The 60984-nt window shown below is 36.6% G+C and overlaps 8 protein-coding genes, 1 long non-coding RNA gene and 3 pseudogenes across 25 annotated transcripts; 6 read left to right on the top strand and 6 right to left on the bottom strand.

Moving 5' to 3' along the window:
• Window positions 1-1156: 1156 nt before the first annotated feature.
• LOC147521662 (phenylalanine--tRNA ligase beta subunit, cytoplasmic-like) lies at window positions 1157-12278 on the top strand. Its single transcript, XM_086579635.1, has 20 exons — window positions 1157-1305; window positions 1381-1436; window positions 1506-1612; window positions 1701-1830; window positions 1908-2023; window positions 2878-2944; window positions 3619-3660; window positions 4710-4751; window positions 4914-4990; window positions 5221-5347; window positions 5457-5624; window positions 6299-6427; window positions 6529-6633; window positions 7406-7540; window positions 8593-8667; window positions 9348-9455; window positions 10525-10620; window positions 10724-10816; window positions 11720-11836; window positions 11946-12278. The coding sequence occupies exons 1-19, from the start codon at window positions 1248-1250 to the stop codon at window positions 11801-11803; spliced, it is 1815 nt and encodes a 604-aa protein (XP_086435761.1). The 5' UTR covers window positions 1157-1247; the 3' UTR covers window positions 11804-11836; window positions 11946-12278.
• A 293-nt stretch (window positions 12279-12571) lies between these two features.
• Window positions 12572-14707, top strand: LOC147521661 (protein STRICTOSIDINE SYNTHASE-LIKE 10-like). Its single transcript, XM_086566115.1, has 4 exons — window positions 12572-12690; window positions 12890-13243; window positions 13731-14000; window positions 14080-14707. The coding sequence occupies exons 1-4, from the start codon at window positions 12572-12574 to the stop codon at window positions 14585-14587; spliced, it is 1251 nt and encodes a 416-aa protein (XP_086422241.1). The 3' UTR covers window positions 14588-14707.
• Window positions 14708-16147: 1440 nt separating this feature from the next.
• Window positions 16148-18998, top strand: LOC147521660 (protein STRICTOSIDINE SYNTHASE-LIKE 10-like). Its single transcript, XM_086566109.1, has 4 exons — window positions 16148-16154; window positions 16244-16526; window positions 17508-17777; window positions 17914-18998. Exons 1-4 carry the CDS (start codon window positions 16148-16150, stop codon window positions 18458-18460), a joined length of 1107 nt encoding a protein of 368 aa, XP_086422235.1. The 3' UTR covers window positions 18461-18998.
• On the bottom strand, window positions 18993-22684 carry LOC147521659 (uncharacterized protein At1g32220, chloroplastic-like). Its single transcript, XM_086579498.1, has 10 exons — window positions 22506-22684; window positions 22322-22430; window positions 22165-22253; window positions 21675-21730; window positions 21453-21508; window positions 20927-21020; window positions 20499-20578; window positions 20363-20405; window positions 19931-20022; window positions 18993-19292 (listed from the first exon to the last, which is right to left on the bottom strand). The coding sequence occupies exons 1-10, from the start codon at window positions 22553-22555 to the stop codon at window positions 19125-19127; spliced, it is 837 nt and encodes a 278-aa protein (XP_086435624.1). The 5' UTR covers window positions 22556-22684; the 3' UTR covers window positions 18993-19124.
• A 567-nt stretch (window positions 22685-23251) lies between these two features.
• LOC147521657 (serine/threonine-protein kinase AFC3 pseudogene) lies at window positions 23252-32655 on the bottom strand (annotated as a pseudogene).
• Window positions 23678-30520, top strand: LOC147521658 (protein OPAQUE10-like). Of its 15 annotated transcripts, none has more exons than XM_086579416.1 (8): window positions 23678-24153; window positions 25668-25759; window positions 26043-26192; window positions 27021-27152; window positions 27295-27440; window positions 27615-28937; window positions 29847-29981; window positions 30072-30520. In XM_086579416.1, the coding sequence occupies exons 1-4, from the start codon at window positions 24085-24087 to the stop codon at window positions 27040-27042; spliced, it is 333 nt and encodes a 110-aa protein (XP_086435542.1). In that variant the 5' UTR covers window positions 23678-24084; the 3' UTR covers window positions 27043-27152; window positions 27295-27440; window positions 27615-28937; window positions 29847-29981; window positions 30072-30520. The 15 variants fall into 15 exon arrangements, with proteins under 15 accessions (XP_086435542.1, XP_086435499.1, XP_086435580.1 ...); XM_086579373.1 differs by having other exon boundaries at window positions 27288-27440; XM_086579043.1 differs by having other exon boundaries at window positions 23888-24153; window positions 27288-27440.
• Window positions 32656-33198: 543 nt separating the features above from the next.
• Window positions 33199-36423, top strand: LOC147521656 (plant cysteine oxidase 3-like; annotated as a pseudogene). Its single transcript, XR_015205516.1, has 5 exons — window positions 33199-33816; window positions 34590-34735; window positions 34861-35014; window positions 35842-36040; window positions 36133-36423. The product of XR_015205516.1 is annotated as a plant cysteine oxidase 3-like (transcript).
• On the bottom strand, window positions 36191-38838 carry LOC147521655 (uncharacterized). Its single transcript, XR_015205522.1, has 2 exons — window positions 38399-38838; window positions 36191-37337 (listed from the first exon to the last, which is right to left on the bottom strand). It is a non-coding gene; the product is annotated as an uncharacterized LOC147521655 (long non-coding RNA).
• An 840-nt stretch (window positions 38839-39678) lies between these two features.
• Window positions 39679-40866, bottom strand: LOC147521654 (F-box only protein 13-like). Its single transcript, XM_086566096.1, has one exon. It carries the CDS (start codon window positions 40864-40866, stop codon window positions 39679-39681), a length of 1188 nt encoding a protein of 395 aa, XP_086422222.1.
• Window positions 40867-43525: 2659 nt separating this feature from the next.
• LOC147521653 (RINT1-like protein MAG2L) lies at window positions 43526-46396 on the bottom strand. The gene is given in 4 exon segments (XM_086578900.1): window positions 43526-44660; window positions 44662-45100; window positions 45102-45978; window positions 46081-46396. Coding segments are annotated over 4 exon segments (2442 nt in total). The 5' UTR covers window positions 46364-46396; the 3' UTR covers window positions 43526-43817.
• Window positions 46397-51770: 5374 nt separating this feature from the next.
• Window positions 51771-54770, top strand: LOC147521652 (uncharacterized). Its single transcript, XM_086578843.1, has 5 exons — window positions 51771-52255; window positions 52759-52904; window positions 53229-53505; window positions 53699-53971; window positions 54148-54770. The coding sequence occupies exons 1-5, from the start codon at window positions 51950-51952 to the stop codon at window positions 54622-54624; spliced, it is 1479 nt and encodes a 492-aa protein (XP_086434969.1). The 5' UTR covers window positions 51771-51949; the 3' UTR covers window positions 54625-54770.
• Window positions 54771-55300: 530 nt separating this feature from the next.
• On the bottom strand, window positions 55301-58184 carry LOC147521651 (uncharacterized; annotated as a pseudogene). The gene is made up of 8 exons (XR_015205450.1): window positions 57797-58184; window positions 56932-57012; window positions 56707-56766; window positions 56414-56457; window positions 56162-56204; window positions 55985-56056; window positions 55802-55903; window positions 55301-55714 (listed from the first exon to the last, which is right to left on the bottom strand). The product of XR_015205450.1 is annotated as an uncharacterized LOC147521651 (transcript).
• Window positions 58185-60984: the final 2800 nt, after the last annotated feature.

Below are 60984 nucleotides of genomic sequence, written 5' to 3'. Positions count from 1 at the left end.
AACAATAAAACATATGAGGGCAAAGTGAGGGCTGGTGAGAGTAATGAGGGTCGGGCTCATACTTTATAACCTACTAACCTAGGCTCTAGCTCGCTTCTTATAGGCATGAGGGTCGGGCCGGCTTGCCCCTCAAATTTGTGTGGGATAACTTTTGAGGTGTTAGACATATAATTTTGGGGGCGTGAGGAGGGCCTGAGGGCCAAATTATCACCCGTACAGTCTTGCTAATCTCGTCTTGGTTGAAAATTTGAATATCAGGAAACAACCTTGTTAAACGCATTCGGCATACAAAATTTTATTTTGGAAATATAATTCCGGATCACTAGTAACCATTATATTTTCTTCACTCCAACATAATTTGCAACTGTAACTCTTGGGTCCTACATTAAAGCCACAAATTCCGAGATATTTAATCCCACAAACACAAAACTGGTGTCATTGAAGAACTCTTCACATCAGCAATCTAATCTATGGTATATGCACTGGTTTCCACTTTGATTTAGTTTGTCACTAAGCTCCTCAACACTCTAGACAAACTCCATTTGAGTCACATTGAATCGAAAACTCACATTTATTTATAATAAATAAAACTCTAAATAAAAATATACATATGTACTCAGGAAATCAACAACATTAGCTGTACTTGATTATTGTTTGTTGGTAAGAAGAAATAATACCATTTGAGTACCATTTGAGTCCAGTTGAGTCCAGTGTCAACCTCATATCCCAATACAGTGACTTGTTCCAATTAATTAATAAATCAGTTTATTCCGATACCACCACTTCCCATTTTACTAATCCCAACTTCATAGCACTCCAAATTCCTTATTTTATTTAAATTTTAGGTTCACCGATAGGTCTGGATGTGAGAATACTTATACACACAATATAAGAGTTACAGACTTAGGATATATATATATATATATATAAAAGGTGTGGTACAATATAAGAGTTACAGACTTAGGATATATATATATATATATATAAAAGGTGTGGTGTGTGTAAAGTTGCTGAAGTGTGTAAAAATATCGTACGAATTGCTGAAAGTTTGTTGGAGAAGAGAAGAATATTATAATCCCCGGTTCTCCAATTCGGTGAGACGAGCCTCCCACAAATTCACATAGCCCATATATATTTTTTATTTGGGCCCGGTCCAATATACTTAAATCATTACTACTGTTTTCTCTCTTTATTATCTCTCTCACTTCAATTTTTTTTATTTTCTCGCTCAACTCTTTCTTTTAACAATGCCTAAAATCTCAGTGGGAAGAGACCGGCTTTTCAAATCCCTCGGACGAACTTACAGTAAGTAACCAATCTCAATCGATTTTTTTTTTTAATTTCGTACCGGCATTTATCATTGTTTTTTCATTTTCTCAGCCGAAGTTGAGTTTGACGACTTTTGCAGCGCTTACGGACTCGAACTCGACGAAGTTGTAAGTATTTTACTTTTTTTTTTTCGTTATAAATGAAAACCTCAAGTATTTATTATTTTATATTATTAGACTACGGAGAAAGCGATAATTAGAAAGGAGAAACACTTGGGAAATGATGACGTGGAAGGTGAAGAAGAAGAAGAAGTTATTTACAAAATTGAGATTGGTGCTAATAGGTATTATCATTTTTTCTTAACTCATTTATTTCATTAATTAATTAATTAATTATTTATTTTGTTGGTTAATTTGGGTTTTTGGTAATAGGTACGATTTACTTTGTTTCGAAGGGTTAGTGCAAGCACTTAGAATATTCCAAGGACTTGATGAGATTCCTAATTATAGAGTGTCGAATATACCAAGAGATTCGATGCTTAAAATGCACGTCAAGCCCGAGGTATTATTTCGACTATTTGTGCATTTTCTTAATTATGCTTTTAGATGTTATTTATGAAAAGTGGGGATATACTGCAGACTTGTGAGATTCGCCCGTATGTTGTTTGTGCTGTTTTGAGAGACATTACTTTTGATGAGGCAAGCTTCAAAAGTTTCATTGACCTTCAAGATAAGCTCCATCAGAACATATGCCGGTAATGCTTGTTGCTTTTATTAATGATACCCTATATATTAAATCATGACCTCTATAATCATAAGTTGTTCGTTAGTTGTTTAGTAAATGTTTGTCTCTATATTATATTCACAATACTAAACTTACCTCTTTATGAATGAACAACAAAGATATACTCGAACTAATGTGGAACAGTATTGTATATTTTAGATTGAGACCCTTTCTTATTTATTTACTCACATCAAAGCTAATTATTTTATTAGCTATCTTTTGTCTGAACAACACTTGTAATATGTACGTATTATTTACCACACGGAGTTGAAATTGACACTTATCTTAAACACGATGCTAGTGGAATGTTGTACTCAGGTCATTAGAACTTTCAACTCTTTTTATTTATAAAATCCTGGTGGCAGGTCTGCTCTAATTCTAGCTTGGGAATTAGAAAAAAAGCTAGCCTCTGTACCTACCAATTATTGTTGGAATTACACCATTGTGTGCATATATTGAAGTAAGTTGAATCATGAAATTTGCTTACAACATTTGCTTTTATATAAGATGATATAAATGCTATCCCCAATTGCCATCAAGAGAGCGGTTGTGGGAGGAGTGGGGTTACTCGGTTTGTGACGTCCCTATATTCCAAAGATGCTATAGCAGGCCGGTCTACCTTCTAGGAAGTTAGGGGCGTCACGTGTTGAAGACTAGGTAGCTTGGGATTTGTTTCCTTTGCTGCATTCAAATTGCAAACAGCCGTAGAAGGTTTCCATTGTGTTTTTTATATGCATATAATTCATCTTTTTTCTCTCGGATAATGTCTTGAAAAAGGGTATCATGTCAACTTTGTTGTCAAAATGGTTCTTTCTTTTGTCTTAGGCGGAGAACCCTTGTTGCTATTGGGACTCATGATTTGGATAAGATAGAGGGCCCTTTCACTTATGAGGTAGATTATAATTCTTTTGTCTTTTATTTTTTTTGTTCAGAACTCCCAGTTTTAGTATGTATTTGGATGTGTATTGTTCGTTATTTTCTTCTCATTTGTATATATAGAGATCCTAAAAGTTACTCATTCAAATTATTGCCGGGATAACAATCATATATTAAAACTGGAATTATATTTTTATTTCTTATCACCAGTCACAAACAAGTATAGAAACAATCGTTGCAAAAAGTGAATATGGGACTTGAGGAGACTTCTCTGCAAATCATGGTCCACCCGGACTTTTCACAATCCGTGGTTGATGAGTGAATATAAGCTGAAATCATTGGATGCTTCTAGGTTCTTCCAAGTGGTCTTGATTTCAAGCTCTTACATGGGGGGTTCCTGGGTTGGAAATTAGGGGGGGAGGGGAGATCACTCAATCCATATACTAACAGTAACACGTGAACTGATAATTAGCTTATTTGTGGCTTTAAGTTCCAAGGATGCCAGATAGCTGCTTAGTCATACATGCATAAAGGGAATTTTCTTCTACAGTATAAATGCCCTTATACTTCTCTGACTAGATTTTATGATTGGTGGTATATGTTTGTAAGAGTATCATATCACTTAGCACATGTCTTGATGACTATAATTCTCCTGCATTCTACTTAAATGTTGTGTTTATTTATTTACAGGCCCTTCCACCCACAGAGATAAATTTTGTGCCACTGAAACAGGTACACATTTTGATAATATTATGAGCCCTTTCTCTTTCTTTAGAAATGATTGTTTTCAGGCCCTAAAAATGATTATTATTTCTTGATTGCTCAAAGGTTAAACTAAGTCTCTTATCTAGCTCATGCAACTATTCTCCTAGTAATAGTTGATTGGGGTTTGTCTAGAACAGATTTCACAATTTTTTTTTTTTTTTTTCTTCCTATTATTTTACTATTTATCAACAACAAATATTACTCAAATAGACTTGGTGGTCTTAATGTCATTAAGAGTATGGGCTTCCATGCTTTATTTTCATTTTCCTATATGTTTACTGAAAAAGTTCAGGATTCCATGTTTTAAATATAATAGTCTGGGAAGACGAAACAATATATGGAAACATTGTTATGTAACAGTTGATTAATCATGTGAAATTCTTACCTAAAAGAAACTTGAGTACCCTTTTGGTATTCTTCTCTTTATTCATCTATATTTTACTAGGTCATGATATTGAGGAAACTGCAATTGGAAGGGGAAGGATACATAAAAAATGACAATGGTAGTCAAAGTTTTGGGATAATAATAAGAGAGAAAAAATGAACACCAAAGAGTACAATTTTGTTATGGATGAGACACTTATTAAACTGAAGACTTGAATGGTTTTGGTTTTTGGTGCCATTTTATGTTTGCTTATCAGTTGAATCTGTTGCTAATAAATAATGAACCATCTGGTGGTTTAGATTTTCTTAAGTAATATTTATATGATAACTATGTCATCTGGATTCCTTTCTATTTCTATTTTTCTATATTAAAGTCTTAAGTGCTTTTACTATTTGATTGAGTCACTTTTACTATTTTTCATTGAGTCACTTTTACTATTTGATATGTGTATGGTATAAGTCGGTCAGTTGTCAAACAGTTTATATAAAGTTATGACTCCACTTTCTCCTCATTGTGCTATGTGCCTATCTGCAAATTCCATATTGGTTTTACATCTATTGTACTGTACTTAGATTGCTATTGGGCATATTGTGGGCCAAATTACCCTCTTGTAACCTGGTTGTTTTTGTAGGCCAACAGCTTCAGAGCGGATGAACTCATGAAATTCTATGAAGTGAGTCTTTAATGTGTTATGAAATTACTAAATGTTTTCTATTATCACAATTGTTGGATGCTATATATATATATATATATATTTATATAAAAATATATATATATTTTTGAAAAATAAATGACGCTCATATTGATTGCTTAAAAACCTTCTTTTCCCCTTCAGTCGGATGTAAAATTGAAGAAGTTCTTGCACATAATTGAGAATTCTCCAGTTTTTCCAGTCATATATGATCACAACAGGTACAATTGCCATCGTACCTTCAGTTTACGTTCTTGTTTCCTACTATAGAATTATAGTTGAGCTATATTATTTAGTATACCATGTTCTTTCATTTATTTCATATGATAGTTGGAAGATAATTTTGATAGGTTCTACCATAATTATCTTAAATGATAGTCATTTAGTTATTTGAGTCAAAGAATCATGAAGTTTCTTTGGTTGGACTTAAAAAGGTGAATGCTGTTTGCAGAACTGTTCTTTCTATGCCCCCAATTATCAATGGTGCACATTCAGCAATCAGTCTAGAGACAAAGAATGTTTTCATTGAATGCACAGCAACTGATCTGACAAAGGCAAAAATTGTCCTGAACACTATGGTGGGTTGCGAGATTATTGATGCACTTGTTTGGTTGTCAACTATACATTTCCAGCAGCATCTATACTAAGTCCTTACAAATGGAAAAAATATCTGCTTTGGTTTCTTAGGTAACCATGTTTTCCGTGTACTGTGAAAGAAAATTTGAGGTTGAATCGGTAGAAGTGATCAGCTCTGACGGAAACTCTTCTGTTTATCCTGATCTATCAGCCTCCACTATGGAGGTTCCTTTATCAAAAATCACTGGTAGAATTGGTGTCTCTGCGGACGCAAACCAGGTATTGTTACATCTCTCACTATCTATAAGTTTTCTTTAGTAGAGAAGTGTGCTAATCATGGTTTAAAAAACTTAAAAGTCTCCTAATTTCAGTAATATTTCACTGATACATGTCGGGTTTTGATTCATCCAGTACCGGTATATATGAACGTAGTACGTTTAAAATATGGCTAATAGGGAGCTAATGCATCTGCAATATTTTCATGATTGATATAGCTTGTTAGTCCTTTCTTTGATATTTTATCTTTGATAAGTTCCTCCCTGTTTTTACCACAAAAGAGAGATTTCAAACTCTTTCACTTTTGCATGTTCTTCAGGGATCATCGAATGACCAGCCGCATACCATTCAATTCCTTGGTAGTCTGGTTGTTTTTTCGTTTCCAATATTTTTCCCTTTAGGTTGGTCCTTGCGTTTAGTGTCATTTGGCCCCTCATGGATTATGGGCTGTCATTTAGTTTGTTGAAAAATATGCAGTTGCGAGCCGTTAAATCCACATCAAGTTCTGAATTGATTTGTTCCAAGTTCTTGTGTGGATTAGGGCTGTAGTTTACAAATGGGTATTAGTAGTAGGTGTGTTTTTATGTCTTTAATGAGAGAAAGTGTTTATAGTGGTACTGGATCTTGAAGCGTATGTTTTTTGATAGTTTTTTATAGTTGATTTTCATTTCTTCTAGGTTATTAGTTTGTTGAATAAGATGCAATTGCAAGCCAAACAATCCATGTCGAGTACTGAAGAATGCAGTATTAATGTATCTGTACCTCCTACTAGAAGTGACATTCTTGCAGCTTGTGATGTGGCAGAGGTACTGACTAATATAAGAAATATTTGTTCTAATTTTATACTGACAGATCATGTCCACTTCATAATTACTTCCAGTAATTAAACTTATTACCTTGTTTGAAGGATTTTGCCATTGCCTATGGTTTCAATGATATTCCAAGAACGACGCGATTAGTTTCTGGAAAGCAGCAGACGTTGAGCCAAATCAGCGATTCCATTAGATTGGAGGTACAAAGAATTTTACGCTGTAGCGCGTCCATGCATTCTAACTTAAGGCTACATAAACAATCCAGTTTCTTTTAGTTGTAAGCTTTATTTTGTTGGTTACCTACTGCTTTATTTTTGTATGAATATTAGTTTAGTCTTTACTTTTATTTAGTTTCTTATCATTCTAGTTTATCGAAATGCCGGTTGCTGTTCCACTGATTTGGTCTCTTTTCTCACCCCAAATTCCTACTTAGGCATTAATAATAGTCAATAGGTTGTCTTCATTGTTTTAGAATCAAGATTGTTATTGGGACTTGGGAGAAAAGTTGTCATTGTGAAGTTCTCAGAGTGGCATCCAGAGGTAAACAGTATCCGGGATACCTATTTACCATGAGCCCATGAAAAATATATGGGTCATCATAGTGTGTCTGCAGCTACATCTTTGGAAGTGCATATACCATATCCAAGATGGGAGCCTATCCTGGAGTACGTGAACCGCACAGTTGTACTAAAGTTGATCATTTTTACTGCCAATGCTCAAGACTTTCAAGTTTCTATAGTCTTTACTCTTCACATGCTGTTGACACTTAAAAGTGTCTACATGTTGTGATTGTGTAGTGCCATATGAGCTTGTCATTTGGTATACTAGTCAATGTATGCACATTGATTAATTATTGTCTACTCATCAATTGTGATTTTTCGTTTCTCTGATAGCATTTTATCCTATCATGCCAATGGCTTTACACCCTTTTGGTGTACTAAGTTTGTTTCATTTTATTAATCTTTGTCTTAGGTTGCTCATGCTGGATTTACTGAGGTGTTAACATGGATATTGTGCTCATACAAAGAGATATTCCCCATGTTGAACAGAAAGGATGACAAGTCAACAGCGGTGCTGATTGGTAATCCCCGTTCAGCTGATTTTGAGGTTTGTTACTTTTATTGGGTAGTGTTTCAAAATGCATATTGAACTTTACTTCACTGTGATACATTTTGCATCTAACACTCTGGAAAATATTACTTTTCAACTGCATAAATCGTTTTCAATCAAGTTCCATATTCTTGTGTTTTATTTTATTTTGACTAAATGTGCTTGTGGTACTCCGACAGCCGGTGGTTCCTTGTAAACTGCTTTTAGCGATCTTTCACCTCGTGTGTTCATTATTGAGCCATTTTCCTTTTTGTACCAAGGAGAAGTTATATCCTACTCAATATCTCTTTTTTCTCAATATTCAATCACACCCAGACTAATCGTCGACAGGCTGCCAATGGATAATTTAAATTGAATCTGTGTAGATCCAGGTCCTATTTGATACTTATTAGACCGGGACCCTAAAGGGCCAGATCTATAAAGTTGGGTCTAGACGCAATTGATAGTATTATAGCAGTCGTATTAGAAATCATCTGTTTGACAGCTTGATTGGTGTTAACTATTAAGGAATAAGGATTAAAACGTTAACATTAAATTCCTCAACACTTATTGTTTTTAAAGTAGGCTGGGAGAGGGGGGTCATAAGTTTTTTTAACTGGTAAAACGGGCCTGTTGTGTTGTAGATATATGTTTTCTCATTGTTAGCCTAGTAAGTTTGTGTCGCCTGCTTCATCCTATAATGTTAATTTTCGGTTTTGTTTATGCTTGGCTGATCTCAGATTTGTATTTAAGTTGTTTACAATTAGGTTTACTTTTTAGAAGGAAAAAGAAAAATATTCTATGATTTCCATTTTCCAGTACTCCAAATGTTTTGATCCAATGGAACATATGGGAAGCGTGCTCGAAAAAGTTTGTCATATACTATACTTCAATTTCAATCATAAATATCAGTCAGTAATTGGGTGAAGGACATTCTTTTTATTTTGGTGATTTGTATATGCTCATTTTATTCGGTTCCTACTTTGAGTACATCTTTCTTGGTCATTCTGTGTTAGTCCATGCATTATGAATTTGGAAGCTCAGTAGTCTGGTTCTTGCATCTCTTACAGGTTACTCGAACAACTCTCATGCCAGGCTTATTGAAAACTGTTCGAGAGAACAATTACCATCCAAAGCCTATTAAGGTATTGGAAATCTCTGTTACAATTGAGAGCATGCTTTCTTATATGTTCCGACACATTTGATTCCTGCTTATTTGAAGCTTCCATCTTCATGCAAGTCGTTATATATCAATACAGATGTCTGTTTGCTATATATTATATTTTAGCCCTACTTATTTGTGCATGTTAAATGGAACTGCTTCTATATCTTGCTACTTGATCCTTCTCTGTGTTAATAAAAGCCAGTTCCAGAAGGCACATGTACATAATCAAATATTCGATGCACATACACAACACACTTGATGGAGTGATGGAGCCGTACTGTTATGCGCCCTTTGAACATTTCGACCTGGAACACAAACAAAAAGAAGTTATTTCTTAACTGCATTCTTTTGGTTGGTGACTGGGACAGGTTCAGCAGAACACTCACTTTGGCTTGCAAAGCTTCAATATCAATAAATCGCCGTTTGATTGTTCTTTCAGGATCTTTATTTTCCTTTCTAAGCAAATGGTTTAAAGAAGTAGATAACCTGACCTTACAACAGTAAACATATATATCGTTCTTTTATGATTCTTTTGATACCCCTTGCTTTTATTTGCTAATCATTTGCTTCCTCTAGCCTTTTCCATTTCTCAGTTGGTTTAACACATTTTCTGTGGAATACGAATAGTTTATCTGACTATTGCGTCGTTGTATGTGGCAGATATTTGAAGTGGGTGATGTAGTTTTATTGGATGGCATGAAAGATGTCGGTGCCACTAATCGGCGCCATTTGGCGGCATTGTATTGTGACGACAAATCCGGTTTTGAGGTATAAATTTGATAACATTGAATAGAATATATCTTGTGGGCCATCTCCAAGGACTGGGAGTATGATAGTGCTACATTGTGTTATTTTAGTATGCAATCTTGTTCTTAGCACCTTGTTATGTACTTGTGTATTTGTTGATAATCTCCTGCTTGATCAGAATGAGTTCATTTTGTCACTAGAAGTTACCACATCTTGTCCTTGTGATAAATAAATTTGCTTATATGTATAACTTTATCCTTTAATAATGGGAACTGTCAATCATGCAATTTTTTTGGTTACCTTGGATTTGCAGTAACAGTGACGCCACTCTTAATTTTTCTATTATTTTGAAGCCTATGCTGGATTATTTTTTGTAAATTCTGTTTTTGGAGGTTCTTTTGGTCAATAAGGTTTGTTGGGACTCATCATAAAAAAAATGGTAATGAGGGACAAACATTATGAATAGGGTGCCAGTAATCATAGTACATGGATTTAAGCTATATGTTACACTAACTCACATCTTGGTAGCAGCTATAGTGAGTTATATTTTTAGTTGGTTAGGATTTTACCTCTTACTGGTATTTGATTTGTATCCCCCCCTTTTATCCAGTTTAGCTTGTGGTGGTCTAAAGGTTTGTAAATTTGTATACACTGATAGCTCCTTTCCCTTTGTGTAAGAAGAAACTGGAAGAATACATGTTGATACTCCTACGGGATATATGTATGACTGTTTCTTATCTAAATTGTCTTTTAGGTCCTGTCTTTCCTGTGTGTGCCTGTGTATCTTTATTTCATTGATTGTTCCTATAGCAAGGATCATGCATTTTGTAATTACATTGTACTGGAGAAACTGTGCGAAAAAAGATTATGTTTTACTGTTGACAGATGTTTATGGTTTGTAAGAGAGTAGTTTTAACTTTTTACCATTTGTATTAAGCTTTTCTTTCGACAGAGAAGATTGATATTTGGCGAATGCCTTTTTGGTTAAGCTCCCCCATGATCTGCTGTGACTAACAGGAGACACAACCATGACCTATTTTTGCACCATTCTCTTAGAACAAACAATTAATCTTCAATTTCAATTTTCCAGGAAATTCACACCCTAGTGCTCAGGATCATGGAAATTATGGATAAACCTTGTGTACCTATTGGAGATAGTACTGGCTATTACATAACAGAAACAAATGTAAGGATGTTTCTTTTTAGTAATTTGTTCTCTATATCTGCGTATGACTCATTCTGAAATTTAGATCTTGATTATAATCTGTTTACTATTCTGGTCCATGTAGAAGGAGGATGATCCTGAGTTCCTTCAGGGTAGAAAAGGTAGCATTACTTTGAATGGAAAGTGTGTTGGCCGCTTTGGCATTGTTCATCCAGAGGCAAGTCAAATCTTATTAAGACAATTTACCAACTTACTATTAGTTTCGTCCAGTATTCTCTTTTCTAAATAAAATTTATTTGTTATCAACTAAGTGACGTTGACATGGGTAAATACAGAGTTTCTGATAGGGATACCTCTATATGAAGTAGGACACGGGGATACAACTAAGTAGAAAGAAAATTACTATTTTTTAGTTGCACGACTATTTCGTGGGCTCAAGACCTTACAAAGCGCCTCCTTACAGATAAATGACTATGCAAGTCGCATATCATGGAGTTGTGACTCTGTTAATGGATATGTTCTCAGTCTTTTAGGGTTTATAAAGACCCTAGATTGGAATCGTATACATAATGTGTCCGTGTGCCCGACACAATTTCGTATCTGGCACGTTTTTTTTTTGCGAATATGAAGTGCCATGTTACATAGGTTATGAAGTTGCTAGAATTGGCCCAGATCCACAGCATTGGTTTGGATCTGAAGACTTGAGCCACATCCCGTTGTTATAAACATGAACTCTGATGGAACTATGGAAGAGGGCTAGAAATGTTCTCTTATTCAAATAAAATTGCGGTTAACAGTAAGTTCGAGCAGGTTTCAGCTGAAAAAACTTCTGAGATTGGGGCATGACTTCAGTCTTAAACTTCTTAGATTGAGTTCTGGCATGTTTTCTGTAGCTGTAGCAGACCTTGAAATTTAAATGAAAGAAATTGGTAGCTGCTTTGGGGATTATTTCTTACTGAATCACGCTCTGTTTTCCTCCTTGTTTTATGCCTTTTTTGCGTGTTATATAATATTGTCATAATGTATTCTATTCCTATTCTCAGTAGCTTCTGGTTGTTGGCTGTTTATATATGGGGTGCAATTTGACAAACAATTTTGTTCTGCCTAATTTGACTTTCAGGTCTTGAGCAACTTTGACATTGACTTCCCGTGCTCGTATATGGAACTTGACATCGAGTACTTAATTGTAGATTTGAAGAAATGATCGCACATTGGCCCTATGAGCTTTTTAAACAAAGTAAGCTTGTTTCATTGTAGCTTAGTTCTTGTTTTCAGTTTTATCTTCAGGCCATGTACCTCAACTATCTTTATTAATCTGAACAAACATTGTGCTGTCCTGTTATTAGGGTGCCGGGGAGGGATCGAGAGAATGGCGCTTCAATATCATGGTGATATTGCTTGTGGATTTACAAAATTTTGTGCTTGAATTTTTGGAACAGCCCAAACAAACTATTAGGGTGTTCGGTTGAATCGGGAAGAAACCAAGGAAATGATTGCAAGTGAAAACCGCACCAAAACTTTTGGTGATTTTTTTTTTTGAATAATTAGATGTTTTCATGTTAAATTTACCGTGGATCAACTATATATGGAGTTATACAACATGTCAAAATGTAATCTAGAGTTTGTTTTCCACATTCTTACTTCCAAATAATATAATGTTATTTTTAGTACTTTGTTAATTGGTCTCTGCAGTGGTGGTGCTTATAAGAAATTTGAATAGATTAGAAAATGGATTACAGAAAGACAATTTTATTCTTGTTGTGTCAACAGATTCTACTCATTGCACTTCCCATTCTGATTTCCTTGATGTTCTATGAACCTTTTCCTTCAGTTGCTTATTATGAAAGGATGGACATGGATCAAAACAGTTGCACCCTGGGTGTCTTGGTCAAAGTAGTCCTTTCCTCAACCATCAATTATTTTTTTATCGATATTGTCCAACCCTCAATTTTGCAATAATATATAGCAGTAAATGAATTGCAAAATTACACCCTCTAGCTTATGCATCTGGGCTAAACAGGGCACTTGGGAGTTGGGAGTAGACTTCCAGGCATTTAGACTTCCAGGAGTAACCAATATTTCCAAGAAAAGGTCTCATTTATTTTGGTCGTAGAAATAGATATACTTTGGTTTGGTGGTTGGATTGGTGAGTCGCCATATAACCAACGTTCGAGCTGTAACTATCAACAGTACAATGTAGGTGGGTGCTGACGACCGTGGTATGGATCCTGACTAAAAAAAAGTGAAAGAGTTTGAGACATTTACTAGCTATTTGTCCAAATGGTGAAAGTTACGTAACAACTTCCCCAGAGTTTGAGCTGAACTTTGTTTTACTCACAAGTCATTACTGGAAAAGCAAATGGTATGTGCTTCATTTCCAAAACAATGGTTGCATTTCTTACAGTAAGATATTTTTCGGTCTTGTTGTTCAGTCCTTCGTCGCAGTTTCTTATCCGACATACCCAAGTTCTTCTTCTTCTTCTTACCATCAAGTCCCTCTACCAGCTGGAGTCGTTGGACCCGAGAGCTTTGATTTCGATTGTAGGGGAGAAGGTCCATATACAAGTGTTTCAGATGGTCGGATTCTTAAATGGTTAGGTGCCAGGCATGGTTGGAGTGAATTTGCATTTACTGCTCCAGACGGGTTGGAGGGAATTCATTTTTATCTTACTTATGTAACATGTTAGCAAACTCTTGTTGCTTAATCAACTGTGTTATACAATTTTAATTCGCGTTTGATCAATATGCTTAGATTTCATAAATTTGTCCATACCATGTTTTTTAAGTGCTCATACTAAACTAATTATCAATGTTATCCTTATATCATGACACTTGTAAGTAAAAAACTAGAAAGGGAACTCAACAAATAAGTCATTGGAACGCATTTAACGATGCTGGAAGAAAAATCAACTCATGATTCTGATGTAGGATAACAGAAGCACGCGCAATTTTTAAAGAAGATGAACAAATGTGGATTGAATGTCTTTACAATTCTAGGAATCTTATTGAGGCATATTCGTTGCCACTGTTATACGATATTTAATAAATTTAAAACCAAGAAACGTTAATATCATATTGTTAGTGCATTTCAATGAATATATATGGGCGGGACTTGATTTGATTTTCATCAGAAGAAGGGAATTATGTGATGGCTCTAGTGATCCAGAACTTGAACCTACATGTGGGAGGCCATTGGGGTTGCGATTCCACACGATAACATGTGAGCTCTACATAGCAGATGCTTATTTTGGGCTCGTGCGAGTTGGAAGGGGTGGCGGGGCAGCGACTCAACTTGCTATCACTGCAGAAGGTGGCACCTTCAAATTCACAAATAATTTGGATATTGACCCGGAGAACGACATAGTCTACTTTACAGACAGCAGCACTAAGTATACAAGAAGGTAATGTACGTACTATATTCTTTTCCCCAATTTTTTTCTCATGCAAGTTTCTTGGTGATGGACATATTAAATCGTGTAGGGAACATTGGCGTGTAGCTTTAACGGGTGATAGCACAGCAAGATTCATGAAATATGATCCCCAAAGCCGAGAGGTGTCGGTTTTATTGAGAGGTCTCAAGTTTGCAAATGGCGTCGCATTAAGCAAAGAAAATAATTTTGTGCTCATCGCAGAGACTAGTGCGAGTCGAGTTTTGAGATATTGGCTTAAAGTTCCAAGAGCTAATTCAACTGAAGTCTTTAGCCAAGTTCCAGGAGCTCCTGATAACGTTAAGAGGAATGCTAGAGGAGAATTTTGGGTGGCTCTGAACAACGGAAGAACAAGTCCGTCTTATAGAGATGAAATTCTAGGGGTTCGGATTGATGGGGAAGGTAGGCTTCTTGAGGCATTGCATGGCGATGGTGAAATGGAATCTGTTAGTGAAGTGGCTGAATACAACGGAAATTTCTTGTTAGGCTCTGTAGTTACACCATTTGTTAGTATTTTCACGAAATCAACTATGAATAACTTACTAATTGGTTCATATTAAGCAATATGCATCTAACTTTAATTATCAGTTTAATTTTGCAATTTTTTCATTCTCGTTTTGTACTATAATTAGACATGTACTGATGTACGTATGAAAGGAGAAAGAAGATGTTTTCTTAGATTTGTACCATTGCAAAAATCAATTCATTGTTGATATATAGTAGGATTAGTAGGTAAGAATTAAGTAGAAACAACCAATGTTGGTATCCTTGTACTCTTGTAGTTGTGAAATAATACCGCGCCCCCCCCCCCCCCCAAAAAAAAAAAAAAAAAACAGGGATGGAGCTCCTAGACTTAAGGCTGATAACCACTGATTGTCATTATTATAAGCATATGCCTATGAAATAACTCATCAATGTTTTCGATGTTTGAAACCATCATTTGAACAAGTAGCAAAATCGGAAGCATTGCTGATATTAAGATATTACTCCAAGAAGCCAAAGTCCAAATATTACCAACATGTGAACATAAGTTCTCAAAATACATGTTTTTATGACACTACTGAGCAAGTGATGTAATTGCAGATTGGCCGCTTTTAAACGACTGGGAGTTTAGTTGAACATTTTGTGAGATGTGATCATCTCTTTAACACTTCAGCTAAGCTATCTGAACGATATTCACTTATTTACATTGAACGTACCTTATCATCAGTCAATTGTTCAGAAATAAGTTTGACTTTATGACCGTGGAGTCCGGAAAAGTAATTCATTTAGAGATAAATAAATGGGGAGATCCAATGCCCACTGTGCGCTGCCAACCCTATAAAATGCAGTGGGTCCTTGCGTTTTCGGCATTCTCCTACCACACTACCAAGTCAAAGCTATACGGCTCAATTTTAATTTTCCCCCCAAAATTCAGAATCAGATGCATGTACGTCTATATTATTGGCAGTGGTTCTGCCGTTCTGGGTCATATGAGTCTTTAAAATCACGATCCTTTCCAAATGTAGCTAAATCGCAAGAAATAAAGGAATTTATAAACGTGTTAATAAGATCACATAGTTCTTGTACAGTAGTTGTCCAAAAATCTACATTAAAGCAACTAGCTAGATCTGGCGCGAGTTGGACATTATTTGATTTCATTTGGGACGAAGTTTCCAAAATATTGTGTCCTTACTCCTTAGGTGGTTCCTTATCTTGAGGATATATACAAGTAATACAGCACAAATACACAATGAATGGTTTCACGATCCCAACTTGTTCCAATTGTATATTAGTCCTATAGTTTTCATTCTCTGCGATGTTTTGATGTCGTTTATGCAATAAAAATAATAGACGAAATTAAATCACTTCGATTGACAAATACATGCATGTATGTTCCTAAAACGGGTACACTACACGACTAAACCACTGCATGTTTTAGATGGCACAGAAATGTTTATTCATATATAGTTGAATACTTGAATATAGCAGTTACATTCTAGCTAGGCTTGCTTCTAGCTACTGGTTTATTTCTTAATATAGCATTCAATAGCTCCAGTTGGCTGCTTGTGTGTGAAATAATCAAGAGTACGACTTACCGGCCATTGAATATGGATTTTAAACTCACAACTACTATAGTAATGACTGGTGAGAATTTCTTGAATACACTATTCAGTACAAGAAGTCTAGTTCTCTCTATGTTTTTCCATTCCAAATCAATAGCTATGGCTTTCAAGCTGATTGCCCCCACTTATTCCATAACGCCAACTTCCCTTCTTGGCATATTTTTCTTCTGCCATCTTTTTTTCCTTCTTTCACACTCTATACACAAGTAGGAGAAAATGATAACAAAGTTAAAAGCTACCAAAGGCTCCAACTTAAATCTGGAGTTGGACCTGAAAGTTTTGCCTTTGATTGCAATGGGGAAGGTCCATATACTGGTATATCAGATGGTCGTATTTTAAAGTGGCAAGGTCAAAGCCATGGTTGGACTGAATTTGCCGTCACTTCTCAAAATAGGTATGCATGCAGGCCTTAACTACATCACATTTTGATTGTCTTAGGCTCTTTAGCTACCAGATATTTTGGTTCATATATGTACTTCTATATATAAAGCTGCTTGTGATTATCGAAAAAAAAAAAACTGCTAGTGGTTCTGCATGCATGTTCACTTTAAACTGCTGACTAGCTATTTATGTATGTACTCACTTTTACTGAGTATTCGTAAGGTGTACCATATTCATTTATCTTCACAATCTTAACAACTATTATGGTTATCATGTAATGTAGATCGACTGCCAAACCAAAAACGAACTATTATGGTTCATGTAGAGAAATGTAGATTTGCGAAACAAAAAACATTGATGACAAGGGAGATATCAGAATCCCTTTGAGGCTTTGACACACACAAACACGCAGAAGAGTCAGTGCGTGGTTGATGACTTTTGAGAAAACAACTTTTGGACTCTTGGTTGATATTTTTATAGTCGCAGATCGTATATATATAATTGCAATATTATTATAAAAAAAAAAGATATGACACACACAAACACACAGGAGTGTCGATGTTTTTTATTTTTTAAAGATGATTCATTAACTATTTTCCATCTAACAATCTTGACATGAGAGGTAGCAGATTACACAGGTCTTAAGCTTGTCTAGAAGGTCGTCTAAAGTTTGTAGGTCAAAGTACTGACAATGAGTAAATACACCGAGAAGGAATGGTGTGAACCCTCCAACACAGGTTGAACTGGCACGTCGGTTTCACAAAATAGGTTTTGTGGTATAGAATAAAACACAGTTGCTGCTATGTTTTGTAGGCCTGTGTGTTGTAATTTGCAAATTTACATCTCACAAAATCTCAAAATAATTTCAAATCGTGAATACACATGATTATTCACTCTTATTGAACAGTCAATGAGTCTATTCTAGTAATTTCGACTTTTGAAGACCATACATATGTCTGTCTTAATCTGTTGAGTTGGTATGATCATGTGACAGGCGGAGGGAAATCTGTGATGGCTCAAATAACCCCACACTCGAACATGTATGCGGGAGGCCACTGGGCTTGCAATTCAATAAGAAGACATGCGAGCTATACATAGCAGATGCCTATTTTGGGCTTTTAAAGGTTGGGCCCAGAGGTGGGGTAGCGACACCACTTGCGACTAGTGCAGAAGGTGTTCGCTTTTGGTTCACCAATGCTGTTGATATCGATCAGGAAAACGGCTTAGTTTATTTCACAGATAGTAGCATTTGGTTCCAAAGATGGTAACCCTGGTTCCTTTAAGCATGTCTTGCCTTTTCTTTTATGTGTTTTTGTAGATTAACTAAGCCACTGCAGTATTTTATCTATATATGAGCCACGAGGTTTACTAGCCTTAATAGCTTCGTCAAATTCTTGCAGGGCATACCTGTTATTACTGCTAAGTGGTGATAATACAGGAAGATTAATGAAGTACAACCCTCAAAATGGAGAGGTGACAGTTTTACTAAGAGGTCTCAAAATGGCAAATGGAGTGGCTCTAAGCAAAGACAATACTTACATTCTTGTTGCAGAGACCACAAGGAGTCGAATTCTGAGGTATTGGCTTCAAGGTCCCAAGGCGAGAACTAGTGACGTATTCTCGCAACTCTCAGGCCACCCTGATAATATCAAGAGAAATTCTAAGGGAGAATACTGGGTTGCACTCAACAATGGAAGAGGAAGGCTTGCAAAGTCCATTGATTCAAATCCACAAACGACGGCCCAATCAGATACCATCAGTACGACAATGACATTTTCTATGGATGATACGGTGGCGGCTCGACTCGATGACAAAGGTAAGGTTGTCGAGGCATTGAGAAGCAACAATGGAAGGAATCTAGAATCAGTCAGTGAAGTGGACGAAAACAATGGGACATTATGGATAGGATCTGTTGTTATGCCATATGTTAGCTTGTCAACAATTTAATATCTTCATTAAGATAATCTGATTGATTACCTTAATTAGTAGAATATGCCAAGGTTCAAATTTGATGTTTATGCTCTTATCATTAACATCTGTAAGCACATCATCGTAAGGGGTATAATACTCTTGTATGCAAAAACCAATCTTCTTCATCCATGAACTCATGACGTCAAGGTCTAACCAAACTACTTGAAACCTACTCTCAAACAAAAAAAAAATCGACATGTTTGAAGTTACAAATTCTACAATGGAGGCTCCTTATTGAGATATAATAACTTCATTAAAGTAACAGAACCGTTTTATCTTCATTCCAATTCATTCCAACCAATCTGTACAGGAGCTCAAAAGGACCAAACAAAATCCTTTCAGACATTTCTTAATTGTCAGAAAAACTTATTAACATTCTTTTTGGGTCTCCTCTGTTTTTTTTTTCTTTCCCAAGTGTTGTTCGTTTCCCCCTTGTTGACAGTCTCTTTGTTTAAGTCTAACTCTATAATACTCCGTCAACATACTTTGCAGGTTGTCGATCTAAAAATTATCAATAACGCATACATACACATCTTATTTCGTAAAATAAAAGAAAAAACAGATTCGGAAAAGATCTCTCTAATCTCAGCATATGCTATATTGGAAGAACGAAAAAAAATTCAAAAAGTGGATTCAAAATTCACTGGCTATGGCGAAGTATACCATACACGTCCATGATGCCAGGAGGAAATACGGGATCTGTAGCAGCTCTAACAGCAACCTTCGCAACTGCAGTCACACTGACAGGAGGCGTAAACAGTGGACCAACAAGTGGAACTCGGTTAAGTGGTTTTGCATGTTGGAGAACCTGTGGTGATATTGTATAGAGGTGTTACTAGCGAAAAGAATGACAGCATTGAGAATTGAATGTTTAAAGACAGTGCTTTAATATGTCTTCCTAGCAACGTAAAGAAATTAGGACATGTTGGAAGCCAAAATCCCTCAACGCACAGCCTTGGCCTGGTTGCATGTGGTTATGCTGAATTCATAAGCTGTTTCCAGATTTTCGAAGATACAACGTTACACAATGTACTGTGTTCTAAATATATGCAAAGATGCAACGGTAAAACGTGACTGGAAACAGCACCAGAAAGACAAATTCCATAATTATAATTATTAATATCTTGTTCAACCAGGTCTACCTACAAGTGGAGTTGAAATGTTGAATACGTGTCTACTAGATTCCAATTGAAAAAATGGCTATGATATTCAGTTTATTAAAGAAATGCAGCCTAAGTGGTTAGGTGGTTGCAATGTTGTTTTGGGTTTTTGAGACTCCAACCTGACAATTTCAATAGCTGAGAGACCTCATACCAAGGACTAAATAAACAGGATGAAGATTAACGTTAAGAATAATAACAACATGGTTGTAAACCATACTTAGTAGGAGAAAGAGCCTCTTAGTAGAAGTATACAGTAATTACTAGCGAAGAAGAGAAACCTTACCATCTCCATTGGTGCCCCGATAATACCTAAAGGTACCTTCATGCTCCCCACCTGGCGTGTACCATGTATAAAACCTGGCCTAAGAATAACACCTGAAAAGGAAAGGTTTGATAGGTTCACCACTTTAATATTGTTCATTTCAGTAAAGCTTTTAAGTATGTGGATCTCAAGTAATGTATGGGAATGTCCATAGGGGTAAGGATGACATGTATAGGTCTAACGGTTGCCTTTGCTACGGTCACAAAGATGACCACAATTTCAACATATGTATTTTCACCTATATCCAAGTGACAATAACTTTCATAGAAGAAAAATAGGCAAAAAACATTAATGTATTTCAGAGAATCCAAAATCCAACGTCCAGTTCACTGGCTTGGTAAATAGTCTCCCGACGTCACCAAATAGAAAATCACTAACAGTTAGAAGGCTGACCTCCATAGGGGAATCTAGTGAATAATTCTGTCTCAGCAGCTCTCTGCATCATAACAATTTAGAGGTTAATCAATTGACGTAGAAAAAGTGAGAAGCAATATTTTTATCTTGTATGAATACTATTGCACAAAAGTACCTTTCCCTCATAATAACCTTGGAGTAAATAATTCACCAACCCAAAGTCAGCAGCAGATACATATACAAATCGCTTTACGCCTGCATGGAGAAACAAAGAAACTTTCAGCAATTTGTTTTACATGGAAAAATCAGATTATCAAGGGAAATGGCAAATAAGATGGACGATGGTTCTTCATAGTTGAGCATTTCACTGAAGAACTTTATACAAAACTGACAAGTTGGGGTATGTTGAACCACCAAATCCAGACCAGAAGGTCATACTTGGTTTACCTAGCAATTATCTTACGTTTTTTAAATAAAAAGAAAACAAGACCAATTGAGCCTAACTTTATTTGAAAATTATGCCTTAGTTCTACTCCATTTGTCACATTTTCTTTTAATTAATTCATAATAGCTAAGAAAATACTAACAAGTATGATTCCTTACCATGTTCTGCAGCAGCTCTAATGGCATTGATGTTTGCAGTCCCATTGATTTTATACATATGAGAGTTTGATCCAAAACCTCCAACACAAGATATCTGCCGGAAAATAAAGAGATATAAAAGAAGAAGAACCAAACATTAAGGGAAAAAATAGTAAGAAGAAAAATAAGAGTATGAAAGATATACGTATTCCTTCGATAACATATTACATCTAGATCGAGTGACACATTACTTCCATGTCAACTCCACCTCCCCATTCTTGTGACATGGAAGTAAAAATCATATGTTATGAAATAGATATGCAAAACTGATTTCTTAATTTATTTTTTTCATCAAAAAAATTAAAGATCATGAACATTTAATATACCAATAATCGTAATAATAATGTCATTAATGTAAGTATTATTATCAAATAGTAGTAGTAGTGAGAATGATAACAAGAACTACCAAATCTATTGAGTTAGGTGGCTATTGCACGTTATGAAAGTTGAGTCAAAGATGCAAAGTTCTGGATAAAGGATGACATACCACAAAGGTCACCCCCTTCATTGCATCTTGTAACGAATCAGGCATCAGCAGGTTTCCTGAAAAAAAAAAGAGAGTAGAACAAAAAACATTACAATAACTAGAATTTCTTAACAAATGCAGCAGATTTTTTATTTTTTATTTTTTTGACAAGTGAGGCAGATGAAAAATAATACAAAAGCAAACCAAAATGAAAACAAAAGTCAAAAGATAGTGAAAGATAACCTTGATGCCAATCCACATTGCTAGCCCAAGAGTCCTTTATGGATGACCTTCCGGACCTGAAAGAAACAACATATGAAATGAAACAAGGTTGACATTAATTGATTAAAAATCTTCATCATAAAGGTCTCTTCTCTGCTCCAATATTTGTCTAGCAATTTTCAGTATGAAAAATTCTTCTCACCTAAGAACGTTAACCCTCCTAAAACAGACTACCGCTTCCCACTTTATTACGAGGACAGCCTACTTCCTCCAAGATGATATTCTTCGTGTATACACCCAAGAATATCTTACTAAATTAAGGTAAGACGTCTGCTTTTTATAGTGGAAAACCTTGGCTAGCTACAAAAGAAAGTCTCTTTCGGGATATGAAAGTTGTCTCATCAAAAGAGGTCGTATATTTTAAGTCTATCATAACTGGAATTCCAAAGATTAATCCTGAGACCATATTAAATTTGGTTTGTATCCAGTTAGTTGATAAGGGGAAAAGTACCTGCTGAGACTAGCAACTGATAAACCACGGTCGAGAGCTTGTTTGCAAACATGTGAACCAACAAATCCATTTCCACCCAAAACAAGCAACTAAAAAAAAAAAAAAAAAAAAATTAATAAATAATAGTAGGTAAAAATGAGGAAGTGAATAATAATACCTTATCTGATGGAGGTGGTGGGACATTTACAGTTTCTGCTTCCTCAACTTTAAATGCCTGATCAACCGTGGTAGATAGTAATCTGCCGTTTCTAGAAAAACCTGCCGCACTGTTTCATCATAGAGAAAATATATATTAAATGATAAAATATGAAAAAGAAGGCAAAAAGTTTCACATTGCTTACTAGAGTTTTGGGAGTGAGGAGTGAATCAACCGTGACATGCTTGTCTTCATTTCTTTCTTTCTTTCTTTCTTTTTTATGCGATGGTTCAAACAAATGGAACGTAGGACTGACCGACTGACAAGTCTCTTCGTATTTGTGGTTCACACGTGCCTCAACTTCTTTAAATGCGATTGCTGTTCAACTTTTCTAGGGGTCTCTTCGTACTTATATCATCACGTTTCATTGTTTACACCCCGGCGTTTTAGAGCATGTCCAATGGGGGGTGTAAAATAACACCTCCACCTTGGTGTAATTAGATACTATTGTATAGCTTATAAATATCTATATTATGTACTCTCCTATGGAGAAGTGTAAAAAAAATTAGATTTTAAATTCGGACGTCATTTAAAATGATGTATCTCTTTAATTTAAACTAGAACGTCACTTAAAGTGACGTTCGAGTTAAAAAATTATTTTAGAATTAGAAAAGGACGTTACTTAAAGTGCCCCCCGAATTTTTTTTTGTTCGGACGTTGGTTAAAGTGTCGCTCGAGCTATTTATCAACTGATAGCGGGATGAGGAATTTCCCACTTCTTCTATTAACTAATACTCTATTATCTACGGTATACCACCTCCATTGGAAAGAATTTTTTGATATTTGGAGTGTAAATTTTACACTTTATACGGTTTACACTCTCCATTGGAGATGCCTTTATCAATTGAGCGGTGCGAACGTTATGGGCGAGTGGGCTATGCGGACAAAAATTCATTTGGTTGGTTTCTGTCTATTTGTCCTCATTCCTCGTCTCTCCTCTTCATTTCTCTCCCTCTCCACTCACGCCCCACTACATAGCAGTATACTAGTATAAATCATCAATTGGGGATTGGGTGTGACGGGGTCATAAAAGTGAACTTATATATATGCCAAATTAAAAGTTCAAATCTATCCAAATATCACATGTCAAGAAAAGTCACCAAAAGTCAACTTATAGTCAAACTATGAGTTTGGTGCCCAATTTCATTTTCATCGTTTAGTACGATTCGAGACAGACCAAATAGAATAGTGGAACATCTAATCTGGGAGAGGTTCACACCTAGATCTGTGTCCCATTTGGGCTATAGTGGAAAATACTTATTGACTATATAAGGGAGAGATGAATTCTTATCATTCATCATAGTCTTCGGACTATCAGGTAGGAACGTCCTTGGTGCAATACTAATACCAATTAGTTTATGAGGACACTCAAGGTGCGTCATAGATCCTCGACAATTTTAGGACGGGTCTAGAGACGTAGTGCTGCATTTGGAGCATACATACGTCGTCCAGTTGGGAAAAGAGGTTGTCAATACTACCTCCTAGCGCATCGACTCGTGGGAAACATCTAGATTCTCGTCCAAATGCCAGTCTCAAAGCAACATGTGTGTTTAGTCTCCTCTCGGATTCGACTGTGGGCAAACGGGGTAACTCTCAGTCTTGACTCTTATTTCTTTCTCTCTTCTTGAAAACGAGGAAGTAGAACTTGCCATGCCTGTGGAGTAAGTTTGGCGCGAAATATTTGCACGTACTGCTTCTTCTTCTTGTAATATTTGCACGTACTGATGACACGTACACTTAAAAGAGGTTCATATAGACTTCAAGCCAATACTTCCTACCCGTTTTTTGCTGAGGCAAGCTTTCGTCAACTCGATGATGTCTTCTTGCAGGCTTGCACAATATTTCTTTTCATTTCTCAAACTTGCTGTTTCTTTTATTCTCTCTTTTTAATGTATTTTAAGTTATATATACATGAACTGGTAATTACTTATTCAATCAAAACTTGGGTCTTATTAGTTCACAAAATTTAGCAAAGATCAGTGTTGACTAGATCATAACTGTGAAGTGCTTGGCTCACATGCAGTAAGATTGTTATTATGTTTTTTTAAGTCTTTGGTGTCTTAATAATTTGATTGTGGAAGAGGGTCGTAAACAAGAAAAATAATGATAAACTAGAGATTAATTAACTTAGTATACCAGGCTGCTTATTGTATAAACACTTTGCATGTACATGAATCTATTTTATTAAGTAATGCAACCTTGTTGTCAAAGTCAATTGTATGAATTCTAGTAGACACTAGCTAGAAATGTAAGGAAAAAACAATTGAAACCATTATCATACATGGATTGAATAGTTTAGGACAACTATACAATGAAAGAATGCTAATATTCATTGGACAATCCTATAAACAATTTTTAATTTTTGAGTATGCAGGGGTTCTTCCCTTTTTGGTTGACTTGGTTTATTATTGATGTTAGAAACTTGATTCGTTATAGATTACATAGGAAGAAAGTGGCACGCAGTCGCCGACATGAAGTAATTATGCATCTAAAGAAACTAGAGTTCAATATCTAGAGGTTTTAATTTTCTGCGACAAAGTATACATAAAGTTAGAAGCATATCAATTTTGAAACATTACTAGCTCCCTGATTAAAAAATCAAAGATTTGTTATTTAATGGATCAAGAAGCAGTTCTGCTCTGAAGAAGGGTATCTTCAGACAGGACGGTAAAGAAGATAAAGCACAGTATTTGTGGATATATTGGCTGTACTTCTTTAGCGAAATCTTGTAAGGTAGTTTTCAATCATTACTCGGGAGAGTAAGCAAGGTTAATTCTTTCTCCAGAACTCAATATGCCACTGCTGCTTTCTCTGTGACTCCCTTACGCATGAGCTCTTTGTATTGGTGCCTTGTGGTTACAAAACTTAATATTCTTCTGAAAATTTTATCAAACATAGAAGAGGAGAATCTAGTTTTTGCTTGTCAAAAATGGCCTTTGGTTGTCAAAAGGACAACTCCTTAGCTTACAAAGAAGACCATATCATGATTGTACATTTGTACCCTTTGTTTCCCTCGAGTCAAAAATATCTTTTTGCACTATATCATAGAGCAGTATTCATATGCAATAACATGTCTTTATCACTTTATGTACAACACTGCTGCTCCTTGCTAAAATAGGACACGGAAATCAAACTTGCCTTGCCAGCCACTTTGCTCAATGCTATAACTTAAGATAGCATCCAGTGATCATAGTAAAGGGAATCTGTTCCTTCAGAAATTGGTTCTGGTGATTTGATTCAATTACTAGCCTTTTGTTACAGTGCACCTATGACATTACTAATCTGTTTGGTTCACTGCATCATACAGACTCAAACAAGAATATGGCTTGGAGAAGTGCTGAAGACAAGATTGGATGAAGAGATAAGTGTTACTGATTTACTCGCTGATGGAATATTGTTGTAAGTTCTCGGATGCTTTTCTCGTGGTTTTTATCATTTCTACTATGTTTGTTGTTTAGGTTAGGGTTATACAAAACTTTCTTCTATACAGAGTAGATATTGGAAAAGGCAGGTTATAAATGTTTAGATAAGTGAACAGGAGAGTCAACTGGTTCAGTTCGGCATCCGCTTCACGACTACTCTTCTTTATCTGTTATGGAAAGTGGATTAAAGAGAAATATCAGAAACACAAAATCTTCCGTTGACTGTATGCTGATGGTTTTACCATTTATTTCTTTTATAGATTTGAAGTGTCTAAAGTTATGTGGAAAATGCTTTTGACAAAGTTTATGAAGCTTGGATCCTCAAAGGCATTTTTCTCTAAATCAGTGGGGCATCTGGGAAGAGCGTTGGGAGGTACATGCCTTACTCTAATGTTCACTCGTTTCTCAAGGTAGGATGCATTGTTTTCCTTTATTTATTTATTTTTGTAAGTTCATTATCATTTATTTAATAAAATGGTAGGGGTTTGTAAGTTCATTTTCCTTTATTCACCAATTTACCTTTTTGTTATATTTTGTTAAGAAATGTGGTTAAACTTCTTTGTTCACTGATTTGAGTCACTTTGCATATGTGAAAGGTACTTGTAATACTTTGTATCATCGAAGCTCTTAATTATCAGTAAGAAAAACCCTACTTACTTAATTAAGGATATTGTGTTACAGATCTAAAGACCTGATAGGCCCATGCATCTAATTGACGTAGTTGTAATCAGTATTTAACTGCAGAAGACGGATGTTTTGGCTCTCTCCTCATTATATGTACTGTCTGTTTACACTGTTAATCCTTTGAAAGTCTAGTCTTTGCCGGTGAACCAAACATGGTCTAGTCTTTTTTCTCCAGTAAAGTTTTTTTACTGCAAAACAAGCGCATATAGACCACCATAATATGGTGGCGAATAACAATATCCTCCTTGCTATTCTGTCTATGGCTTGTATAGTCTACTCTTTGACTTGTTACAAACTTCAGTACTTTGAGTTCGATTGGTTTCAATGTTTTATATAGACTAAATTGAGGAAAAGAAATGATTTTCTTACTCTAACTTTGTATTGTTCCAGTTTAGCTTGAATATCTCATTACCTTAACCGACCTTATAAGGAATGAAGAATGAGAAATCTAAAATGCCAAAACGGTCCATTTAACCTCATTTTTATATATGTTAAAAATCTTCCAGTGATTAATTGAAGTCTTTTCTAACTTTTTCTCCTTTCCTCGTCTTTAGATCTGCCAAGTCTTGGGATTGACTGGTATCGATCTCTTCTCCCCGTCAGATGTTGTTGAGAAACGATACTACTGAAGAGTTTGTTTGTGTATTCGTTACCTCTCAAAGAAAGCCAGATCTAAAGATTTAAATGTAAGAACCTTTACAAAAAGTTCAGTGTGAAGTAGTAATTATGTATTCGATGATTAATTATGTATTCGATATGATTTCTGTTACCACTTTTACATGAAAACGCTCTAAGTTAAGGGAAATCTGTTCTTTTGGTAGGTTCCAGATTTTGATGTTGTTACCTATACGGTAACGATGCCCAAAGATATGGTTAAAGGCATTTGTAATAGCTTGGTGCAATCACAATGTAGATCTTCAGTAAATTCTGCTGGCTGTAGTACATACATTCTTTCAATACCAAAATATGGACAGGTTAGCTCTAAGTTGCACTCACTGGTTCAAGGAAAAAAGGAAGTAGGATACTCACATAGATACATTGTGAAAAATTTATATCCAATATGTATTACTCGCTTTTAACTGTTCCTCCATATATTTTTTATACTTTTATTTTGCTTTCTAACTGTGCAATTTGCACTTCTATTGCAGAGATACTGGGCTTTTGACAATGGAAGACATTATGATTCTTGCTCTGAAGAATCTGATAGCACAGATAGCAATTATCAGGTATTTGGATATTATATCCCTGCTTCAACTATTTCTTGTGGTGGTGCATCCCTGTATTCAGATGCAGAGAGTTCAACTTGAGGAAGTACCCTGGACGTGGAGAACTATTTATCACAAAGTTATCAATCAGGTGATCAGGATGAGGAGATAGATCGGCGTAGTCATGGTTCATATGGTCTTTTGGAAGCCAAGGGTTCTCTTGATGCACTCAATCTGCTAAATGATAGTAATCAGTTTGCCGACACTCTGCCGGGCGGTATGCTATCCCCTTCAGGCCTTGATTGTCAGATAAATGCAAGGATTTTGTCTGGGAACAAGGAAGCAGTAAAAAGAGCTCTAAGTTACCGTGGTCCTCAAAGTGATGAATATTCTGCACTGAATCGATGTGAAAATGAGTTTGCATATAATTTACACAGGGAAGCAACTTTTCATGAACCACACTCAATTTACAAGACCACAACATCTCAGCTTGGGAGGGTAGCTTCCGAGGAACTTGAAGATGCCAGTTCAGCCTCTTCTGAGTTATGTGATCTGGACGACACCAATTTGGAGATCACGTTTGAAGGAAAGCATGCTTTCAGCAAACCCTATATAGTACTTCCACAGCATCAGAAGAGAGTTGAATATCACACTCCAGTGGACTCAACAGTGAATACTGATAAGCGACAGATTCACTTAAACTTGGAGGAAATTGATCCCACCAAACCTCTTTTAACCGAAGAATGTCAGTTGGAAATAATATCACATGGAAGTAATGGTCTCAAAGCTTCTAAATTTGATACACCACATAGGACATCTGCTAGTTATACTTGTCAATCTCCTATTAGAGTTTATAGGGTATTAGATGGCACAAATTTCACTTACCCTCCACTAGACAATGTTAAGGATTCTGGTTCCGATGTAAAGGGACCAAACACAGATGTAAGAGAGGACCTGAGAGTATCTACTAGTGAAGGTTTGAATGCTAGTATAGTGGCAACTAGAGAAGAAAAGTGCAGTGACCGTGATACTTATGTGCCGAGTGTGATTAATGTGGACGTCTCTGTTACTTATCTTGGTGGTGGTATTGCCTTGTTCCCTTGCATGCAAACACAAGAGAACAATCCCAGTGTAACATGTACAGGTTCAAATGTTTGCCAATAAGTTCAAAGTGACCGGCATCTTATGGTTGAAAATGAAGTGACAACAGGATATCCAGCATGTACAAATCATAACGAATATATTGCTTGTGTGGCGCAAAATAAGGTGAGTTGCCAATGAACTGCGTTTTTTTATTGAAATTGCACAGGTAGGAAGGGGGGGTTACTGGGTTGTAGTTAGTGAAACTGTGTGGACTACAGGAAAGCAGTTTCAGCATTAGGTGATCGATCATATTTATGCAAACTATCTGAGATAAAAATCATTACATCACAATAGTCGGCCTAATTATAAGGGTGTATGTACAGCATGTTTTATATGTTAACTTATACAAGTGAACAGAAAATATTTGGTCCAAGTTGTAGTTTGAGCTGGTTATGGAACAACTTGTCTTGTTCGGTGCCTTATGCAGAGCTTGCTTGCTTGCGAACTTGACTCGTTCTCGTTTTTAAGAATGGAGATTAGCCTCAAAGTTCCGTCACTTTGTAGAATTTGCATAGTTGCGTCTATGTAAGTTTCAGAGCCAAGACTGCGTAATCATTGTATACATACTGCTACCCTGCTAGGCTTTTCAAGTTAGTTTTTGGTGATTAACTTATATTTCTTAATATCTTTGCAGTCGGATTCCTATTCAACCATATATCTGTTCGACAACTAAAAAATTTCATTACTGTGTCCCAAACACTATAGTGCATCCTTTCATGAAAAAAGATTTTTTGTTCTTGTGACACTAGGTTTGTTTTTATTTGTTTTAGGGTTAACTAGTATCACCCCACTAGATGAGTCAATTAGGGTCTCCCCCCAAGTACACACACAAAAAGTCAACTTGGGTTGACCGTGTTTTTTTTGTGTGTATTGGGGGGTTGGGGGGAGACCCTAATTGGCCATCTAGTTGGGGGGGAGACCCTAATTGGCCATCTAGTTGGGGGGGAGACCCTAATTCCTGAAAAGATTTTATATCTACAACTGTGCGTGCTGAAATTCCTTGATGTAAAGAGAACTTGTGGTGCACTGCAGGAGGAGGTAAAACTTGAACAAGTGGGGAGAGTTGTTGGAGCATCAGATTGTAAGCCACCCAGAAAAATACTTTTGAAGACAGTTGCTGGGGGGGATGCCGCTTGTAGGAGTGTTTTTCCTCTTATTTCACATCAGGTACGTTCAAGCTTCTGATCTTCTTCTCTAAACTACCTACCCTTTCTTTTATATTGTAGTCACATGGATTCTTCTCATTCTTTGTTACAGGACCAATGGTAGAGAGAAAATCAATGAGACAAGTGTACCTTCGACACAAGTTGGGAAGACAAACAATTGGGGGACATCCAGAAAAACTACAGAACCTAGGGACAGGACTGGTGGCATTTATCCTGCTGAAAATCTGAGGTTTTAGGAATTATAACCAAGAAAAGATACACGTGCAGGTGAATACAGGTTTAGGTGTATACATGTATATTGGGAGGCAGAAGATAAATATGTAAACTAGGGAGGTACCAGTGGTATTAGATTATTAGTGAATGAAGTAGGATAGATTTATTGGATTATTACAAACAACTATAATGCAACATACTTTTTGTACTCTCACAAGTTTGAACTAGAAAACGTTGTCCACACTCCACACTACTGTCGAGTTGGAAGTTTATTCCTAGCTGTAGAATATATGAATTTATTATTTAATGCATGTAAAGTATTTCACATGTCAAGATGTCTCATAATAACTGATACCAACAATTCGATTCGACAAAATTCTTGGAATTTGATTGTTTTTCTGATAATATCTAACTTTTGGGGAATCTGACCTATCAGCAATGTCGATATGGGCTGTGTTTGGTTATCAGCAACTATTTCCAGGTCGTATTGGACTGAAACAGAGCATGTTTCAAGTGGTTGGTAGGTGTTTCACCGCTACAATCCACAAAGGGGATGCACATTCGGTGAAAGCTAGCTTTGCTGCCTTTTCAGAACTGCAAAGTTTTACATGCAACTTGTAATTGCTAGGCTTTACGAACGACTTTAGAGGTATAAAGAGTATAACTTGAAACAGTCCTGTTCTAGTTCAAAACTATCCATTGTGCAAGGCTGCAAGCTAAAATTTACATGGAAAAGTTTACAAGTAAAACATGCAGAGCGTAATTATTAGTTTGTGGGCATAGGTACCAAACCACTTAGCAATTAGCAGCAACTTAGCATCACATAAAGCTCCCTCATTAAGTATCGCCTAAAATTCCATTGTTCATTTTTATTTCAGCTATGAGAATTGGATCACAGTTACTTTTTCTGAAAATATCGAAAGCAAAAAAAGAGATAAATGCTAAATGTAAGATAGTCCCTAATCTACATTCATAAGATAACACCCAACATAAGTCTTCAACAGGAAATAATATGTGACCTTTGCACGCAATGAACAATGTAAAATATCCAAAACCTGACACATACTCCTCTGATCTTGTTAGAAGAAATTAAAGTACTGTAATGTCATCTTACAACTATACCACAAGAGTATTTGTTGAAAATCCAACTTAAACAACCATTCTCGTATTGTTTCAGGAAGTTTGTTGAGATTTGCGGCCATTTAAGTACCATCCACATTGTACATTGCTGTAGTGGGAAATCTTCTGGAATGAGTACGTAACACCATTCTAGTACTAAAAGATTTAAAAAAACTGCCTACACCTAACAAAAAAAACCAACAAAACAAAAATCAGAAAATCAAAAACCGACTCCAAATAGTTTAGAGTGGCTTGCCATCATATAACGTTTCATCCTATATTCCTATACCAAGGTTGTGCACTCCAAATCAATATGGAGGATAAATCCTTTTAGAGAATTAAGTTTGGTTTAGTGAAAGAAAGGATGCTCAAGCGCTTGGCGAGCTGTAATACGTTCTGATTGATCAATGTCCAACAATTTGTACAATAAGTTTATAAAGGTTCTATGGTGTCGAACATGTTCGTCAACCAGAACTTCTAGATAATCAAGTTCTTTTACAGTTTTAATACTCTCTTGAAACTGCTCCTTCAGGCCAGTTCAACCTCTCCCTCTTGAAATACTTCTTAGCACCACCTTGACTAGCTCTTTCTGCCATGTGCGTTGGTAGAGGTCCCAACACCCTTTCCATCATAGCTAGATGTTCCAAGTTATCATGTGTATTGAACAACGATTTTCCAGTGCACAACTCGAAAAGTATGCAACCGACACTCCATATATCACAAGGATAACTCCATCCTAATCCTAAAATCACCTCCGGCGCACGATATTGCCTTGTCGAAACAATAGAAGTATGGTGTTCATCCTCAAATATAGAACTACCAAAATCAATTAGCTTTATCTCACTCTCCTTTGGTTCCCACCATCCATTATAACGGGAAGAAATCCTAACATACTCAGAAGACACGAGCAGGATATTCTCTGGCTTCAAATCTGTATGAACAAGTTTCAAATCATGCACGTATGCTACAGACTCCAAAAGTTGACGCCCAAACTCCTTAACAAGATCTATATGATATGGACAATGACTGTTTTTACGTTGGAAATCATATAAACTTGGCCCAAGCTTCTCAAAAACAATACATACATGGTTGTTATATTCAAACCAATATCGAATCTGGACACAATGCATATCACTGTCTTCATGCTTACCAAGAAACTCAAGTATATTAATTTCCATCATGGCCGCATCCCGGTATTTAGGAATACTACGAACAACCTTAACTGCTACATAATCTTGCCTTTCACGATCCCAACACTCTAAAACTTGCCCAAACGTACCTTCACCCATCTTGTCCAGGATTTTATATCTTTCAGTCAGATTTTCTCCAAGATTAAAATCATAATGACCTTTACCATCTTCACCCGAACGTGTTCTTTTTCTAGATTGACTATCCATATCTTGTATGCAAAAACTTACTTGTAAAGTGGAGAGAACGTAAAACTTTTGAGACAACGGTCTCAAATAAAAATAATTTTTAGGAACAATAGAGTCTGTACGTGATCTCCTGAAATACTCTCGTGAGTCGTCTACTGTAAATCTGTAATGCGACAAGTGATTTACGTCGGGCCTTCTTTCTACTTATATAGGGAAAGTTTTTGAAAATAATAGTTGGAGTTTGAAATGGAAACCAAACCCAATTAGGAAAGCATTACGGATCCGGTTTTGACACTTTTGAAGTTTTGAGTCCAATCCCAATTGGGAAATTGAACCGCTTGACATGCCTTCAGCCCACAACACTTGGAGGTGGTCTGCATGACTGCAACTAATTGCTGAGTGATTTTTTGCTCCCAGCTTGGTTCCTCCAAGCGTTCCAAGGGAATTATCAGCCACACATTTTATTTTTTCCACAAAAAAAGAGTAGTTACACTTGGCACAAAATCCTCAAAATTCCAAATTTTATTAGTTTGTCCCTAAGAAAAACACTATGGATGCATTAATAACAAGCTAACAAGAAGATGATATTATTGTAATTAACACGTTTTTGCGGGAAAAAAGATGAAAAAGAAAATACGTTTGTTGGTTTATTCCACTTTACATTTTTTTTTATTTCTTCTTTTTATTTTCATTATGAGAGACAAATTAGTAAAATTGGAAATTTTGAGGATTTTGTGACAGTTATAATTTCCCTCTTTTTGTGAAAAAGATGAGACGCGTATGGCTCAAAATTCCTTTGGAGCACTTGGAGGAACCAATACTGGGAGCAAAAAATCACTCCTAATTGCTAACCTGGTAAAGGGACATTCCAAAATCCAAACCATCATCTGATTATTGGGCCAGAAGTTGGGTTGGAGGTTGGACACGAAAGATTCACCTTTAACACAAGGCTCATAATAAGTGAAGAAGGCCTTGGAAGCGAAAATGAGAGATTAACAAAAAAAAATCACACTAGCATGACGAAGATATCTCCAGTTCAAGCTCTTTACGATCTTTGCAAGAAGACATTCACTACTCCAACACTTTCTCCTTCTGCACAACCAATCCAGAAACTTTGCTTTCTTCTTAGTATGTATTACCCTTCACTTCTTTCTTTCTTTAACACTCTTTATTATCTTCTTCTTTTGTAGTTTTAACTTAAATTTCACTTTTTTATTGATTCTTATTCATTTTGTCTTATAATTTGAAGAAATTTAGTCTTGGGAATGGTCAAGAACAGGTTTTAAGATCACTTATCATTCTTATTTCAAGGAAAGAAAACGACTTTTCCTCCCCCCTATTGTTAACTAGAATATGCCCCGTGTCTTAAAGACACTCACCGGCATGCCTTTGGCACGTTTCACCTATGCATTAAAGGCCTTTGGCACTGGTTGCAATCATGTTTGGGCATGCATTCAATACCTCCATGAGTAAATTCTAAGACAACGAATAGGATGATTTTACTCCAAGATGTTTGCATCAGTGAGTATTCAACACACTGGTTTGACTGCTAGCCTTTGGGAACTGGTTCCCGAGTTTGATTCACCCCAATAGCAATATTTGTTTTAATCAATTTTATGTTGTTGCAATAAACAAAACAAAACACAAAATGATGTTAAAGCGACTCGAACTGTTGACCTGTTGGCGTTACAGCCGGCTCATGGATCAACTTTGCGGCACATTTAGTTAATAGCTGCCAACACGTATCAGAGAAAATAAGAGCACAGGTTCTAGATTCGATCTGGACCGTCCTTTGTTTGTTATTTTGTCTTTTAGTGAGAAAAAAAAAAAACTATCTTATTAGATAGATGATTAAGGTGAAGGATTTTTATTAATGCTCGGGTGTGATTTATTCTCTGTAGATACTATTGGTCCAGCTGATGTTGGGCTTAAAGCGAATAATTTAGACGATGATCGAGGACATGGTTTCTTTGGTTTCAACCAGTTCAACAGAATGGCTAGATGGGCTCAACCAATTACATACTTGGACATCCATGACTCTGCGAGAGTTTTACGGCAAGTTCAGCTACTTCATGATTAATTTTCTTGTAATTTGTAGCTTAATAGGAAAATGTTGTTCAAGTCATGAGAATTGTTGTGGACTTGGTAATCAAGTAATAATATGCTATGCAGATGTGTATGTTCTGCTTGCCAACTTCATCAGTAATTCCACTCCATGACCATCCAGGAATGACTGTTTTGAGCAAGATACTTTATGGTTCCATGCATGTGAAAGGATATGACTGGGTTGAACCTGCCTGCATAAAAAAGACCAGCGGCTCTCAAGGTAGACACAAACTTCAGCTTAACTATCTGAAGCAACTTCTAAGAATATCAGGAATATGAAAATAAGTTTGCACTTTGTAGGTGCTCGAAACAACGTGTGAGTTCCAAGCCTGTGACTGTATCCTCCTTTCTACGAATTCTTTGAAACAAAGAGTATGGACTTATTTTGGCATGGTTCATAGTGGTAGTCATTTCCCATCACATACTTGAGATTGTAGTTATCTTTCTTTTCCCTATCAAAAAATTGGCTGATGTGTATAAAGAAAAGAGAGATAGAAGACTCTCATTTTTCAACGAGATTTTTAGGGTGTTTCGGTCTAGGAGGTTTTCTGCACTATTTTGGGCCATGGGTTGAGAAAATTCTAGTAATGCTCAGCTGGTACTCTCAGACAGTTTATTCTTTTCTTTTCTGTTTTCCCTTTTTTGTTAGAAACACCAGTCTCATGCCAAAACTCATGTTTTGTTTAAATTTGTGGGACAGTGCAGTTCTGTTGCGTGATACTATGTAGTGGATTCATCATTTCATGAACGCACACAATGATTTATCTCTTCTCATGTTTTTAACAGACTTCTAGGACGATTTGAATTAGATTTTAGTGATCAACTAGATGAAGTTGATTTACTAGCTTGTATGAACTGTGGAGTCCTAGAAATTGTTGCCATAGAGATAAGATAGAGGCTTCATCACCCTTGGAGGGACTACGTGTCAATGTACCCATTGGTCCTCTTGGAAGCTAGATAGAATCACTGCCATACCAGTAGCTCATTTTGCTTTGTAAATTGGATCGATGGTCTTGGTCTAAGTGAAAGTTTCCTTTCTAAATGCAGTGAGATTAGCAAAGTTGGTTGTGGACAAAGTTTTAACAGCCCCATGTGAGACCTCGCATTATTCCCCAAGCATGGGGTAATATACATTGCTTCACTGCTGTCAGTTCATGTGCTGTTCTTGACATCCTTGCTCCTCCCTACCTGGACGCTGCTGGAAGGAAATGCACCTACTACCATGACTATCCATATTCTAGCTTCTGTAAGTACAATATTGCCTAAAGTCACTTTTCCTAACATCATCTTGAGGTTGTATTAACGTCTAACTTTTTAAGTCGATTGTAACACTAACAGCAGGGGAGAAAGAATCTGAAAATTACAATGTGAAGGAAGAAGAGTATGTGTGGCTGAAGGAAATAGATACACCAGAAGGTCTCTATATGCGACCAGGAAAATATATTGGTCCAGCTCTTCAAGTTTAGAGTTCATCAAGTTGGTCAGTCAGTTATCTGTGTTTCCCAAGGCAGGCTATTTTAGATTTGAATATCACAGTTGTAATGCTCAGTTTTGCAAGCTGAAACTTTGCAGTGTCGACAAATGATCAGTAATTACAAGCATTTGAAGCTGTGATCTATAGTTTGAGTATACGATGCATGTCACCTTGATATACAGGAGGAAATTCTTGTGTTTCTGTGCCTTGTTAACTTGAAAAAAGGAACTTGATGTGCACATCGTGCCCCTTTGTGGTGCAGGGATTAATACAATGGATTAAAAGGTCTCTTAATATACAGTGTCCCTTTGTGATGCAACTGACCCCCTACGGCCCTATCTGTGGGGAGCTGAGAATCTGAGTTATGGTCGTATGGAACTTCATGTCCCATGGACATTCCGCTGCCAATTCTACCATCAGGGGAAGACACTCAAATAACTTTCAAATTACAAATTAGCGAGTGCTTTCGTCATTTTAGCTCTCATCCTTCTACATACTAAAACTTGGAAGCTAGGATGCATGAACAAATGAATACAACTTATGTTAGGATTTAAGAAGTTAGAATAAGCCTATGAGTTGTCCGTTGAGTTTGTTTAGTTGTTGACTGAGTTTAGGTAGTTGCTATTGTTATGGTCATGGTCATGCATTGAAGAGTGGCTTAGTAGTTTCTGATTTAGTGGCGTTAGTTTTACTTCACTAGCTTGTATTTAGAGCTGCTACTCTCTCATTCAATAAACAGTGCTTACACCATTGCTGTTATTGTTAAGCTCTCACATCTCACAGGTTATAAACTTCATCCACCATGACTTATTGAAAACAGCATCAACGATGAGAACATTGTGATTAGCATCTTCAATACCTTGATGAAGATCATCACTGACAGCAATTTTGTCTTCCTCATGTACCTCAATTTGGTTCTGTGCATCAGGAGGTTCGTCTTGTTATTTTACCTTAGAACCCTTCTTCCCCTTGTATGAGCTCTAACTCAGGACCTCTGGGAACAACCGAACAACCTCCTGAAGTCTTGCAAGTGCAGCTTCATTAGTTATGAAGCTTGAGATATCAGATCCTGCAGGAAACGACCACTGAATTTGAGCCTCCAAAGATTCGATTTTAAAGAGGGATTTCATGGCTAGTGTTATCCTCTCTCGTTCAAACCTTTAAATATAGCAATCGGTAGTTGAGTAAAACATGCATGCGTCATGTCAACAAACATTTACGTACTACGTAAGACCTGGCCGCGATTACACATTCTTGAGTGAGATCATCGAAATATTCCAATTCATCGTGTTTGTATACACCAAAAATGTAACGCACTAGCAAAGATGGGGTAACGAACTAACGACCAACAATTGAACTATCAAGACTGTCCTGTTGTATAGAGTAATAGAGATGCAAAGAACCTCTGCAATCTATGGACAGTTCCCCCCATACCCACTGTTTGATTCCTTTTTCTCACATTAGCATCATCAATGCCAGATTCTACAATCTCACAAACTGTGTAAACCATCTAAACAAAATTGCCCAAGTTCCTACAACGACAGCGAGAATCTGGGTGACAATTATTATTGGTATGGACCACTCATAATCAGAAATCCGTGAGCAGAGATGCAGCCGCCTCAAAATAAAAGTTCTAAATGTAACTAGTAGTAAGAGGAATGAACACACAAGGCATATTGTGCTAACGGCCAGCATAGGTTCATTAGGTTGGGTGCATGCTTAGTTGAAATTGTGGACTAGAAGAATAAGCGTATAAGTAACAAAGTTTCAATCGTTCAAACATGCTACTATTCCCTTTTGCTAAGAGATCTTTATTGCGATCTCTTATGACCTTTAGTATATGAAGAAACGTACCAAAACATTAAACATCATATGAGCAATAGCAACATGAAACACCAGTGTATATCTGTATTTATCACGAATATGCTCAACGCCAATAAATTTGTAAGAAATTCAGACTCATCGTTCAATCCTATAGAAGGCATGAGAAAGCCCATGCAAATGCGCACCAAGGCAGCCCCGCTAAGTTTAGCAAATTGATCCTGGGCATTGGAGTCGTTAGATCGACGGGAAGTTTAGCTGCAATTGGAAGCATACTCAGAGCAAAAGATTTAAGTCCGAATAACTTACACGATATCCAGTGCTTCTCATCACGAAATCCACGTACAACATCATTGAGCATAGATAGCACGCAAAAGAAAGAAGCTCCGGCTATATATAAGCCAATAACCGGCACAGGTGAAGAATACTTGGATCCATCTAAGGTTCCATTGATGCAACCACGGTTTGCCATTGTTTTGTGTGCTGTCTCACAGTCTCAGAGTCTGAAGGGCCGCTCATAAGCAGTGATCAAGTTGAAATTGTTTATATGGAGTTCACGATGACTTATTCAGTCAATGGAGTCAAATTTTGTGTGTAATTGAGGATAATTTTAATGCTGTTACAACCCATGTCACCTGATTAAAAACTGATTTTTACCTTCACATGGTTTCGTTTTATATAACAATTATAGATGTCCCCCCAAAGCAATCTTTAAGCTAATCTGATTTACGGCAAGTTCAAGTGTCCGCACCGGGCCTGGCACCTACGTTATTAAGTTCAATATAAGATTATAAGATTATTAATATTGATTATGATCAACAGGGAGTTTAGCAGCTATTTAAATTCGAAAGCAGACTTACAGAGAACACATGGTGTTCCCCCCTTCAAGTAACTGTCACCATGGAGTACTGACTCCTGACAGCCCACCAGGCATTTTTTAGTTAATTACTTAAAAAATCTCGGATCGGTTTGGAGTAATCACCAGATAATTTTAGTTACGTACAAATATCAGCCGACGTTGCACTGCAACAAACATAGACCATTTTACATTCCAGCATATATATCAAAACCATTTCTAGTTTGCTGAAGAGATCTTTAGCTTAAGGGGCAACCAAAGCAATTAATATTAAGGAGAAAGTAATTGACAACAAAAGAAGGGGAAAACAAAATAACAAATACAGACAATTTCAAGCCATAAACAGGGACCCTCATATATTCATTAGTTCAATGTCTCAGCAATATCCAAATAGAGGGTTCTAGCAGTAATTTACTGAACACATACTACAAAAAGTAGGCCTATGGAATCAGAGGGCACCTATGAAGAATAAGTTCATAACATGACTGCTATACTTGCATACGCTTGCAATGACAACATTACTTCATAACCTTACTGCAGCTCCAACCAAATATGGAAATGAACAAATGGCCCCAAGATTACACACGAATACAAATTTAGTATGTCTTACTAATGCTTCTTAAATCCTATAAGTTGCTTAGAAAAACACCAGACACATTTATTCACTTAAACTCACTCCAAGCTAACACACCTGAAACTAGACTGAAAGGTGATACCCAATTAAGCACTTCCCCTAGGCCCTATCTTCAATGTTCGGGACAAAGGAGAAGGCTGATAATAACCTCTTCGGATGTCCACAATTAGGATCCAAACACGCAGGAAGCTCCTTCCAAGTATTCTCCACGATATTAAACACCACGGTCATAGTAAAATTGTACTCCATTGAGCTCAGACAAACCATGATATAATCTCCACATCCAGTGCAGGTAATTTCAGTGTTCAGGCCATTGTAGCCTTGAGACATCTCTAGGGGCATAGCTGCTATATTATTCCACCTCTTCTCCTGGCAATGAAACTCCCAAACTCGAAGAGTCTCTGCTCTGTTCTCTTCCATCAGCAACAAAATAAGAATACGACCATGGCATTCTGCCAAGTCAAAAGAGCAAGCTTGTCCATGAATGACCGGAGGAGGGTAAATAATTGCAATCTTCTTGTTGGTGTTGCAACCAACTAGTTGACCACTTGGCTCAAGGTAGTAAACCATCAAGTCTCCAGAACTATTAAATGTTGTGACACCTTCTATTTCCCTTGTAGGTGCCCACTCAACATTAATTCTGTGAGCTGGCAACAACATTTCTCCAGCATGCAACATGTTTCCCGCAACGAGGTTGTTGCTTTCGACATAGTTAGGGTCAAAGCAGATTACTGTCAAAGGAAATTCCGTCCAATTATTGGACAATGACGAGTATATATCATGTAAAGAAAAATTTACCATCCAACAAATCTCACAAACTTCATAAGATGATCCTCTAGCATGCATTGTTATTGCCTTAAACCACTCAGTTCCAAAAACCACATCGATGTTACGTGCAGACCCATTTAATGGATTGCAAACAAAGAGCATGCCCGTTCTCGATACGCAGCACATAAGACCATTTGAGGCTGCCAGTGGGATTGATGGTATTCCAGCATCTGAGTGGATCTGTAGGCAAATGTGGCGCCATTTATCCACTTCCATGTCATATACTACATTAGAAGGGAACTTAATCCCAAGCATAAAAAACCAAGGAAGGCGATTGGAGAACTCCTTGGTGGCTTTCTTAAACGTAGGAGAGCAAATAACTGATTCCCACCTCCTACAGACAGCTTGACAACGGAAAAAGTCAGCCACAGGAAGGCGAGCCAATATGCTCTCAACAATTGCATTGTCAACTTTTCTCCATGGGTCTTGGTTGGCTAGGACGGAATCCTTAATCGCCATAAGCTATCTCTTCTAGCCCTCACTTTAATTCAAATACAGCTGCATCATAAAACGCCCTAGAGAATTAGAAACTAGATAGATATAAACAAAGAATCTAATCTAGTAAAACAGAAGTAATAAAGAACCACAGTTTACTCTTCAATAAGCACTATTATTCAGTTGGAGGATACAGCCATCTAACCATATGCAGTAGAAACCACGACATAGAAGGTTTAAAATTGAACTCGGAACAAAATAAAACGGACAGTCGAGTGTGTTGTGTGGTATGGAAGTTCTTAGACTCCCTTCATCTTGTTTCTGGCCATGTCTGGTACTAATAGCTAAGCATTAACCCTATTTGGTATACTAAATTAACTTTTGTGTGAATCATTTGCAACAATCTCAACTTTATGGGAGACTGATCAGATAGTAACTCGACTTAATTTATATATTTTCCCCAAATCATTGCAGATTTTCGGACCAAATTTTTTGTGGCAAGCATTGCAGTCGAAAAAAGACACTATATGACAAACCACAAACCACATTTCACAAATACATCTCATCCACAACACGCAAGTATCTACCTATATGACAGGTGAGCTGAGCATAGATAGTTTGTTTGTAAACATTCTCAAATTATTACTTATTTAGACAGCATATACTCAGAGCCTACTTAGTTTGCAAGTACAGATCCTGTTTGCTATTAATTACCTGCAACTTGTCTTTCATATTTTTTCTGAAGTCATCTGAGTTTGTTACTTCCATTATCAGAGGTTAGTCTGAAACGAACAGGAGCATAGCAGGAAACACACACTCACGGTTGAGATGGAATTCTCAATTTCTAAATTTTACATTTTGAAAAACAGGGACCCAAACTCTCCCGGGCCTACAACATCAATCATAGTATAAAACCATGTACACAATGCATGGACTAAGCTTCATTAATGCAGAACGAGCAGGGGAGTTGTAGTTAAAGTGAAAGGGAGGAAAAGGAATATTGATATATAAAGAATATCAAAGTAAAACAGCTTACCATTTCTTGTTTAAAATAGCATAAACACAGAGTATCTGATAAACAATGCCAAAAAAAAAAAGATGCTCTTTCCCTTATTAGGCACTTACAAACCGCATTTGATTGGTATACAAATCATCTACAAAATAATACATTAAGTGCTGCAAACATCATTAATTCAAAAATTCAAAGGATCAGTGTGACGCAAACTAATAAAGATGTGATATTTTACTCGAAATTTTATGAAATAGAAAATTCTAGTCGGACGAGCAGATCACAGAAAGAATGGCAAAAAAAGAACAAAAAGAAACAAGAATCTCCATGAATCAACTCTCAAGAACAGCAAATCTAAATCCAAGCAAGAAAGAGATAACCCCAACTATGATGAGGTTTGAATACAGCTTGTTCAAAAACAAAGAATCAAAGTTTGGACTTTAAGAGTGAAGAACCAAGACATGCATGAATGGGACAAAAGCGGAGAGAACAATAAGTTGAAAAATTCATAAAAGGCAACTTCTTTGCATAGTAAAATTTGCGTATAAGGCAAATTTGCAAAGTTTGCCTTATATTCTGTTCTCAGTTTTGATTGCATAAGATGTACCAGTTGATTATAATCAGTAAATCCAGATAAATCGACAAAAAATCGTGACTTGACCAATATTGTCCCCATATCACATACAACCATGCCAGTAAACTAATAGCACACCACAATGACTCGTAGAACAATGACAAAATCATAGATTAGCATCGCAGATATAGTTATTCAGAAACCACACCCTTCATAGCGGTGAGAAAATTTTATTTCAGGATAATCTCATGAAACATACCAATCAATTAATAAATCACTTTGATGCATCAAATAGTACATAAGCTAAGATAATTTCATTGGACAAACTACAAAGAAAAAGAAAGAAGTCAGAATTTACTATCATATTACTGGATAGGGGAATAAATGAACATAGCAATACTGAATAAGAGGAAAAGGAATGAAGAAAAACTCAGACCCTCGAAAGAAAAGAAAAGAAGACAGAGGAGTGGCGTACCTTTTCTCTGAAGATGGGTTTAGGACCACAAATGCTTACGGGAGAATATAGAAAGGTATATAAAAGGGGAAACAAAAATGACACGCGGATAATTTCTTAAAGAGAGAATCTTACCTACCGGTGTTGGAAAATCGTAAATGCAGATTTTCCTTTTATGAACTAGTGAAATGTGTCATGTAACTCCGGTTATTTTCCTTTTGATATGTACTTGTCATGTATATTCTAAAACTCATGCCTAATGCATAACACATATTACCGCACATCATAGACAAATTGCCAATCAGATATAGCTTGTGCTAATTTGCTATAATCTTATTTATAAAGAAGAAACTATGAGGATTTTGGCAACTCTTTTAAGAAAAAGCAATAAAGTTGAACTATGCATTAGCAATGCCCACTAGAAGTCATGGTTTAAACCGAACTAAACCCTGAAAATACAGGACAAATGCGTACAAGTAAACCAAGTGGACACAGCATAGGAAATTGACACAGTAACCATTGTATAATCGGTAAAAAGAAGTGAATCCAAGACCGTCTTTTAAGATGACAAACAAAGTTGGCAAACAAATAAACAAAGTTCCAAAAGGAAATAAGCAAAAATTAACTCTGATTTAGTAACCAAATAAGAGAAAAATATACCTTTCTTTCGTATTTAAGAGACAAAGACACGGCCTTGTTTGCAGGCTTAGTATCTGGACGGTATAGGAATCTACGACATTTTTCGGAGGCAGGTCTTGCCACTTTTGAGTCTTGTTAGAGGTTGTACATTTCTACCACTGTGTTGAACCCACTTGCCCACCAAAGTGAATGCTGCAGCAAAAGGTATTCTCATGGAATGAAGGTCCTCACATTTTCCAGCGGCAGTGGTATCTGTTTAATATTAATCAGACTGTCACAATTGGGCAATTCTATGCATATCAAGGTCCAAACTTTCTAATCATCAAAATCTTTTCAGCCTGATCAGGAGATATGTATGAAACTCCACTGGATTGCAGTACTTCCATTCTCTTGTCACCTTTGGCTAAGACTGACTGCAAATTCTTTGCATCCTCCAAATCCAGCTTAAACAATTTCAGGGAATCTCTAATGCAGGGGAAAAATGCTTGTGGCCTAACACAGAAAGGCTGGAAAACAAGGAACAATGCTTGCATATCAGTTGAAAACTGATTTACCCCCCTCTTGGAAAATGTTGCACCACCCATGACAATGCTGCTGAAAATAAATTGGTCGAGACCATCTGCAATGCTTCTCCATAAATACAAGAAATCTTTCGAGTTTAGACCTGTCTTCAAGAGATGGAGCCGGTTTCTCAAAGTATCCAGTGCTTCGACAAAATCAGAGGACTCGGTGTTTGCAGTTCCCAAAAGTGTATAGTCACCACAATCTTCTAGATTCCAACCCCACTTTTCCTTGTTCCGAACGTATTCACAGGAAAAAATGTCAAATTGTCGCAAAAGATGAGCCATTATCTCCACGATCCAGTCAGTTTCTAATTTCATCAAAAACTTCACTTCTTCCCAAAAGAAGCAACAATGATCATCCTGGTCACTTTGTACCTGACTGTTACTATCATCTTCCGCCATTCTCATCTCCATGAAGTTCACATCTTCACTCCATTCCCGCAGAATGGATTCACAGTATCTAGCAGCATTAACTGATTCACATATTTTCATTGAAGCATCATCCTCTGCATTACTGGCCATGTATATAGTTTCTGTACAGCGTTGAAGCAAAATATTAAAGAAATGCCACAGGAATCTTCACGGAAGATGATCTGATAAATTGGATCCGCAGTAAGAAGCTTGGCAAAGTCTGGCACCTTTCAATCATTACTTGTGTTATCTTCACAACAGCTTCTGCTATTGGTGGTGCATTATGGTCTTCCCCACTAGTAAGGATAAACGATTCGGGCTCCAATTCTGTATATGACTTGACTTTGTTACTAATCATCCAGGCTTTTGGATTTTCCAACTCCGAACTTAGCTTCTTAAGAGCGTCCTTAAGCTCTATCTTAGCCCAGATCCTGAGCCAATCTGGCTGATCACAAAATATTGACAGAAGTGATATCTCTCTTGAAAACCCTATCGACTCCCCTGCTACATGTGCAGTTCCTAAATCAGCAAGTTTATGCATTCTGTTATTGAAGGAAATAATAAGGTCAACCAGATGAAGCCATGAATAGATAGTTTCTGATTTACTATTCTTCTCTTAAGTATCTCTCAACAAGAACAGAAAAATCTCTTCTTCAAATTATGCGAGAAAGTATTTTACTCATCGCCAGTACCCAATCTTCCTTTGCACTACAGCCAACCAACCTTGCTTTATCAATCAAAGGCTGCAAAATGTCGTCTATCCCAACCACAAGATCCCTAGTGACTTTATACCCAAGAGCAAAAATAAACTTGGGTTGATCATGCCATTTTGAGAAATGGTGCTCAGTTCTCAATGCAATAGGAGATACCAACTCATCAATAGTCCAAAGACCATACCTATGATCCCTCTTGTGCCCTAAAACATCAAAGTTTTTCCTCTTCTCTCGGTTGTGCAGATGCTGCAAAGAACATAAAGCTAGAAAGCTCTGAGAGTACCTTTCTTTTGTCCCACCTTGCATTAAAACCAATGGGTTTGGCAATTCTGAACCATTTTCACCTTCTAGTTCAGATGTTAAAAGAGGTGGTGGCCATCCTATAGAATTCAGAATAATTCTATGATCAGCAAGTGCTTGCAAGCGGAGAACGGCCAATGGTTTATCCACTCGACCATCAACTGACTTCAAAAGCATACACCATTTTGAAGTATTTTTCAACACACTTGTTAAAACATCCTCAATATCATTCATGGCTCTACAAGCTAAAATCATTTTCTCATTTTTCCATCTGTAATCAGTTCCATTCAATGCCTTTTGATTCGTTACACAAAGAACTGCATCTTCAAGATCTCCTACAAGTACTTCCAGACTCAAAGTAGTCTCTACATAACTACGAACCATACCGATTCGACGCAAGTCCTTAGCTAGAATCGACAACTCTTCACCCAAACTTCTCTTACATTTCCTCAACCCCACTTTCTCATTTCCATCTACAATCCACAATACATTAACATTAAACCCAAACTTCATAAACACATATATAACAATAAAAAAGCATACTTTATATGAAATATAAGCAAAAATATACTAACCTGAAGATGGCTTGAGCTCCAAGTCACGAAACTTGATATTGAGTTGATGAAGAACAGTTTTTGCAGAGTTTGAACGAGAAGCCCATTGTGCAATGAGTGAAGAAAGAGTTTTCTGAAGAGTTGTGAGGTTTCTATCCAAATCTCCACACTCTATCTTCATATGTGTAGAAACAGATGAAGCTTTATATAAATCATCTTGGGTCTTAAAATGTTCATCTAAAGAAGTTAACAAGTTTGAGGAGAAACCTGTTATTGGCTTTGGTAATACAAGCAAAGACTCCATTACTGGAAAAAAGGTTGCAACTCTTTTTCTTCTTTTATAGTAAAAAGATAAATAGTAACTGATCTTATTTTTTTTTTACCAAAATAATAACGTATTTAGTACTCTTGTTTGTTCGTTACTTATCATACTACCAACGTACCACATGATTCTTTTTTAACCAATGGGTAAGACCTAATATCGTAATATTTCTTCTGATTGGTTTTTTGTGTTCGGTAGGTTTAGGCAGGGCTAGAAATGGAGCGGGTTCGGGTCGGATTCCCACTCAAAACTCTTTACTATATTTGGATCCATCTGGATTCGGGTTGGATTTTGGATATTCATTAAAAAACACTAAAAAATACACTATTTTAATGATTTTCATATATAAATTAATTGTTAGGCATCAAAATATAATTTTTGTTAAAATGATTTGGGTTTTCGGATATTCGGGTCGGATTCTAGTCACAAACATAGAAACCATATCTATTAAAATGGATTCGGATATGGTCAAATTAGTCGCATCCCGCACCATTTCCAACCCTAGGTTTAAATTTGGTTATTTGAAAAAGAAAAAGATGGCATACTCACGTAGCATAGCGTTGTGTCGAAGTGGAGGGTATTTTGGTAACCTCCACTATTTAATTAGGTTGATTTTTTTTTTTTTTTTTGGGGTTTTTCTTCTTACCAGTTTGACTTCGGTCAACTAACTGTTGACCGATGGAAGTTGAAAATGTGGGGATATCGAAAATGATCTTCAAATGTGAAAAGTATCGCAAAAAGAGATCTTTAAATGTGGGGTATACTTTAAATTATCCTTTTAGAATCATAGATAGTAATACTTGAAATGGGTCAGACCTAATATCGTAATATTTCTTCAGATTGGTTTTTGTGTTTGGTAGGTTTAGGCTGGTTATTTGAACAAGAAAAAAAGATGGCATTTTGGTATGGGTACACCGGAAGGTCTTCAGAGAGTCGTCGGCATGGTTGTCTTAAGGTGTTGTTGGAGTATATATGTCTTCAATAGTGAATCGCCACCTCCACCGAAATGTCATCAAAATTGTTTGCTAACAATGTGGGTCATGAAGTCGTGTTTAAACTTACTTTGTGAAGGTGTTGTTTCTTTTGAGCGGACTTGCTTTAGCTTGGTTTTTGGGTCAAGTGTTGAGACATCTGATGAAGAGGTTCACTATATGCGTGGGGATGGTAATAATCCAAGGTTCTTGATGATGGTTGTGTAATGCATTTGCTAGTTGACTTAGTTCTTCAACTGGTAAATATTTGTCTAGAGGATTCTTAGTTGGGAGTTCACTTTTCGCATCAGCCATGATTTCAACTATAGTACAAAATATTCTGATATATCGCGATATTTAGAGATATCTATTCAGATTTCAGAAAAAGATATATAAATATCACAATGTGTTTATAGATATATACGACTGTAAATATCGGTGATATTTCGATAATATTTGTAATATTTGTGATATTTGAAGATATTTTGTGATATTTAGCGATATTTTGTGTATATAACAATTTTATTTAATATTTACCATTATATTTCAAATAAATATAAATAATGTATCATGATATATCAATAAATATCTACAATATCTATGATATTTTGGATATATCTATGATATTTACATATGAAGCAATGTCAAATATCTCCAAAGAGAGGGATATATCCACGATACATATCCAGAAATTGAATATCGATAAATACTCATATCCTGATATTTTGTACTATGATTTCAACTATTATAAGGGATTCGAGTGGATTCACTGAAGCGGTATTGTTTGCCTCTATAGCACTAGTGAATCGGAATGAGAAAAACCAGTTTTGTCGTTGGAGCTCTTACTGCATATGCATTTCAAAATTGGTGAGTCCCACATGACGTCAACCAACAGAGATAATAGATTGGAACAAGTCAAACAAACAATACAAATTGAAGAAGTAAAATTGGTCTTTCAGTCAACTAAAGAGACTAAAAATTAAGTGCCTACAAATTGAAGAAGTAAAATTGGTCTTTCAGTCAACTAAAGAGACTAAAAGTTAAGTGCCACATGTTAAACATAACAATGTTCAACTTCGGCTCTAAAGAAATCCCCAATATTAGAGGTTCATCAACAGTAAACCCTTCAAAATTATTGAAATTCCCAATATTAGGAAACCCTCCAAAATTATTGAAATCCCAGCCATTAAGAGGAAATGCATTAAAACCATGATCTCCAAAATTTAAACCATTCAAACCGAAGACCCAAAGTTATTTAAACCCCCAAGCACAAGTCCATTTTGCTGCTGCTCATTCTCATTTACGCCCTCTCCCAAAAGGTAATGCATTCAAACCAAAGAAATTTGCATCCCCAAAGTTATTTAAACCCCCAAGCACAAGTCCATTTTGCTGCTACTCATTCTCATTTACGCCCTCTCCAAAAATCACAGTAGGGATAATTTCCGCATTTTCTTGCTGCTGCTCATTCTCATTTATGCCATCTCCAAAAATCACAGCAGGGATAATTTCCACATTTTCGACCAACCCAGGAACAATATGGGCAACTTCAGCCAACACAAGAACAATCCAACCCGAGGACCTGTACTCATCAAAAGGCGCCACATCATCACGGACAACTTCACTAGCCAACTTCGAGTACAACAATCCAACCAAGTATCATCCGGTTAAGGGATCTCTACTTGGAGGAGGATCACCGGGATCACTACTTGAGGAGGAGGATCATCGGGAATCACTACTTCGAGGAGGAGGATCATGAGTTATAATCTCAGGTAAGGATGACTCTAAAGCCTCCAGAAAGAACTCTACAAATCACAGACAAAACAACAACAAAAAAAAGTTATAAAACAAAAAACAAAAGATAACACATAAAATAAGCAAAAGATAAACATTGTGGAACAAGATATTTTTCATCACAAAAGGATATATATATATTTTTTAATAGGCCACATCTCAAAACAGCAGCAAGTCTCCATAAGCCTGTTAAACTTTTCCACCATGCATGGATCATAAGCCTTAAGAGAATTGTGTACCTTATCAGGTTCAGCTCCAAAGAAATCCCCAATATTAGGACAAAGTTCAACTTCAGCTCCAAAGAAATCCGGCAAAGGTTCAACAACAGGAAACCCAAAATCCCCAATATTATCAAACCCCCCAAAATTATTAAATCCCCAGCCAGGAGGAAATGCATTAAATCCAAAATTATTAAAACCCCAGGGAAATGCATTAAAACCATTCAAACCGAAGAAATTTCCATTTTGCTGGGCAGGGATAATTTCTACATTCTCTTGCTGCTGCTCGGTGTTAGGGATAATTTCCACATTTTCAGGAATAATATGAGCAACCCGGACCAACACAGAACAATCCAACCCGATCAGACTCATCAAAAGGAATGCAAAATATATCACGGACATCTTCTTGATCAACTAACTCAGGTACAACAATCCAACCAGTATTATCAGTTAACGGATATCTTGGAGGAGGATCACCAGGATCACTATTTCGAAGAGGAGGATCACCTGGATCACTACTTCGAGGAGGAGGATCATGAGTTATAATCTCAGCTAAGGATGACTCTAAGCCAGGAGAGACAATTCAACAAATTGTTAACTTCCTATAATATTATAAGTATATATAACATTATATAAGTCTTATATAGACTTATAATGTTATTTATATATAACATTATAACATTATACATAATGTATAATATTATATAGACTTATAAAAGATTAACATTGAAAATAAAAAATTACATTGTTTTATTTTTATTTTTTTTAAAGTTGAAATTTTATTGATAATGATAATGAGTTTTACAAATAATTAGGATAAACATGCAACAAGCTGCACCACAAGTCCTCTTTTTGAATTTGTGTTTTTTGTTTGTTTGTTTTTTTTTTTGTTTTTGGGTTAGGTCTGACCGTTTGTTTAAGAATTGAGAGTGACATACCATTATAACATTATATATAAATATAGACTTATAAAAGATTGACATTGAAAATAAAAAATTAATTTGTTTTTTATGTGGAAATTTTTTTTGATAATTTTTTTTGTTTTATGTTTATAAATTGTGTTTTTTTTTTTTTTTAACTTTTTTTTTAAATGAAATTTTATTGATATTTAATTTATATAATGATAATGATAATTTTACTTAAAAATAAAAAATTACATTGTTTTATTTTTATTTTTTCAAAGTTGAAATTTTATTGATAATGAAGTCCTTTAATTAGGATAAACATGCAATTGTGTTTTTTTTGTTTTTTTTTTTTTTTGTTTTTTTTTTGGGTTTTTTTTAAGAATTGAGGTCCCATTATAACATTATATATAAATATAGACTTATAAAAGATTGACATTGAAAATAAAAATTAATTTGTTTTGTTTTTTTTTTTTTTTTATGTGGAAATTTTATTGATATTGATAATGATAAATTTTTTAATTAAGCGATCCTTTATGAATTGTGTTTTTTTTTTTTTTTTTTTTTTATTGAGGTCCCAACTTGTGGAAAAGAAAGGAAAGAGAGCATACAAATTTGTTATTGGCGATTAGAATCTCAAAAGCGTGGCCTAAAGCGGAAGCTCAAAAGCGTGGCCTTAACTATAAAAAACTCTACAAAGTGAAAGTTATTAATTGAAATAAAGAATAAAAGTATTTTTTTTAGGAATATACTAGTGTAAACCAAATATTTAAGAAGATTATGTTCACTTGAGAGTCCTATCTTTGGGTTCATAATGTGAGTAAATTAAGACCTATTTTTAAGGAAGTTTTTGGTGATTTTGTGAAGTTATAGGAGATTCTGAGGCCTTCCTTAAGTGAGGCCTTAGGGTGGTTGCCTTTTGGCCTTAATGATGAGTGAAGCACTTATTAGAATTATACAAACCGACCGGTTGGACTTGGGCCTTTAGCTATTTGTTTTAGTCTCATCAACCCATAAAAATTTGTTTTAGTCGGCACTTAATGTGTGTAGCTGCTAAAGTGAGGTTTAAAGAGAACTAACAAAATTTATTGTGAAAGCAAATAGTGCGGTGATGAACTGAATGACAATTGTTGGCTATGATGGCTAGATTGTGCCGAAAATATCAATTTCTAATATAATCACCTTGCCATTAGGTTTTAGGAAATGCACTATTTTAACTCTTTCCTGAAAAAATAAAAAATAAAATGGTCGTATTTTGATATTAACTAACACTCTAAATACTCTACTAGTCTACTTACAAAAAAACATTTCTCATACTCTCGTTCTTTCATGAAAATCAGTGTGTCATCAAAAATCGTCTCTCAGTGAAGCTGCTGCAAACAGAAAAAGAAAAGGACTGCTGGACTTATCAGCTACCATTAAGCCCAAACATAAATGGGCTCTAGACTGTAAACTTTCGAGCCCCGGGGCCGTGAGAAAGTTGCGTAAGGACCGTATCGAACATTTCGCGTATAACTGAAAAAAAAATAGTGGAGGCAACCAACTCTGGTTTGCAGAAGGCAAGTGGAGAAACCATCCATCCCCTCAATTGTTTATACTTGTGGAAGACAATTGTTTAAACCATCCATCACCTTTGTTATACATTTAATATTCACTATTTATACAAGAGAAAAGAGAGATATAGGCATGGGATACAAGCAGCCCAAGGAACGAGTAGCGTTCGTGCTGATTGATGGATTGGGCGATGTGTCGTTACCGAGATTTGGGTATCGTACTCCTCTGCAAGTTGCCAAGACACCCAATTTGGATGCCATTGCTTCAGCTGGAGTAAATGGACTTATGGATCCTGTTGAGGCAGGGTTGGCTTGTGGGAGTGACACAGCTCATCTCTCTTTATTGGGGTATGATCCAAGAGTCTATTATCGAGGTCGAGGTGCATTTGAATCGATGGGTGCTGGCTTGGCAATGTCCCCAGGAGATATTGCATTCAAGGTAGTTTTTAGCTAATGTAGAAAATGCTTTAACTTCATTTGTAGGCGATCTTTTGTTAAATATTCTTGAATTTATTTTCGTTAAGGCGTGATATTTAACAAGTCTTACCATTTATCCATTTCAGCATTCTGTACATTATTCTTGGGATTCAATATGCAAAAAGCAATATCTTTGATAGAGTTATGGATAATTAAGTAGCATGAAGTTGCATTGTTGTTTTGTATTAAATATTCAAATAACTGGACTGCTTCTAAGTAATTAGCTTGTTTCGGATAATTGATTGAATAGCTTGTTGGTGCTGAAAGTACTATGTATATGCATAGACTTCACTCTATTAATATGGTTTGGGCATTCCATGACTTACTCTTCCCTTGGCTTCTGCCTGAAGGTGAATTTTTCATACTTGGTTTCTCTATACCGGAATCCTATGACAAGTTTGTCAATGCAAGTTTTTGTTGATTTCTTCATATAATGTTCATATAATGACCTATCACTATCTTTAGTCGAACTTTGCAACATGGGACGACAAAACTGGAATTGTTACTAGCAGAAGGGCTGACAGGCACTTTGAGGAAGAAGGTCCTATCTTCTGTGCAGCATTGGATGGAATGAAGCTGCCATCTTATCCGGGATATGAAGTTAGAGTCAGGTGCAAATTCTTTGTAAATTAATTTTGAAGTAACATTAAAGGCGAATCGGAGCTGATTACAATTTTAAGTTAAAGTAGATTTACCAGCAGTTACTTTTTATTGAAGTACTGAAATTGATTATGCTCTTTTTGTAAAGATATCTGCATGTAGTCTGTTGCTTGAGATAATTTGAGGGCATTATTTATTTATGTTGGATACATTGCTATACTGATTTGTCTTTGAAGAGGATAAACATTTATTTCGTACATCTTTGAAGAATGTAATCTTCGTCAGAAGTTTATGCTCTGAAGTTTGAAACCGTATGTTTTCCACTTTTCCATCAGATATGCCACAGAGCACAGATGTGGAGTGGTTGTAAAAGGGCCAAAGTTGAGTGGAAATATATCAGGAACAGATCCGTTGAAGGACAACCGCTTACTTTTGAAAGTTGAACCTCTGGATGATACTGATGAAGCAAAGCATACTGCTGCAGTTGTCAATGAAGTATCCAAGGAAATCTCACAAATTCTTGTCTCTCACCCGTTGAATGCAAAGCGTGCTGCAGAAGGGAAGACAATTGCTAACGTTGTCCTTTTACGTGGTTGTGGTATACGTATCGAGGTTAATTTTCTGGTGTATTATGCTATATCTTCTCTTTCTCTTATATTTACACTTTTTGAGGAAACAGAAGTATTTCGTATGTTTGTCACATAAGACTTTACTCTACCTGGCCCCTTTTATTGTGTATTGCAGCAGTGGTTTACCGAATTTCGAAGTGTGAGCCTCTCTTAATTAGTCATTTTTATTTGCTCAGGTTCCTCCATTTGAAAAGAAGCATGGGTTATGGCCTTGTATGGTAGCTCCCACCAAAATTATAGCAGGCTTGGGTTTGTCACTTGGCCTTGATATCCTAGAAGCTCCTGGTGCAACTGGAGACTATCGAACCCTTCTAACTTCCAAAGCAATTGCTATAGCTAAAGCACTCTCAGCTCCAGTCCAACCATGTCCTCTTGTTTTTGTGCCAGGAGAGGAAGATCACAAACCTGGGCGAGTTGATGGCTATGACTTTGGGTTCCTCCACATTAAGGTCGTAACATACAAAGTTTCAGTATTTTATTAGCTTCTTCATTGTCACAATGCTTAGGTATCTCTCAAATGCTGGGGGTAAAGATCCCATTTTCCAAATTTTTGTTCATTTCTCCATACACAAGTTATGTTTTCTCAACTCCACAAGTGTAAACCTGTACTATTTTGTTGTCATAGGCAATAGATGATGCGGGTCATGATAAGGCGAGCATCTTTAAAGTAAAAGGATTGGAAGCTGTTGATCAAGCAATAGGACAGTTGGCCAGGCTCCTGTGGGAAGCAGAGTCAACAGGAAATTTCCGATATTCATTATGCATCACAGGAGACCACTCTACTCCTGTAGAATATGGAGATCACAGCTTTGAACCAGTCCCATTTGCACTATGCCGGTTACAAAACTTTGTGAATGCCGTGGGAGGGGAGGCCATTGTTATGGGGACCTCTCTTGAGCCTTTTCCTCTTCCAAAAGTGGAGCCTGATGAAGATTTACGAGAACTGAAGGTCGAAGAGCAGATAAGTAAAACAGGCAGAGGTTTTAGCGGTGATTCAGTCCGTGAATTTAGCGAGATAGCAGCGGCAAGGGGGTGCCTTGGGCGATTTCCTGGGGGTGAAATGATGGGAATCATCAAAACATTCCTTAAACTGAACATATGAGCAATTTCAGTAAGGAATGGTCCCGGGAACCCTTTTCTTTTCTCATATATTTGTAAGAATAAACTATATGTTCATTTCCAACAATGGTGCTAACATAAAAACATAATAACTCAGTGCAACGTGAATGAAGAATTTCTGTTTTCGTATGATCCATGTCAACTTTGCAACTCTTTTATTTGATTTGATTTTTCTATTTGGGGTTAAATTCTTTTAAGTCAATGTTGCAGCAACGCACTGAAAGTGCTTATAAGATTGAAGTACAAATTGGACTGAGAAGTCGGTTATAACAACTTAGCAAGGTACTCTTCTGGTTACTGTTTGTCAATGACAAACGAGTTTGGGATAGATGGAGAGGGTGGCCAATAGCCACAAAAGTGGAAGATGTGATACAAAAGAAGATATAGATAGATCACTCGTCTGGATCTCATGATAAAGATCATGAGACGTCTACTTGCAGGTTGTAAGGGTCTGTTATGAGGTAGTGTTCCCCCACTACGGGAATTACCACGGCTTATGGTCTTCAATGAAGATTCATGGACCTCATGCAAGTCACCCAGTTCACATGAAAACTGACACCGTCATTAGTCTTCTACTCTTCTTTGGATGTTCAGACATGGATGTTGACATGGTTGGCTTTTGAAGTTCAAATAAAAATAATCTAAAAAAGCAAACCAGATTCCGAATCTAAAGGACCCTTATTGCCCAATAAAAATGTGACAAAAACAAACAACCTCAAAATGATCTGATTCAACGTACACATTTTATATACAAGTATGCTCCACGCCAGTGATTTTACCATAAGGAACATTACAGTAACACGAAATAAAACTGTGACCATTATATTGGTGAACTTAAATGTCGTGACCACAGTAGTTGTGGAGTCTTCGGCAACCTCCTCGAACTCAATAAGAGCAAATAGAAGGCCGAGAACACTTTAGGACTGCAGTGCCAACTGACAACCAATTCACCATTAAATTGCTTTCTTGAGCCATCTTGGCAGTGTCAAAGAATCCTTCATCCCGAGCCTTGATAAAATTACAGCATAAAGTATGTGTAGCAAGAATACAAAGAATCCACAATTGAGAAAAAGCTGTTTCAATGAAGGACACATTTTAGTTTCTGCCAAGCACAACGCAGCAGAAGTAAAATCGGAACAATAAAACAACTAGAAGAATACCAGTGTGCCAAATATTGTATAAATTGTATTCATCGATGGAACTGCATTTACACCTATGGCTGTGAGCAAATAAGTGAGAGAAGCATGGATGTTTATGGTGATCTGCAACGAACAGAAGGATTCAGAAACCAAGTTGCAAAGACAAGATTAGTTTCAACAAGATCTCACAGGTATATCCCTTACCAGAGCAAGTATATTTTCTCTTATTAGGAACGATGATATTAGGACATACCCTACTGCGCCCATTGCTCGAACCTGCATGAATTAAATCTACACTCATCAGAAATGCATATATAATGTGCAATTGAAAAATGTCACAGAAAAAGGTCTGAGGAGTCGGGATTTAGAAACAGGCAATACAGCTGTGCACATGGCAATTGAAAGACCCCAATTAGCTCCCAACCTGAGAAGATGAACAAGCACAAAAATCACCAAGTTGTTATTCTATAGAGGTTGTGATTTTTTGAGGTATAACAAAAAGGCAGAAGAAGGTGAGAAAAGAAGAACAGAAGAAAGAGATGGAGAAGGAATTGCATGCCAAAGCATTACTTCTGAACCTATGTGAAAATCCGGTATGGAGGGTGAGGATTTAAAAGTATATTTGTTTAATACCTCCATGAAGAGCCCATGGAAAGACCAACTAATCCATGCATAAGCTGTCCAATAAAACCAACAGATAAGACATAATTCAGTTATTTTAACAAGTGAAGGAATACCATTTACCTTGAATGCACAACTCACATTATACAACAAAAAGGTCACATTTCAAGAAAAGAGGTAATGCACTAATAAATCATTTATTGCAGAAAATAAAAAATAAAAAGGATTTCTTGAAGTGCAAGAGTGAAGAATACTCTAATATGAACAAGTGCAAGTGCAGGAGTGAATTTCCAAAGAATTCTCACCAGATATGTAGATGCTTTCACTGGACCAGACAAAATAAACAATAACATGGCAGTGGCTACCTGAAAAGGAGGACAGGCTTATTTGAGTTTATGCCTAATTTTGTCAGTCCTGAAATATCCATTCAAATACAGCTTAACCTAGATTAACGGAAAAAAAAAAAACAGCCTAACCTCAAATCATCGTAAAAAGTTTAGTAAAAGCAAAGAGATCAGAGGGAGCCAAACCATAGTTTTTCTACCAGCTGCTAGACCCCATCTCATTGAGGATATAACTATAGGAAATGCAAAGAACCAACCAAAATAGTTCTGCAAAAAACCAGAGTTGCCTCAGTATAATAATTAACAATGAAAACATAGTGTAGTCGGATAGATATGGTTCAATGCATTCTTTCATAAGGGTGACGCACTTGTCCAAGCCACATCTGCATTATGACTTGGGTGCGTATTTCATTATTTTCTTTTCTTAATTCCAAGATAGATAATCATCAGCTTCTATCACATATTATCGTTTTCTTCTGAAATAACCTTTGTTTTCATGCTAGTGAAATCTAGTACACGCTGAATCTTACCCTCCATACCCAAGTCGATTCCAACACTAGTTCGTGTCTAACACTCTGGATACCACATATTAATAAAGCCACTATTTCCTTCATTGAGAAAGATGATATAACTAAGTTAAACTATGGTTACTGAACCATTATGAAACCAGAAGAGATCATGCATTTAGCATTATGAGTAAATAATTCTCTTTGCCCTAAACTTGAATTACAATAACTAAGTTAAACTATGGTTACTTCCAGTGTCGGTATGACAACAGGCCAATTTTCCAACCCTGTAGTGTCCATCGACATATGCCTATTATCAGCCATCAAAATTCTGATTATCATTTTGTCCTAATGCTGTTATACCTCTAACTTGGAACAAAAACAGTATACCCTATCTTTCTAATAAACTTCCAACAACTTGCCATTCATTTACACTTCAATATCAACTCATACCAATTGAGTAATAATAGACTGTATAGTAAAATTCTCCTAAACAAAATTCTACAACACTTATTAAAACAAAGAAGAAAAAATTTGAGACTAACCTCAATAGAAAGAGAATTGCTTAAAAATAAGCAAGTCCAGAGACAGCAGCAAACATGGAACACTCAACCAACCTTAGAGTCTTCTTGTAAACAGGTCCATCAGTAGCTAAGTCTTCATAGTCTCTCAAAAGATCAATACTTTCTACTTCACTACCCCACATTGAACCTTCACTCTTACTAACATTGGTTCTATGGTTATGGAAATTGAACTTAGAGACTGATATTGAGAAAGAAGAAGTGGATAAAGAGATGGCATGGTGAAAGAGAGATGAGTTTGGGGTTCTGGGTGAAGAGAGAAGGGAATGAAGAGTGGTAAGCTTGTAATTGTTGAGACAGTGAGGGGTAAGTTTGAGAAGATTCATAGATATTGAGAAACAATGAAGGAGTGAAGAAGAGATAACGGTTTTAACGGTTTTAATTTAGTTCTGTTTTTTAGCGGCGGACCGACCCAGTCCGGCCCACTAGTACATGGTTCACTATTGGGCCGGATGCAAACTTAATGGGTGTATACGTAACTGGGAAGCCCAAAGAATTGCCCCAATGTTTATGGATGTCTCCCAATGTTTAAGGCTAAGTCCAATAGTGTGGCAAAACACTAAATATCACGAAAAATCTAATCCAATGGTGCGTCAAAACGCTAACCCACCAATGCTATCGGTATAAGTTTACCTATTTATAGCGCCAGTTTTAACGAGATAGCGTCAAGTCTACACGCCAGTATGAGTGGCGGGTAGAATAAATTTATCCCACACGCCACACTGTATGGCGGGCCATTGGTACTGGCGACTGTCAAAAAAACATTGGTTTTGGAAACGCTAACCCAAACGCCACTGTACTATTATGGTTTGGTGGGATAGCGCACCAAACCAATGGACTTAGAAAGCATCTTTAGCGATTGATATCAACCTAGCATCAAACACCAAATTCTCAACTTTGGTGTTTTTTCAATTCCAGGAGAACTACATGTTGATGAAAACACCAAAAAAACACCAAACCAAACACCAAATCGACCAATATTTGGTTCCGGGTTTGGTATTGTATCAAATCACTCATGCGGTTTTGCTAAAACCGCGGTTTTGCTTACACCGCGTGGGCTTGAGCTAAATGGACTTGATGGCGGTTTTGACAAAACCGGCGTGGGTTCGGGCTTCAATGGCTGGTTTTTGCCAAAACCGCGTCGCTTTTTCGAAAATTAGAAGCGTGGTGCATAGAACTTGAAAAATTATGAGTTGTGCATAGAAGTTAAAGAAATTAACAATTGTGCAATTGAAGAAATTAAGAATTGTAATTCAAAATCGAAAAAATTAAAGAAATTAAAACCTATGATTATGATATAAATCATATAATATCCAAAATAATTCAAAACCTTCATCATATTACATCAAATTTATTTAGCTCTCTTCTTACCCCTTACCACTCAATCCCTATCCTCTCTCTTTTGGACGTTCCGCTCCTCTAAGTTCCTAATCGGGGACCGATGATCTTCTCATGCGCGACGGAGGTTAACTACTTCACTGAAGTTCCTCATATCCACGATGTTCTTTGCGTGTACACTTGCTGCATATCCTCATACGCTTTCGAGAGTCTCCATCATGCGTCTGTTTTGATTGTTGATATGTCCGAGAATATGCCTCATCTCTTTCTTGGCTATAATGATACGAGGGCGGTCCTCATCCCATCAAACATAAGAACACGGTTCTCATATCTTTCCCGAACCTCGACCTAAAAAATCCAAGAAAATACGATTGTGAGTACATATTATATATATAATGAAGAAGATAAATAAAACAATTAAACTCACCATGGTATCTTGATCAATATCGCGGCTCTAACTTCGAGGAAAACAAGTATGAGACACCTCGGGGAATGGAAATATAAGTAGGCTCCCCATCAGTCCACATACGGCAAACATCGAGGATTACCGCGCATTACCACGAGCCGACCGATATGCATTCGAGGGTTGTGGGTTGTAAAGCAGTCAGTGGCGGATGAGGAATCGTAGCTCACGCCTCATCCCTTCCAGCCCCACAAACTTCGAAGTTGCTAGCGACCAACGGAGGCAACAACGGACCCATGGAGACACGGTTCCACCATCTATAATAATTGACCCGGCCGATCTGCCGCTTCAACAACAAAAGAAGACGTGTCGGCCAAGGACCACCACCGGCATGAACTTCATGAACTTGAATTCTACCCCACGACTTTGCATCACTAACATCGGCATGGGAGCATATGGAACTCCATAACGCCCGGTCATCACGCCTCCAACATCCGGCGCCCGCAGACCAACCCGCAGATCCGCGTCGGCAAAACAACTTTGTGGACGTGACAACACACAAGCATCTTTGTAACCGGATCGTCAAAGGTAGACAAACGCCAAGGTCTCCACTCGATAGATGACAATGATCTAATATCAATCGAGCCGCGAGCCATACGGATATTATTCCTAATCGCCTGCATTCTTTAGTCAAGTGAGTCTCGACCAACTAGCAAATCTAGGGCTGAGTATCAACAATCATGTCTATGTTAGGACAAAGACATCGAAGGTATTCATAAAACCAAATCTCTAAAAGTCATGTGAATCCGCACTGGGGACTTCTACTTCAATATGCGTGAAGCTTTATCTAACACCGATATCAATGTGGCATATCTTGAGCTACCCATGTCATAATCTCTCATAGTATGCAAATCGGATACATAAACATAATATCCCAAAAATGCATAGAATGACAATTGGGAAACAAAACATGCCCATAAAAACATCAAAAAGCCATAACATCTTGTCGATCAACACCCTCACTACCCTAGAGAACGGTCAAAGCTAACTCCGCTCGTGTATCAGGATGCAAGAGGGGTTCCATATATGCAGTCTTAATATGAGATAGCTTAATTCCAGAAGAATCATAAGCATCCGCACCCAAACGAGGAAAACTCATAAGCATAATATCCATATTCTCATAATTTGTATGAAAAGGTATCGGTTGGCTATATCTGGAGATCTTCGGCCAGAAATCATAGTGAAGTCTAGTGGTGTAAACCCTAACTCCACACAAGAAAAATGAAATGTATGAGTTCTACTCCACCATCTTTCTACTAAAGCTATGACCAGGTTGCCTAATCGGGCTTCTCATAATCCATTATCAATCAAAATATCCAAAAGTGTATACAAAATACTATCTCTAATATGT

Source organism: Coptis chinensis, chromosome 1 (genome assembly GCF_015680905.1).
Source record: "Coptis chinensis isolate HL-2020 chromosome 1, ASM1568090v1, whole genome shotgun sequence".
In the NCBI taxonomy this organism is placed as follows: Eukaryota; Viridiplantae; Streptophyta; class Magnoliopsida; order Ranunculales; family Ranunculaceae; genus Coptis; species Coptis chinensis.
This window is presented reverse-complemented; position numbering and strand designations above follow the sequence as displayed.

What these genes read in the sequence shown, in the direction of transcription:
- LOC147521662 (XM_086579635.1), top strand. Translation starts at nt 1,248, where the DNA reads ATGCCTAAAATCTCAGTGGGAAGAGACCGGCTTTTCAAATCCCTCGGA. An exon ending in ATCCCTCGGACGAACTTACA is followed by an intron (nt 1,306 to 1,380) that starts GTAAGTAACCAA and finishes TCATTTTCTCAG; the next exon opens with CCGAAGTTGAGTTTGACGAC. An exon ending in ATTACATAACAGAAACAAAT is followed by an intron (nt 10,621 to 10,723) that starts GTAAGGATGTTT and finishes TGGTCCATGTAG; the next exon opens with AAGGAGGATGATCCTGAGTT.
- LOC147521661 (XM_086566115.1), top strand. Translation starts at nt 12,572, where the DNA reads ATGAATTGCAAAATTACACCCTCTAGCTTATGCATCTGGGCTAAACAG. An exon ending in GCATTTACTGCTCCAGACGG is followed by an intron (nt 13,244 to 13,730) that starts GTTGGAGGGAAT and finishes GATTTTCATCAG; the next exon opens with AAGAAGGGAATTATGTGATG. An exon ending in AGCACTAAGTATACAAGAAG is followed by an intron (nt 14,001 to 14,079) that starts GTAATGTACGTA and finishes TAAATCGTGTAG; the next exon opens with GGAACATTGGCGTGTAGCTT.
- LOC147521660 (XM_086566109.1), top strand. An exon ending in GCCGTCACTTCTCAAAATAG is followed by an intron (nt 16,527 to 17,507) that starts GTATGCATGCAG and finishes ATCATGTGACAG; the next exon opens with GCGGAGGGAAATCTGTGATG. An exon ending in AGCATTTGGTTCCAAAGATG is followed by an intron (nt 17,778 to 17,913) that starts GTAACCCTGGTT and finishes AAATTCTTGCAG; the next exon opens with GGCATACCTGTTATTACTGC.
- LOC147521659 (XM_086579498.1), bottom strand. Translation starts at nt 22,555, where the DNA reads ATGAAGACAAGCATGTCACGGTTGATTCACTCCTCACTCCCAAAACTC. An exon ending in TCCTCACTCCCAAAACTCTA is followed by an intron (nt 22,431 to 22,505) that starts GTAAGCAATGTG and finishes ATGATGAAACAG; the next exon opens with TGCGGCAGGTTTTTCTAGAA. An exon ending in CACTAGATTCCCCTATGGAG is followed by an intron (nt 20,023 to 20,362) that starts GTCAGCCTTCTA and finishes TTTCCTTTTCAG; the next exon opens with GTGTTATTCTTAGGCCAGGT.
- LOC147521658 (XM_086579043.1), top strand. Translation starts at nt 27,951, where the DNA reads ATGCTATCCCCTTCAGGCCTTGATTGTCAGATAAATGCAAGGATTTTG.
- LOC147521654 (XM_086566096.1), bottom strand. Translation starts at nt 40,866, where the DNA reads ATGGCGATTAAGGATTCCGTCCTAGCCAACCAAGACCCATGGAGAAAA.
- LOC147521652 (XM_086578843.1), top strand. Translation starts at nt 51,950, where the DNA reads ATGGGATACAAGCAGCCCAAGGAACGAGTAGCGTTCGTGCTGATTGAT. An exon ending in CAGGAGATATTGCATTCAAG is followed by an intron (nt 52,256 to 52,758) that starts GTAGTTTTTAGC and finishes CACTATCTTTAG; the next exon opens with TCGAACTTTGCAACATGGGA. An exon ending in GGATATGAAGTTAGAGTCAG is followed by an intron (nt 52,905 to 53,228) that starts GTGCAAATTCTT and finishes CTTTTCCATCAG; the next exon opens with ATATGCCACAGAGCACAGAT.